At 36.8% G+C, this 72,089-nt stretch overlaps 4 protein-coding genes and 1 pseudogene across 4 annotated transcripts in view; all 5 read right to left on the bottom strand.

The window, feature by feature from the left end:
• LOC137733362 (receptor-like protein 7) overlaps window positions 1-2,664 on the bottom strand; it is a 3,039-nt gene extending 375 nt beyond the window's left edge. Inside the window, exon 1 of the mRNA XM_068472512.1 lies at window positions 1-2,664. This exon is cut by the window's left edge and continues 375 nt beyond it. Coding sequence (XP_068328613.1) covers window positions 1-2,654 — 2,654 coding nt within the window. The 5' untranslated portion in view covers window positions 2,655-2,664.
• A 21,587-nt stretch (window positions 2,665-24,251) lies between these two features.
• Window positions 24,252-26,428, bottom strand: LOC137733363 (receptor-like protein 6). The gene has a single exon (XM_068472513.1). It carries the CDS (start codon window positions 26,415-26,417, stop codon window positions 24,252-24,254), a length of 2,166 nt encoding a protein of 721 aa, XP_068328614.1. The 5' UTR covers window positions 26,418-26,428.
• A 107-nt stretch (window positions 26,429-26,535) lies between these two features.
• LOC137734233 (receptor-like protein 9DC1) lies at window positions 26,536-27,080 on the bottom strand. Its single transcript, XM_068473532.1, has 2 exons — window positions 26,596-27,080; window positions 26,536-26,554 (listed from the first exon to the last, which is right to left on the bottom strand). Exons 1-2 carry the CDS (start codon window positions 27,078-27,080, stop codon window positions 26,536-26,538), a joined length of 504 nt encoding a protein of 167 aa, XP_068329633.1.
• Window positions 27,081-52,829: 25,749 nt separating this feature from the next.
• Window positions 52,830-55,689, bottom strand: LOC137734234 (receptor-like protein 6). The gene is made up of 2 exons (XM_068473533.1): window positions 55,150-55,689; window positions 52,830-54,951 (listed from the first exon to the last, which is right to left on the bottom strand). The coding sequence occupies exons 1-2, from the start codon at window positions 55,662-55,664 to the stop codon at window positions 52,830-52,832; spliced, it is 2,637 nt and encodes an 878-aa protein (XP_068329634.1). The 5' UTR covers window positions 55,665-55,689.
• Window positions 55,690-69,207: 13,518 nt separating this feature from the next.
• LOC137733202 (large ribosomal subunit protein uL6-like) lies at window positions 69,208-69,696 on the bottom strand (annotated as a pseudogene).
• Window positions 69,697-72,089: the final 2,393 nt, after the last annotated feature.

A 72,089-nucleotide genomic window follows, 5' to 3' on the forward strand; every position in this document is an offset into this window, starting at 1 on the left:
TCGTCAACGGTTGAAGGTGGAAGTGGAGGAGGATTTCCACATTTCTTGGGCAATGGATCTCCACACAACCCTGGGTTTCCTTCGTATGAAGTGACATTCAAAGAAGTAAGCTGGGTTCCTTGTGGTATAGGACCTGTGAGATTGTTGTGAGACACATTGAAACTGGAAAGAAAATTAAGTTGCGCCAGCTGTTGGGGGATACGTCCTGAGAGCTTGTTTTTTGAAAGGTCCAACGATTCAAGCTTCATCAAGTTTCCAAGGGATGATGGGATAGAACCAGTGAGAATGTTGTGGGATAGATTCAGCGAACGAAGCTCCTTAAGATTCCCAATGAATTCTGGAATTTTTCCTTCAAATTTGTTGCATGAGATATCGAAGGATGCAAATTCTTCTCGAATCTTTGGGTAGTATAGCTCCAAACCTTTTGTTGCTATTGTGAGTTGGTAATCAACATTGTTAACAATCCAGAATCCATTGACATCATAAATTACGTCTGTGTACATATATGTTGACTTGTTTACAGTAATATCTGGAAACACAGACGGAACCGCACCAGTAAAATCATTGTAAGCCAAATCAAGAATGCGTAACTTGGGGAAATCGACATTCTTTCTAGACTTTCCAATCCCACCGTAGAATCCGTTATGGCGCATTGCCAAAAGTTTTAGCTCTAGAAGAGTCCCCAACCAAATGGGGAAAGTATCATTGAATCGATTGTTTGACAAAACAAGATACTCAAGCATTATACAATTGACCAATGACCTCGGCAACTGGCCCTGCAACTTGTTATGACTCACATCAATCATTCTCAAATTGCTTCCTTTGTTGTATGTCTGAGGAATAATTCCGTGAAAAAAGTTGTTTCCAAGAAGTAAAAGAATCAGTTGATCACTAAAGTTTCCGAGACATTGAGGAAGCATGCCACTCAAGTTATTTTTCGACAAGTCAAGATACTGAAGATTTTTCGTATTGCAAAGCAACGGTGAGATTTCTCCAGTAAAGTTGTTGTCTGCAGCTGCATATTCTCGCATGGTTGGTGGAGGTATCGGTAGTGATCCATGAAACATGTTGGACGAAAACCTTATACATAACAGTTTCACCCAAGGAAGGAAAAGTGGAGGTTGGTCTGAAATGAAGTTTTGAGAAATGTCTAAAAATAGCAAAGTTTCTATGCTTGTGTTCCACATCCATTTTGGTACTTGGCCTCGGATTTTGTTTCTGGAAAGGTCCAAACGCTCCAAACGTTTCTGATATTGTAAGAAAGATGGAAACTCTCTTATGTTGCAAAAACTCAATCCTAGAATGGTGAATTGCGGAACTGTTGAATTCACAATTCTGGATTCGGTGACAAAATCTATCTTGTTCCGATTTAATTGGAGTTGGTAAAGAAATTGTAGATTTTGAAACATATGAAACTCTACTACACCACTCAGACTATTGGAATGTAGATAAAGGATATGAAGGTTTGTGAGATTGGAAAATGATGCAGGAATTGAACCATTCAGTTCATTAAAAGCAAAATCTAGGTACTCTAGTTTGCTAAAGTTGCCTAGCCAAGGTGGGATTGGACCAGTTAATCGACTTGTACTAATCCTAAAAGTAGCCAGTTGGGTAAGGTTTGCCAAGGAATCAGGAATTAGACCTCCAAATTTATTGGCTGAAATGTCTAGATAAGTGAGCTGCCTAAGATTCCCAAGTGAAGATGGAACCAACCCTTCCGAAAAATTGCATTGAGCCACATCCAAGTTTTGCAGTGAATGAAGGTTTCCAATCGAAGAGGGTACGTTTCCGAAAAAACTGGTATATGAAACTTTCAGAAGCATGAGAGGACTACTTCGATTAAATTCAGGAAAATATCCAGTTAGATCTTGGTTGTATCTCACACTAAGAGATTCTAGGTTTGGTAGTTGGAAAATTCTCACAGGAAATTCACCAAACAGGTGACAGCCTTTGAGGTAGAGGGTTGTCAATGATGATAAATTAGCCATGGAATGAGGCATTGCCGAAGATATGTTTACGAAACTGAGGGAAAGTACTTCGAGACTAGTTAAGTTTTGAACTAGGCTTCCAAGATCTGATGCTTCAAGTTTCAAAAAGGGACGATACTCATCTTCTGACAAATAAACTACATTGCCAGATAGATCAAGGTATGTCAACTTGGATAACAGTGAAAGTTCAGAAGGGACTTGACCAGAAAAGACACAGGTAGAGAGGTCAAGATGAGTAAGGCTTGGAAAATTCCTAATGCTAGTAGGAATTTGAGAGTAACTGAAGTTATTGTCCGAGAGTTCTAACCTTTGAAGATGAACAAGGCGGAAGAGGCTGCTATTGCTGTTGATAGAGCCGTGGAGACAGCTGCTACCAAGATCTAGGCCAATCACATGACCCGTCTTCTCATCACACTCGACACCTTCCCATGAGCAGCAGGTGCTATTTCCTCCTTCAGCTGGTTTCCATGATGAAACCTTTGGATAAGCATCGGTAGATCTAGAAGCAGATTTGTCAATAGTAAAGCTGTCTTTGAATTGCAGCAGGGCGGACCTCTCCTCATCAGGGCAAGATGGATACTGAGCAATAACCACATGATGAAACAGCAACAAAACTAGTACTAGTTTTGAAACCATGCGAATGATGGAGATATCAAGTAACCCCATAACAACAATCTTTTGAATTTTTTTTTTTGCACTCTTAGCTGTGTATGATGGAAGTGCAGAGTGATATACAACAATTTATAGACTGGCATCGATCAGTATAAAATACTTCCGCAATATAATTTCTGAAAAGTGATAGAGACGGGTGTAGCGGGGACAAGTTGATATGATGCCTTGACTAATTGATGAGAAAAATCAAAAGTTAGAAAAATCAGCAGCACCATTCAAGAAACAAGTCGACTTGATGAGAAAAAGAAAGGGTACACATCTCATTTTACTTCTCACACACATTTCTAATTTTCTATCATTATCTTAACAAACATGAAAGCAATCGCAAACGATCCTGAATAATAGGGAACTAATCTTAAGATCATGTGAAACAGAAGGATTTAAAAGAATAATATATGCGCCACATAATACTACGATCTAATGATATTCCTCTTCACTTGTAAGTGAGAGATCTTAAGTTCGATTCTCGTCAAAAACGAATTTGAACTATATATATATACACACACACACGAAATACAACTGTATGGATTATTTACAATTGCACGCCACTTACTCTTGAGTGGTGCTATATACACACCCATTTTAACCTGTTACACATTACTCTTAATTTTCGGCTGTTGGATCATGTGACTGGTAGAAGATCAATGTACAAAAATTAACAAGGATATGTGGGAGGTAAAATGGGTTGCGTAAATAGCATTACCCGCCGTCGGATCATGTGAATGGTAGAAGATCAAATGTACAAAAATTAATAAAGATGTGTGAGAAGTAAAATGAGTTGTGTAAATAGCATTACCTTACTCTTTCATACAATTGGCGTAATGCAGAATAGTCAATGAACCCATGTAGAAGATTTAATGAATCCAATTGTTCAATGAACCAAATTAACCAACACTCCCCCTCAAGTTTTAAATTATGTCGAATAAAAGCTTAAGTGCTCAAAACTTACTTTTACCTGACAAAATGACTTCCATCTCAAAAGGTGTTTTCTTATAGTGATATCAATTAACTCCATGACAATAATCTTTTGAATTTTTTATTTTTGCACTCTTAGCTCTGTATGGAGGTACACAGTGACATAACTATTTGTAGACTGGCATCAGTTTAAAATTATTCCGCAATATAATTTCTAAGAAGTGATAGAGACGAGTGAAACGGGGACAATTGCATCGCATTTCTTCTACATGCGTAAGAAGAGATGCTCATGACTAATTGATTCATGAGTTAACTTTTGAAGTTGTCTTCAACGTTTGAAATGGCGTGAAATCAAAAGTTAAAAAAATGAGCAACACCATACAAGAAACAAGGCTGGATAACGTAACACAAGAGTAGAAAGATTACAAATATAAATCCTTGAAGAACCAAAGTTTTTGAAACCCACCAGTTTGATAGAAACTCTAGAGGATAATTTGATTAATTGAATGATTACAATGGATAACACCCATGACTTAAATAAGTCATTTACAACACTTTTGGACAACTCAAAAGGTTTAGAGAATTAAAACGAAAGTAAATGACAATAATCGAACGACAATTAAAAGTCTGAAACTTATTACAAACTTTATTTTTGCGGTTTCGGAAGCCTAAATCCTCTTAAACATGACATGCTCATGATATCATTCATCTTGTTCTGCTCGAGATTCTCTTCAAAACGACATATTATACACCTAATTATGAAACTATATATTTCTTGCTGCCTTTTCTATCATCATATTTATTAAATCCAATATTTCCAACTTTAATACTTCTTCTCCAGAATTTAAAACATTTTATATTCTTTACAATTCTTCATCTGAAATAACTCATATCTTGTCTTCCATCACTTAACTTGACCTCACTTGACTTGACCTCAGCCATATGATTTCCGACCTCAAGATCCAAATTAACGGTTGGAAAACGTGTAAAAAATAAATAAATCAAAGAACGAGAAAAAGAAGAACAAACCAATTACAAAACTTTGCCAAAATGGCTACATAATACAAAATGACTACATGTTACCAAACTTAACTCCGGCCAAGTTACACGGTGTATTTATAAAGACCCAATTTTTAACAAACATGAAAGCAACCGTAACCCCTCCTAAATAATACGAAAGTAATCTAAGATCATGTGGCACAGAAGGATTTAAGAACAGTGTAGGTTGACTGAGTAGTACTCTTTCTTTTCTTAAAGTACTTTGGTTTTGGAACCAAATATCAACCAATCATCGTTGTCTCGTTTTTGCAACTTGGGAAGAACCATCGATAGTGATTAGGTTTTAATTCAACCGGTGGAGTGGATAGTGGTCTATCTGTGTGGAACTTGTGCTTTGGTTTTGGTCTATGTTGATTTTTTCAAACTGCAAGTTCTTTTCTCATCAGAAAAGAAATATCTCATTACTCATTAACTCAAGGGAAAGCAAGGAAGAGACAATACTTCGACTCGGAGTTGATGCCCCGACCATGGGGAAACCTCCCCCAACTACATATGTCTCTAGGAAGTGTAGGTATTGTTGTTGACGTCAAATAGGATTAACTGTCATCCACTAGTCTTACTTGGTTGATATTACTCTTCAATACGTGGTTGACACGATTCTTCTACATTTAATAGGTTTCTGTTAAAGAAGTTAGGGTTCCACCATAATATCCCAACGGCCACATGCGCTCTACGTTGACCCGCTGTTTGTTCACATGTTAGGCTTGAAAATTCTTCCGCAAAAAGCAGAAGAAAAAAAAAAAAAAAAGTTAATTTTTGCATATATGTAACACATTTATAGTTGATCTCATGAGTTCCTTCCGTAAGGGTTTATGATATTTGTATTGACACTCTTGTAAGGTTTTATCATATTTATATGGCTAATTGCAAGACTTATCAACTCTGCATTTGGGTACTTCTATATGTGTTGGACCATGCTTGAAATCTTGATTAAAAAAATGTGTAATTTGTATTGGAATACAAAATTAAACAAAAAAAAAAAATGTTAATGGGTTACTCATGAGCTTAACAGGTTGAGTTTGGATGACTCATTAGCTTAATAAGTCAGGTGCGGGTGACTCATTAGCTTAACGGGTCAGGTGAAACACGACCCAAACCCAATGAACTCAATCCGTTTACAGGTTACCAATAGATAGAGTAACGGATGAAAGTTTCCTACTCTTAGCATCAAATTAAGGCATTAGACTCATCAGTTTCAATCCAGCACTGGCTTGAAGTGGGATGGATTTGAGGCACAAAACTTTTATTCGATACCCAATTTCTTCATCATTTTAGGACTTTCAAACTCCTAACATATATTAAGTCAAGAGCGCGGGTGTAGCGAAATTTATCATGTTGGATTTAGTCTATGTTGCATTTTTCAAACTGCAAGTCCTGTTCTCATCAGAAAAGGAATATCTCATGAACTCAAGAGAAAGCAAGGAAGAGGGGAAATACTTCGACTTGAAGTTGAGGTACCAAACATAAGAGAGATTTTTCAGTATAACCGGTATACAGGATGATACATCACGTGTCATTATATAAATGGTGGGATATGTGTGCTAAAAAATTGATAACTTAAAAAATAAAATTTCACACTACTTCTATTAAAACACATGGTATACAACTTGTGTTCCTGTTATAATGAAAATTTTCTCTAATCATAAGAAAACAGTAGAAAAACGTATTTGGCTCAATTTTACTTTTCATTCATTCTCAAATGTACAATGAGCCTAATGCATAAACGGCAATGAACCCATGTAGAAGATTTAATGAGCCTAATTGTTCAATGAACCTAATTAACTAACATTCCCTCTCAAGTTAGAGAGTGAAGATCCACTACTCCCAACTTGCGTTTCATAGTCGAATATTTTAAATTTCGTCGGGTAAAAGCTTAAGTGCTGAAAACTTATTTTTACCTGACGAAATGGTTTCGTCTAAAAAGGTGTTTTCTTGTAGTGATATCAAGTAACTCCATAAAAATAATCTTTTGAATTTTTGCACTCTTAGCTATCTATGGAAGTACAAAGTGACACAACTATTTATAGACGAGTAATGCTATGGAGACTAAATTTGTAGACAAAATTTTGAAAACTAAAGAACATGAAAACTAATGATTGGTTTATTACTTAGACGTTGATAAGCGTGATTATTCCTATTGGAGACAGGCCATTTAAATTGCAAATTTAGTTTCCAAATTTAATCTCTCTAGCATTACTCTTTATAGACTGGCATCAATACAAAATTATTCCACAATATAATTTCTAAAAAGTGATAGAGACGGGTGTAACGGGGACAAGTGCATCGCATTTCTTCTACAAGCGTAAGAAGAGATGCTCTTGACTAATTGATTCATGAGTTAACTTTTGAAATGGTGTGAAATCAGAAGTTAGAAAAATGAGCAGCACCATAAAAGAACACAAGGCTTGATGATGTAACACATTTTCATACCATTTTTTTCGGTTTTAGAAATGTTATTCATACCATGTTTTTGTACCACATTTTCATACCACCTTAGGTGGCATTTGATGTGGACAGCCACATCATTTGAATTAATCAGATTTTTAAATTTAGTTCATTATTTACCAACTAATAATTAAGAAAAACTAGTTAATTAAATGATGATTGTGGTATACAAAGAGTATTTCTCCTTCATTTCCTTGGGTTTTGCAACTTTGTCAAATGATGTGACTATCTACATCAGATGTCACCTAAGGTGGTATAGAAATGTGGTATAAAAACATAGTATGAATAACATTACTTGGATTAAAAATATAAATCCTTGAAGAACCAAAATTTTTGGAACCCACCAGTTTGATAGAAACTCTAAAGGATAATTTGATTAATTGATGAGTTGAAGATTACAATGGATGACACCCATGACTTAAATAAGTCATTTACAACACTTTTGGACAACTCAAAAGGCTTAGAGAATTAAAACAGAAGTAAATGACATTAATCAGACGACAATTGAAAAGTTCGAAACTTATTACAAACTTTATTTTTCGGTTTTGGAAGCTTAATTCCTCTTAAACACGATGGGCTCATGATATCATTCCTCTTGCTCTACTCGCGATTCTCTTCAAAACGACATATTATACGCCTAACTATGACACCAAAATATTTCTTGCTACATTTTCTATCGCCATATTTATTGAATCCAATATTTTCCGATTTTAATTCTTCTTCTCCATAATTTGAAACATTTTATTTTATTTATATTTCTTCATATGAAGTGACTCATATCTTGTCTTACATCACTTGACTTGACCTCAACCATTTGATCTTTGACCTCAAGATCCAGATTAATGGTTAATGGTTAGAGAGCAAGTGTGTAAAAAATAAATAAATGGAAGGAAGAGGAAAAGAAGTACAAACCGATTACAAAACTTTGCCAAAATTGCTACACAACGCAAAATGACTACATCATACCAAACTTTACTCCAGCCAGGTTACATGATGTATTTATAAAGACCCAATTCTTAACAAACATGAAAGCAATCGAAAACCCTCCTAATATCATGTGGCACAGAAGGATTTAAGAGTAGTGTAGAACCTTTTTTTTATTTTTTATTAAAAAAAAAAAAAAAAAAGTGAGAGGAAGGTAAAGGAAGGTAAAGGAGCAACTAGACCTGGCAATTTCTTACACGACCCGTTAACACGACACGTAAACGACACGAAAATAACGGGTTTCGGGTCAACACGATAACTAATCGGGTCATTATCGGGTCACACGATAATAACCCGTTAATAACGGGTCCTTAACAGGTTTACACGAGAGTGACACGCGGGTAACCTATTTCGACACGATAAGAAAAATGCTATTTTGATGATTTTAATTTTTTAAACTACTAAAAAAAACTTACTATAAAATGCAGTAGATATAATGAATATGTATATATTGTTTATTAATTATTATTCTATATAAACTTTAAATTTTAAGTTTTATTTATTTATTTATTTTTATAGTATATTATAGGCAAAGATTGAGATTAAAAATCATAAAACACATTAAAAATAAAAATATCAAGTAATATAAAAATACCAAACACATAAAAAAATTATAATAATTAATTTCCCGCCTAATATTTAACCCAAAGAAAACTCTAAGTGTTAGTTAATGTATCGTTTTGATGGGATACGCATCCTATGAAACAAATTTCAATGATCCAACCGTCAAACTTGTTTATATATGCTTTGAGATCGCATACGCCAAAATTTGCAAAAAAAAATATTCAGAGATCAAGAAACGAGACAAAACTTTTCAACGGTTAAAAACGAAAAATCACGATTTAACGGTTGTTTTAACTCTGATTTTGATGATTTTTTACAGCTATACTCTTTGACCCTCTATGAATATAATGAATGAATTTGATCTTCAATTTAAAATATTTACATTGGTGGATACCACAAAATATTATGTTATACTTGATAAAAGTATAAATAAACTCTCAGGTGTTGGTGAATTTATTATTTTGATGGGATACGCATCTTACAAAACTAATTTCAACGATCCAACCATCAAACTTGTTTATATATGCTTCGATATCGCATACACCAAAAATTGCAAAAAACAAACATTCAGAGATCAAGTAACGAGACAACAAATTTTGACGGTTATAAACGAAAAATCACCATTTAACGGTTATTTTAACTCTGATTTTGATGATTTTTTACAGCTACACTCCTTGACCCTGTATGAATACAATGAATGAACTCGATCTTCAATTTAAAATATTTATACTAGTGGACACCACAAAAATCTTATGTTATACTTAATGAAAGTATAAATAAACTCTCAAGTGTTAGTGAATCTATCGTTTTGATGGGATACGCATCATACGAAACTAATTTCAACGATCTAACCGTCAAACTTGTTTATATATGCTTCGAGATCGCGTACACCAAAAATTGCAAAAAACAAACATTTAGAGATCAAGTAACGAGACAAAACTTTTCAACGGTTATAAACGAAAAATCATGATTTAACGGTTATTTTAACTCTAATTTTGATGATTTTTTACAGCTACACTCCTTGACCTTATATGAATACAATGAATGAATTCGATCTTCAATTTAAATTATTTACACTAGTGGATACCACAAAATCTTATGTTATACTTGATGAAAATATAAATAAACTCTCAAGTGTTAGTGAATATATCGTTTTGATGGGATACGCTTCCTACGAAACTAATGTCAACAATCCAACCGTCAAACTTGTTTATATATGCTTCAAGATCGCATACACCAAAAATTGAAAAAAACAAACATTCAAAGATCAAGTAATGAGACAAAACTTTTCAACGGTTATAAATGAAAAATCACGATTTAATGGTTATTTTAACTCCGATTTTGATGATTTTTTATAGCTACACTCCTTGACCCTATATGAATACAATGAATGAATTTGATCTTCAATTTAAAATATTTACACTAGTGGATACCACAAAATCTTATGTTATACTTGATGAAAGTATAAATAAACTTTTAAGTGTTAGTGAATCTATTGTTTTGATGGGATACGCATCCTACGAAACTAATTTCAACGATCCAACCGTCAAACTTGTTTATATATGCTTCGAGATCGCATACGCCAAAAATTGCAAAAAACAAACATTCAGAGATCAAGTAAAGAGACAAAACTTTTCAACGGTTATAAACAAAAAATCACGATTTAACGGTTATTTTAACTTCGATTTTGATGATTTTTTACAGCTACACTTCTTGACCCTATATGAATACAATGAATGAATTCGATCTTCAATTTGAAATATTTACACTAGTGGATACCACAAAATCTTATGTTATACTTGATGAAAGTATAAATAAACTCTTAAATGTTAGTGAATTTATCGTTTTGATGGGATACACATCCTACAAAACTAATTTCAACGATCCAACCGTCAAACTTATTTATATATGCTTCGAGATCGCATACGCCAAAATTGCAAAAAACAAACATTCAGAGATCAAGTAATGAGACAAAACTTTTCGACGGTTATAAATGAAAAATCATGATTTAACGGTTATTTTAACTCCGATTTTGATGATTTTTTATAGCTACACTCCTTGACCCTATATGAATACAATGAATGAATTCGATCTTCAATTTAAAATATTTACATTAGTGGATACCACAAAATCTTATGTTATACTTAATGAAAATATAAATAAACTCTAAGTGTTAGTTAATGTATCGTTTTGATGGGATACGCATCATATGAAACTAATTTCAATGATCCAACCATCAAACGTGTTTATATATGCTTCGAGATCGCATACGCCAGAAATTGCAAAAAACAAACATTTAGAGATCAAGTAACGAGACAAAATGTTTCGACGGTTATAAACGAAAAATCACGATTTAACGGTTATTTTAACTCTGATTTTGATTATTTTTTACAGCTACACTCCTTGATCCTGTATGAATACAATGAACTAATTTGATCGTCAATTTAAAATATTTATAGAAGTGGATATATACCACAAAATCTTATGTCATGATGATCTATGAAAATTGAGGATTTTGTAAAAGGAATAAAATGTAAGCTTTGAGTTCCATTGGCAAGGTTACATGGTCGTTTAGATTTTTAAAACCCTCCAAATCTCATGAACAATGTTATTTATTTTAGTGAAAAATTAATAAAATTAATAATAATTATTGTAGAAGTGTGAAAAATGTAATCACTCGTAATAAAAAGCTTTACAACTTTCATTAAGGGATCAACTCCGAAATTTAGTATGCATATACTGATTTAGTATTATGTTTTGCATTTTTTTGGGTCAAATTATGTTTTTCATTTTCATTTTTATTGATTTAAAATATATTTTTCTTAACGGGTAACGGGTCGGGTTATATTACCTGAAAATATTAACGGGTTGATTTCGGGTCGGGTCATATTACCCGTTTACTTTAACGGGTATTACACGACACGACCCGTTAAGCTATCAGGTATGACACGAAAACGACACGAACACGAAAAACACGACACGAATGCCAGGTCTAGGAGCAACCCCGGGAAAATCCAGCAGCACCCCTTGGGCTCCAGCACCCTATAACCTGTCCGCGCAAGCTACAAGGGGTTTGCGGTTTGGCCCTCCCCAATAGCCCCACTTACCACTAGGCCAAACTCCTTGGGTGTAGATTGACTGAGTAGTACTCTTTCTTTTCTTAAAGCCGACAAGAATGAACAAATAATGAATGCAACCAAATATCAACCAATCATCGTTGTCTTTTTTTTGCAACTTGCAAGGAAAGAACCATCGATAGTAATTACGTTTTAATTCGACCGGTGGAGTGGATATTGGTCCATGTGTGGAACTTGTGCTTTGGTTTTGGTTTATGTTGATTTTTTCAAACCGCAAGTTCTTTTTCTCATCAGAAAAGAAATATCTCGATGACTCATTAACTCAAGGGAAAGCAAGGAAGAGACAATACTTCGACTTGGAGTTGAGGCCCCAACCATGGGGAAATCTCCTCCAACTACATATGTCTCTAGGAAGTGTACATATTCTTGTTAACGTCTTATTTGTTTGATACAACTCTTTTCCACGGACGAATATAAATTGGACATATATAAATATATAAATTGGACATATATAAATATATAAATAAATAAATTGGACATATATAAATAAATAAAGTTGACCTGTTCCATCTGATCTTTTTGATGGTATGCTTCATGTTCTGACACATACAATACAGTCCATTAAAAATGGAGATCAATAGTTTGGAGAGCTCCAAGATTTGTGGCCAAGTGTTAAAAACTCCAAATTGACTATCCTGTCTTCTAAAGTCACGTCAAGAAGTCTTGATCATTAATGACATGCAACAACATATTATTCGCTATAAATTTCCTCGACAGATATTGAAAAATGGAGTCATCAACAATTCGGTTTTCCATTGACATATATTTAAAAAATAAAATCTTAATGAAAAATATTTGAAAATTTTTAGTTTTAACGATAAAAATAAAATAAAAAAGTAAAATGAATAGTATTATGATTGACCTTTTAATGTAAAAATGTGGTTTTTCCTTAAAGTGAACAGTACCGAGAGCTTTTCGTTAAAGTTCCCTATTAATGGAGTCTCTCCAACACGATGAGGATGATCCTCTTTATGGGGATCCTAATGATCCTCACATCTTAATCGTTTATTATACATGGTGCGTCCAGTTTTCATTATGTATTATTTGTGTTTAATTTTTAAATAAAAAAATCCAAAATAATTTCTGACCACACGATGTACGATTAATTATTAGGATGTGAGAATCCATATGATTTCACAATTTGTATCAAGATGGGATCCAAATCCTCTCCAATGGTCCAACTCTTTAACATTGGCCCCACAAAATTGAGAATTGGATTTTTCAAGCTGCAACTTGATTTGTCAATTTATGTGCATTGGATTCAACCCGACGAAATACAATATAGTCATGTAGAATCCATCACTATTTTTTGAAATGTTGTTGGTGTTGTGGTTTATATTTAACCGAGGGGTGCGGCATGGAGAGAAACATAATGGAGAATAGGTTTGAGAAATTGTGTGTTATTCCCTAGTTCATGTGCCTTTATTTATAGTAATAAGTAGGAGAGAAACTTGCTCTCCAAATAATACAAGGTCTATTAGGAAAGATATTTTAGATCTCAAAGGATTCATAATTTATCTCTATTTAGGATTTACACAATTAGACATGTATTAGAACGTATGTCACAACACTTCCCTTGTGTGTGCAAATACTGAATTAGCTGGCGCATCAGATGTTCATGGAAAATATAGAAGTAGTTGATGAAGTCATCTCGTCTAGTCGGCACAAGTAGCGAATGCGAGTCTCAAAACAAACGGAAGAGTGCATAGGTGGTAGAACTCATAAAACATCGCTATAGCAAAACTCAAGGTGGGACAAAAACTCGTAGTCAAAGGAGAAAAGTGAGAAGTTGCATTAAGTAAAAGTTATACGTGTTCTGGACGCTAGTAGAACGTACACAAGGGTATGACAAACCCATGATGGGTGCCTGATCAAAACCTAGTTAGATAAAAAAATCCAGTGGCAAAAATGCTCCTAAGCGTAGGAAAAAAGAGTACATCAAGGTCAAGTAAGTATACTTCTAAATACTCCTCATAAGTTTGACAAAACTTCCAAATGAAACTACAAGAATCGCAAATGAGAAAGTTATGCATCCAATTCCTCGAATAAGCTTCTGGAATGTAGACTTCAGCGATGACATCGTATAGAGGTCGGCAAGGTTGTCTAGGTCGGATTACTTAACTTCAATCTTCTGATGCTTATGCTTATGTAGACACAATATTCTTGGTGTTGACTTTTAGGATGCCTCATGATCTGGTCAATACATATGGCGTTCTCTTCATGGATCATTGTTAGGACTCAACGATGGATGAAAATCATAGTGACTTTAAATATGCTCAACAAGAGTTCTCGACCATATCTCACGTGAGATACGGTGAGTCTTGGAACGACTCGAAGATTTCAAAACTAAGGTTTATCTAGTTGACCTCCAAGATTTTGCAGTGTTCCTTAACGGTAAAGACATAAACATTTAGGAACGTCCCTTGTGCGGATCAGATAAAGAGTTTGACTCAGTGAATCCCACAAGGTATGCCTCATTCCAAAAATCAATGAGGTGTGATCTATTCTGAGATGCATAGGAATAAAGTAAGCCCAAATCTGTATTAACCCAAAAATGTCGTTAACACCAATTTGGTGATGGCATGTAGGCAGTGTTGTTTTATGTCAAAGGATTATTAGCACTTGAGATGTCTGATCTAGTGCTATGAGCTAAGTACAATAAACTCCAATTGCACTCAAATATGGCATTGCATGTCCTGATATGGAACCTTATGCTCCATAACCTCCGTAAAGGTCTCAAAAGCAACACATTTGGGTCTAGTTCGACTAGTGGACCATAATATAGAACTATACTCAAAACTTTTGGTCAAGGTAGTGTAGAGTTTTCCCAAGATTATTCATCTCAAAATCTGACTTCAGGTGCGAGTCAGTTTTCTGCAACTTTAGCAATTTTGGATTATGTACACGCAAAGACATAATCCCTAACTAATCAAACATTCATTAAGACGGGTATACCACATCTGCCCAGATTATTCTACATCCGTAAAGTGAAAGCCTCGTCTAAACCGAGAAGGTGTTCTATGGTCTAGAACTATTTGAATGAATCCATGTAAGTTCTTCAGAAACTTCCATGTATATTTCGTATCATGATCCCATAAGCCAGCTTTTTATCGCACTATTTCATTCATTTCATTTGACATAGATTGTTTATTTCTAATTGACCAATCAGTTCTACGTTGTTAGTTGTCATGCCCCGATCCCAACATACATCCAGGATCGACACGTGACGTCACCAAATACCTGTCTCTAACATACCTCGCCTCCAGAAAAAGGCAAAACATAACTTAAGATCCAACCACGCAATAATTCTTCGTAGACTTTATAGCTACATCTAACATCTTCGTTAGACTGCCTACGTACCCTAAATAGGGATCAAGCCATTCGTAGTTCATTTATCACAAAATCAGACGTTTATTCCACTAAGTTCAAGCAGAAAAGCATAGCATCCCTCAATCATTTATTATAACCTGACATGTAATTCCTGGACTTAGGCTACATGACCAATCCCCATGAAAATATGATTTCTATCCCATCCAACATATAAATCATTATGTCTCATCATGATATCGCAATTCACAACATACATCATATTTAAGAACCGACGAAACACAAAACCATTCCCTAACTGCATTAATTAATTAATTGGATCAAAGTAATAACAATCATTCCCATATCTTCTAAATTCATACCTTATGAAATCATAATCGAATCATGGAAAATCCCGAAGGAGTCACTCAGACGTCCAACATATTTTTTAACTCAATTCACAAGACTCTCGAAACCATTGACACAAATATATATAAAACTAAGGCTAGAGTGACACAGTTAGGCCAAGCCTACTAATCCAAATAATGGGATTTTACGCCACTCCACGAAATTCAACAACTTGGGTTTCGAACCACTCAACGGAACCAAACCAAATATGATCGCCTATAAAATGTACCAAGTACAACCAATCATCATCACCTCTAGAATGCGTATGGTCCCCCCATCGCGGATATACCAAGCAGGGCCATCCATGTACCACTACTACGTGGTGCAATCTAATCATCACCCATTAAACACAATTATACGCATACATGCTATCGATTCCACATATCAACCAGCATCTAGTCATATGGAGCACAATACAAGGAATTCCCTTAATTACTATTTCTACTAAAAATCTAATAAAGTACCTAATTCATCTCCTGACTTCCATCTCCATCTCATGCTAGGTAGTAATGCCAAGTTCAAATAGGTATTCAGTTGGCAATCATATCCAAATAATTATCAAACAATATTTAAATCCCATAATTGTCATAACATTCATCATAATTATCAATCACATTATTAAAAAGATAATTAAACACATATATATCACAAACATCATCAGTACACAAGCCAAATCCTATTTAATAAGCATCGGTCTATGACTAAATATATAAAAATCACATTTCAATAGAAATCATATTTATATGACCAATTCATATTCACAATTGCTACTAATACAATAAATTAAGATAATAATCATATCTCGTATTTTCAAGTCACTATCTAACCAATATAGGTTGACGCGAAAATTAACTTAACGCACAAATTAACCCTCTTTTGACAATTGTAGTATATAAGTAAGTAGGGATCGTTCTTAAACCGGGGATTAGGAGGGATTGCTAAACACTTTAAACTGACTCAAATAGATAAAACAAAGCTTTTAAACACTTCACTCAACTTGAAAGACTCAAAACAAGTTCACAAGACTCAAAATAAGCTGAAAACACTCAAAACTGCCTAGAAAACACAAACTGGGCAGATTTGACTCTAAACACAAAATTGGACGAAATTTGGTTCTAACTTGACTCCAAACTCTTGAAAACACAATCTAAGCACATTCTAACTAGTTAGACACTCTAAAATAAATGGGGATTTGGTTTTGGATGAAAATAAAATCAACAAAACAAGAATTTAAAACTAGGCAGATTTCACGAATTTGATGGAATTAAGTGGAAGATGGTTTAGCTAGGAGGTCTTTCTCCACACATGGCATACTTGCATACAAAACAATGTCCAGTTGCTTTTTCAACGAATCATTAACCTCAACACCCCAAGTTAATTAGGTAAGCTTAAATTAACCTTCAGATTTTCCTTAAGTCATTAAATTGAATGGAATTAGCGCATTGCAATCAAATTATTCCTCAAAAGTTCTCTACATGAAAGCGCATAATAGAGAAACAATCAAAGATCATTAAATTCCATGAAAATCATAAGTGTTGACGAGGCATTCGTAACTATGAAAGCGCATGATACTTATGCCAAGAATTTAATTAACATGATTGTGACTAGCAACCTTTACTACTTATGAATATAAGTTCCCAACGATTAGGTGAAGTTTCGTTATATCCTAGCATCAAATTAGGTGAAGTTTCCTTATATCCTGACTTTGGACTTTTTCTTACCCTCAGCCCTTCCTCGGTAGGATCTTAGGCGATTATCCAGGCGTGTCTATAGAGAAAGGGATTGGTTAATTTGGTGGCTGCATGACACATGTAAAATCTCCTTCAGTCATAGAAGCTTTCTCAAATTTTAGTCAGTCAAGTGTAATGCCAACAATTGTTTAAAGATTAGATTAATTTTTCTTCAAAACCTACAACTAGCATACGGAACAAAACGATCAAATGGATGTCACCAAGGGGCAATAATCACGGACCAATTTGGCGTTGAGTACTTTACATGTGGGGTAATTTGGCGTTGGGCTTTACAGGTGGACCAATTTGTTCTAACATCCCAAAGAAATATGATTATAAAATGAAGCAATATGAAAAGTGATTTAACTTCTTATAAACCATACAAGGTTTTGTTATTCGTCGATATGAGACTTTGGCTTTCACACCTTCACATAATGTTCCAATAACTTGTTTTTTCCCATTAATTTTCTTATTAAAATATGTCAATTTTTGAAAATGGTACATAAAAGTATTCTTATAACATCCCTCAAATCTAGAAAACCAAATAAAATAATAAAACGAAAAAACACATCCCTATTCTAATTTGGTAAACTAGGCAGTCAGAAATTCCACACATTTCCTAGTCAAATCTGCACCAAATCAGGCTTAAGAAGTGGTGTTGGAAAACTGAAAACATCCCCTTCAACTTTGTAGAATTAAATTTCCTAAACAAACATCATTTTCAATGACTTGTGACCAAAACGTCAATTTGGCAGCACAATCCTCTTCACTCATTGATTAATCAGTTCCAATTGGAATCCCATCAAAATTACATTATTTCGCCACTTTTTAAGCAAACTAGATTCCAATTGGAATCAGTTCCAATTTAAGAAAAAAATATATTTTTCTTAATAGGTCATAGCGGGTCATAACGGGTCGGGTCACTTTACCCGTTGGCTAAAGTGACCCGACCTGTTAAGGACCTGTTAAGATAACGGGTATGACACGACACGATCCGTTAAGATAACATGTGTTATACGAAAACGACACGAACATGACAGACACGACATGTTTGACAGGCCGACTTTTTACCCCTAAGTTGTGCTCGATGTCCTACTTCCTTCCTTCCCTTCTTCGTTTTGGCAGCCTTCCCCTTCATTGCTTTCATTCTTCGTATTTTCTCCCCCGCACCGTCTCACTTTCAGAGTCTGTAAGACTCACTCACGATTCAGCAGCTGTTCAGCCTGACTCGTGCCTCATCTCAGTCTCACTCAGTCCATCCTCGACGTCGACCACTCGCCCACCTCACACTCACCCTCGCGACCCACAAGCTTCCTCTCGTCGTTTCGAGTCTCGACAGCCCACCTTGATTCCTCGATTCCAAAAGGTTAGTCTTTCTGCTGGATGGTGGATTAAAATTTGGGTCCACAACTATAGTTGGTCTTTCTTCTGATTAAATTTGAATTCACAACTGTGTTTTTGTATGATGTACTTTTCCGATTAGGGATTTGGATTGGAAACCTTTTATAGGATCAGACATAGTAAAAGGGAAATTGCAAGAAAGTAAATGTAGGAAATGGAAAACAAAATCAAAGGAAATTCATATCTTCACTCATAGTCTCTTTTCATTATAAAAAGGGTTTAAATACACCCAAAGATAGCTAGGGTTTAGATATAAATGGGCCTAATGATATCACATATGTAATGGGCCTAATAGCTAATAACAACACTAGCTGGTCTAATTGATCTAATAGAAGCCCAAAAACTTAGAGTCGCATCAATCCTAGCCCCTTAAGATGAGGCTTGTCCTCAAGCCTCTCAAACCGAGAAAGAAGCATGCAGCAGTCTGGAAAGAGGCCAGCCAATTTGTCAAACGGTGTACCATACTCATATTCAGTATTAGCTTCTGTATGGGCTTTAAATCACGAACCATGTTCTTCCAAAACATCTTCGGTGTGTTCACCCAAAAAACAAATATCAGTAACTCAGATCCTGCCAAAATGAAATTAGGCAGTCTTGCCAAATACTTTGAGATGGAATAAAATAGTTGAAGCACACTGATCTTGACAACACTGAACACGAGAACAATCAGCCTTGTTGCATCACCAACCACCAACTCGTGTGGTAGATAGATTGAATTAAAGATGGCAAGAAATAGGGTATGTTGTACCAATAGCACCCATTTCATAGCAAGCAGCATCTCCAGTGAATGGTCAAGCAAAATACAGGCTTCTTCATCATATTCGAAAGCCTCTGCATCATGCTCTGGAAATAGGTTGGAGGCCCAAAAATAGTATGGAAAATAACTTGTCGTGAAGCCATTGAATACCTCAAGATTAGGGAGTGAAGGCCAATTGTTGTTCAGCAATACACCAAAAGAATTCGAAGAGATCTCAGCTGGCACACTTCTATTTGGCACACCACCAAATATGTTTGTCATCTGGTACACTACGGAACAAACGGGTCTAATCCCAGCTGTAAGTGACATCTCACTCTTGAAGAACCATATTACAGGGGACTCATTACTCTGGAATATGTAGAGGTGAAAAAGCGAATCAGGTAATCATTTCTCTTCCACTCTGTCTTGTTTGAACCCCGAACACTTCGTGAAAGTGAGGGTTGTATTCCTTCCCCATAAAGAATATGGATCATGTTCACACGAACTAGAGCAGTGAAATGATTCCAACCAATTATAGTAAATCCCTTGTACACAGAAAACCAAATTGCAGAATCTAGTGCTGCTCTCATATTTGCCAAGGTAACTCTCCATATACCATGGTGATGAAAATGATCAACTAGAACAAAATTACTGCGCAAAACTTCATTCCATATGTGTAGTGATAAGAACACTATAGCTTCCCCAACCCATGTGGCAACATGCAAAACATTCCCATTCAACCAATTATGCATGCAATTAATATCGGTAGCAGGAAACTGATTGCTCTTCCCCAAATAGATATGTTCTGATTCAAGCATATGAAAGTGTGAAACCAAACAAAGAACAAGTATAAATACTGGAGGTAGAACCTGAGCAGGAGGCAATGAGGTAGTTGGATCTGGAAAGTACCTCTCCATTAAACGAATATGAGTCGTATGAGCCATAAACAAGGCTGCCATGAGGTCGACATTGTATTTAGCATTGAAGTGGCACCATGATACATACTCATCACCATCAAAATGCTTGCCAAAATCAGTTATTATACCAATGCTGTCAATATAGAAGGCAAGAACCACATGGATTTGATTTGCATAAGCAATATAGGAAGCTACCAATGGACTCATGGACTCATGTACTTAGAAATAACCTCTATAAGTTATTATACCAATGCTGTCAATATAGAAGGCAAGAACCACATTGAAGCTGATAGAAATGCCTTGTTCAGCACACCATGGTAATGCATGCCATCTAGTAAAAATCGAGCAGTAGGTTGTGTTACCCAAGTTAGCAACATGTTCTCAAATGTCTCCAGTTGGAATGGGTTCGAATTTATAGTGAAAAGACCATCCAATGGCTCTGTACCCACTGCTAGAGAAAAAGGCATAGAAAGAAACTTGTGAAAATAACAAGAATATTTTTCCTTGACAAGTTTTGAAGCTACGAAAATAGGTAACCCAAAACTTGTCAATGACACTGGCAGCACATATGCATTAGCATCATCTAAGAACTCAACAAGGGATATTTCAGAACTGAAGGTAAACCCTTGTTTGCCGGACAGTACAAATTCCTCGAACTCATCATGGTCTAACCTCATCCACTTGGAACGCAATGAGAAAACTAATGCAAAAGCTGCACAGCTTAATTTGCAAAATGCATGCCCCAGATCCCATACAAGCTGAAATTCAAGTAGAATAGTTAAAAAGGGAGAGAAAGCTAGATGTAGACCAACAGTCAAGGTATCCAAATTGCACAGCTTTGGTTGAGATGCAAAATAGCAACAAAGTAGTGGCTTAAATATAGTCAAGTACTTGGCACAAGCACTGCAAATTGCACAGCAAGGAATAAGCCATTGCAGGCGATAAATTTGAGACATGAAATCAAAGATGGTTTCTATATTGCCATCACTTTGTCTCTTTGACATTTCATCAAACAATTCTGCTGCAGTCAATTCCATCTTCACGAATTTGCCAACAAGATACAAAATAACCCACCCATATTTAGCATTCAAAAGCGAATGGAGTATGGCCCTTGAATTTGCTGAACTATGACTCAGATAAGGGAATACCTCAGGTTCACTGTTTTTTATATGAGTTAGTGGTTGCTTATGTAGGTGTATATTCTTCAATTTGAAGTTTTGGTGATCTCCATACCACTCATGTTGACGATATCATCCTGATCTTCCGGTTGCAAGTGGCCTGCAACTTTGGCTTCAGAGTTTTTGGGAAGAATATCCACACCAGCTGGTTCGAAATTTGGAGATGAAATTATGGCTACAGCTGAAACGGTTGAGTGTGGATTGACAGGCGGAGTTGCCATTGCTGTCAACAAGGGTGAAGACGAGAGTAACGGTGGAACGCGATGGTCTTGGAGCTTCGATGGTGGAGATGATCGAATTTGCGACGGAAGACGTGGCGGGGGTTGAGGAGAGCTCATGGACAGAGGCCTTGTGGGTGAATAACCAAATTCTGGCGAAGGGTCAGGAAAGCACTCTGAGCAAGGAGCAATCTCTACTGACTCAAAATGCGAAGTGGTGGTCAGTGGCGCCAGGAAGGAGAACGGCGGTGGTACCGTGGTCATGGTGGTTTGAATCGTGTCTTGGCAAACACCCAGAGAAGACGCGGATTCCGTAACACTCGTAACTTGTTTGCCCAGTCCGTCACGGTGAAGAACAGGTGCGAGCACTACCATTGTGAACTCTAGAACGGTGGGTGTGGACTTCGTCGTCCCCAATAAGTCCGGATCTAGAATGTTCATGGTCGAATTTGGAGGGACCCTCGCCAATCGAAGCAGCCGAAGCTCCTCCATAAGAGCTTCCTGTAAGGTAGCTTGTTGGTTATTGAGTGTTGTCATTGTCTTCCGAAATTCAGACATGTGGAACTGGAATTCCTCCACCATGGTAGTGGAATTTGCCCATGCCCTTGGTGGAGTAGGAGCTAACAACGAAATCAAGCGATTTCGGTATCGTTGTCGGCGAAGGCTCCCAGACGGAGGCTTCCTCTTCATCCGCACGAGGTAAACCACAGCAAGATTTCGCCCGATTTAAGTGACGGCTGCTTAGAAGTGTGGCGAATTCCTCTGACCATGCTGAAGACATTTCCTGTTGCAGGAGCTGTGTGAACTGTCGAATCGAGACCCAGGTCAAGTTCATAATGAGAGACCTGATGGGGGTCATTAAATCGTAGACGGTTATCGAAATCGAAAACCCACAAATTCTGTTCGTACGACGATGGAGAGTAAATTTGGGGATCGTGAAAATTAGGGTTTGTGGCATAGGAATAAGGGATTTGAGGGACGTCTATGGAGTCCGAATACACAACGGAAGGTGGTGTGGGGTGCGGAAGGAAAATGGGACTGGTATATGAAGGAGATACGGGAAGCTCAGGCACATACGAGGATGGGTAATCTGGTGGTCGATAGTTACAACTGGAGTAGGGAAATGTGGGCTTATACTCATATGGAATCTGGTAGTGATCGGGAGGAGGATGAGGTGGTGGAGGCGGAAAAAAAAATCAAAAGAAATTTATATCTCCATTCATAATCTATTCATATCATAAAAAGGTTTAAATACATTCGAATATATAGTTAGTGTTTGAGATATAATGAGCCTAATAGCTAATAACAACAGTAACCGGTCTAATTGATCTAATAGAAGCCCAATAGCTTAGAATCGCATCAACCTTATCTATCATTTATGTGACAGCCTTATTTCTCTATTTGTAAATATGAATTCATCACACAAAAACACAAAAAGGTTTTGTTATTTCCCATTTATTTTCTTGTTATAATATATCAATAATATGAAAGGTTTTGTTATTCTCCAATGTGGGACTTTCGCCTTCACCTCTTCACATGTACCAATGAAATTTTTTTTCCCATTAATTGTCTTGTTAAAATATGTCAATAATTTTGAAAAATGGTACATAAAAGTACTCTTACAAAGTTATAATATCCTTCATGTGAAAATGTTTTCTGCAAGAATAAAAAGTGTATTATCCTTGCAAGACAAGAGAAAAATTAAGTTACAATGAGCATGGAAATTATCAAGGAGAATTTATAAGATAGATATTTATATTAACGATAACATTATTATTTCATTAATGATATAACACAAGTTTTAGGGTTAACGACATTGATGTATTCAGTTTACAAGTTATTCCTACAAAAACCAATTCCCTTGTAATCCACGATTCTCATTCATTCCCTCCGATGATTGGAACAAAATGTTGTACAAATTTTGTAGCTCTGGTTTTAGAATTTTAGACAATTCTTGCTATACACATTACTCTTAAATATGTAACTGTTGTACAAGTATTCTTAGTTACTAAGGCATAGGAAAGTTTCGGTTTCATTTGATTGAAGAGATTGTCTCCAATTAATCGAATGAATAAGAATCCTTCCAAATGAACATAGCTGCTTTCATTCTAATTTCAAAAAATCCAAATCCATGAAAACGTGCAGCACTCTACCATCTTTATTTACTTTACTTTCTGTCTCCATTTAATTGTTAAAGAAACTCGATGGTACAAGCAAACTGATATAACTTAAAAACAATATGATATATAGGGCTGAGTCTTGAACTTGAACACAATCAACTAAAAGCTAAAAAGCACCAATACATTCTATCGTCTTTTTATAAAAGAAACCTCAACAGTACGAGCGAAAATTTATTAAATAAAAAAAAGAAGTTACACTTAGTCAGGAGGACATAAATCTTACCCCTCAAAATAAAGAAAGAAGAAAGAAAAGAAACCGAAATTACAAGAAAATAGGAGGGACATACACTTACATAACCTGATACAAACTTATAACTAAACATATAGAAAGAGAAGGAAAGAAACCAGAACAGAGAAAACAAACGAAATGCGTAACGGTAACAAACTGAATTTCTACTTCCCCCACTAGTACTCTAAATTTTCCTTATCATTTGCCTAATCATTCCAACAATCTTAAGAAACAAGTCGGGCCTCCTTGTGATCACAACATCTGCAAGAACTACTCCCACTACCAACCCACTTCCACATCCGGCCGAAACAATTTTCCAATCAAATTCAAATATGCCTTCTGAGCTAGAATCACCTTCATCGATGGTTGAAGGTGGAAGTTCAGGGGCCTTAGGATTTCCACATTTCTTTGGCAATGGATCTCCACACAACCCTGGGTTTCCCTCGTATGAAGTGACATTCAAAGAAGTAAGCTGGGTTCCTTGTGGTATAGGACCTGTGAGATTGTTGTGAGACACATTGAAACTGGAAAGAAAATTAAGTTGCACCAGTTGTTGGGGGATACGTCCTGAGAGCTTGTTTTGTGAAAGGTCCAACGATTCAAGCTTCATCAAGTTTCCAAAGGATGAAGGGATAGAACCAGTGAGAATGTTGTGGGATAGATTCAGCGAACGAAGCTCCTTAAGATTCCCAATGAATTCTGGAATTTTCCCTTCAAATTTGTTGCTTGAGATATCAAAGGATGCAAATTCTTCTCGGATCTTTGGGTAGTATTGCTCCAAACCTTTTGTTGCTATCATGAGTTGGTAATCAACACTGCTAAAAACCGGGAATCCATCGACGTCATAACCTACGCCTGTGTTCATATACGTTGACTTGTTTACAGTAATATCTGAAAACATAGATGGAACCGTACCAGTAAAATCATTGTAAGCCAAATCAAGAATGCGTAACTTGGGGAAATCGACATTCTCTCTAGATTTTCCAATCACACCGTAGAATCCATTATGGCGCATTGCCAAAAGTTTTAACTCCAGAAGAGTCCCCAACCAAATGGGAAAAACATCATTGAAACGATTGTTTGACAAAACAAGATACTCAAGCATCACACAATTGGCCAATGACCTCGGCAACTGCCCCTGCAACTTGTTATGACTCACATCAATCATTCTCAAACTGCTTCCTTTGTTGTATGTCTGAGGAATAATTCCGTGAAAAGAGTTGTTTCCGAGAAGTAGAAGAATCAGATGATCACTAAAGTTTCCGAGACACTGAGGAAGCATGCCACCCAAGTTATTTTTCGACAAGTCAAGGGACAGAAGATTTTTCATATTGCAAAGCAATGGTGAGATTTCTCCGGTAAAGTTGTTGTCTGCAGCTGCATATTCTCGCATGGTTGGTGGAGGTAACGGTAGTGATCCATGAAACATGTTGGACGAAAACCTTATACATAACAGTTTCACCCAAGGAAGGACAAGTGGAAGTTGGTCTGAAATGAAGTTATTAGAAATGTCTAACAATAGCAAAGTTTCTAAGCTTGTATTCCACATCCATTTTGGTACTTGGCCTCGGATTTTGTTTCCATCAAGTTCCAAACGCGTCAACCCCTTCTGATATTGTAAGAAGGATGGAAACTCTTCTATGTTGCAATTACTCAATCCAAGAACGGTGAACTGTTTAACCGTTGAATTCAAAATTTTGGATTCAGTGACAAGTTCTAAACCGCTCCAGCTTAATTCGAGTTGGTAAAGAGATTGTAGATTTTGAAACATTTGAAACTCTACTGCACCAGTCAGAGTATTCGAATGTAGATACAAGATCTGAAGGTTTGTGAGATTTGAAAATGACGCTGGAACTGAACCATTTAATCTATTAAAAGCAAAATCTAGGTACTCTAGTTTGCTAAAGTTGCCTAGCCAAGATGGGATTGGACCAGTTAATCGACTTGTACTAATCCTAAAAGTAGCCAGTTGGGTAAGGTTTGCCAAGGAATCAGGAATTATACCTCCAAATTTATTGGCTGAAATGTCTAGATAAGTGAGCTGCCTAAGATTCCCAAGAAAAGATGGAACCAACCCTTCCGAAAAATTGCATTGAGCCACATCGAAGTTTTGCAGTGAATGAAGGTTTTGAATTGAAGAGGGTATTGTTCCAAAAAAGCCAGTAAAGCTGACTTTCAGTAAGATGAGAGGACTGCTTTGATTAAATTCAGGAAAATATCCAGTCAATTCTTGGTTGTATCTCACACTAAGAGATTCTAGGTTTGGCAGTTGGAAAATTCTCACTGGAAATTCACCAAACAGGTGACAGTCCCTGAGGTAGAGGGTTGTCAAAGATGATAAATTAGCCATGGAATTAGGAATTGCCGAAGATACATTTACAGAACTGAGAGAAAGTACTTTGAGACTAGTTAAGTTTTGCACTAGGCTTCCAAGATCTGATGCTTCAAGTTTCAACAAGGGACGATACTCATCTTCTGACAAATAATCTACATTGCCAAATAGATCAAGGTATGTCAACTTGGATAACAGTGAAAGTTCAGAAGGGACTTGACCAGAAAAGACAGAGGTAGAGAGGTCAAGATGAGTAAGGCTTGGAAAATTCCTAATGCGAGGAGGAATTTGAGAGTAATTGAAGTTATTGTGAGAGAGGTTTAACCTTTGAAGATGAACAAGGCGGAAGAGGCTGCTATTGCTGTTGATAGAGCCGTGGAGACAGCTGCTACCAAGATCTAGGCCAATCACATGACCCGTCTTCTCATCACACTCGACACCTTCCCATGAGCAGCACGTGCTGTTTTCTCCTTCAGCTGGTTTCCATGATGAAACCTTTGGATAACCATCGTCGGTAGAAGCAGATTTGTCAATAATAAAGCTGTCTTTGAATTGCATCAGGGCGGACCTCTCCTCATCAGGGCAAGATGGATACTGAGCAATAACCACATCATGAAACAGCAACAAAACTAGTACTAGTTTTGAAACCATGCGAATGATGGAGATATCAAGTAACCCCATAACAACAATCTTTTGATTTTTTTTTGTTTTGCACTCTTAGCTATGTATGGAGTGCAAAGTGACACAACTATTTATAGACTGGCATCAGTATAAAATTCTTCCGCAAATTAATTTCTAAAAAGTGATAGACACGGATGTAATGGGGACAAGTGCATCATATCTTCTACATGCGTAAAAGATGCTCTTGACTAATTGATTCGTGAGTCAATTTTTGAAGTCAAATCTTCAACTTTTGAGATGATTTTTGCATAGACACACATATAGTTTATCTCATGAGTTCCTTCTGTAAGGGTTTATGATATTTGTATTGACACTCTTGTAAGGATTTATCATATTTGTATGGCCAATTGCAAGACGTATCAACTATGTATTTGGGTACTTCTAAATGTGTCTAAATGTGTTGGACCTTCATGCTTGAAATCTTGATTAAAATATGTGTAATTTGTATTAGAACAAAAAAAAAAAAAAAAAAAAACAAAAACAAAAAAATTTGTTAACAGGTGAAATGGGCGACCTATTAGCTTAATGGGTTGAGTTTGAGTGACCTGTTAGCTCAACTGGACGAGTGTAAGTGACCCGTTAGCTAAACGAATCAGGTGAAACCTGACCCAAACCCAATAAACCCAACCTGTACGTTTACAAGCCTAGACTCAAACCACCAGATAGTGAAGGGAGTGAAAGTTTCGGACTCTCAGCCGCAAATTAAGGCATTAGAGTCATCAGTTTCAATTCTTGTAGTGGTATTTCTCATTAACTCAAGAGTGCAACTATTCTCATGTTGGAGTTTGACGGGTGTTGCAGTTTGAAAATTCAACTTGTTCTTTGGTTTTGGTCTACGTTGCATTTTTCAAACTGCAAGTCCTTTTCTCATCAAAAAAGAAATATCTCATTAACTCAAGAGAAAGCAAGGAAGAGAGAATTAATACTTCGATTTGGAGTTGCCACTTAATAATACGGTCTAGTGGTATTTCTCTTTACTTTTAAATGAAAGGTTTTAGGGTCGATTCTACCCAAAGGTGAATTTGAACCACATTATTGTTAGTCCATTGTGAGACTTAGCCCACTCCCCCACCCCCTTAGTATAAATAATATCGTTTCTTAAAAAAAGAAAAATACTTTGACTTGGAGTTGAGGCCCAACCATGGGGAAACGGCCTCCAACTACATATGTCTCTAGGTAGTGTAGCTAATTCTTGTTGATACAATTTGTGGAACAAAAAATAATCCCAAAAATTCAAAAAGGGACACGTGGACTGAAACTTGAGAAAGACAAGATTACCCTCATTAAATGGGCAGAGCTCTCAAGTATTCCTACGTGCAGCTGAGCATCCCTGGAAGTTCAATCAGCGGACTACAACTACTCAAAGCTCCCCCACTCGTGGCATGAAAAAAATCAAAGGCATTAAAGATTAGAATTAATTACCAAATCATATCTTTAATCCTAATTGAAGATCAACCATATCAAGTAAGGAATTCCTATCACAATCAATTATGGATATTCCCATCATCATTCCAAGATATTAACAAGATATTATCTCCTAATTAAGATCTTGGAAACATCATTTCCTTGCGCATCCTACGGATGACATAATTTGGCCAATAGGAAGTCATCATGTGTAGGGAAAATCCCTACACCATGACTGGCAACCATCTCTTATAAATACCCTCATCACCTCTAAAGTTCGATAAGCTTTTGGAACGCATACAAACCCTAAAAACTCGTTCTTTTTGGAGAAACTAACTTAGGCATCGGAGATTCATTTGCTGAACCCCCCTCCCCACCTCGTGGGCGGGTAAGCTTTAGGTTTTTTATCAAAGGTGTTGATTGTTTTGTAGGTACAAGTTTGTCAAAATAGAAGGCAGTGAATTTCTGCTACCACACAATTCTTCCACACTTAAATGAGTTTCTATACATGTGTTTAATTGAATGTGGGATTAGTAATATAATTTCATATATGGATACACGATTTAATGCATGACCATGGATTAAGTCATGCCATAGAATGAACAATTCTTTTTTAAAATAACTAACGACCCTTAACATTTGCATAGCAATTAAATAATAATCGACCTTGCGCTTGGCCTTAACATACTATTGTTGATCTTGTGCAGTTGCAAATATTTAATTATCTTTGGTTTTATCTATATTGTAGGTACTCCGAGCTAACATAAGTAAACATTCGTCCAAAAACAATTTTACCAACGGCTTGTAACTCAAGTAATTAAAAGCATCCCCAGTTTTACATAAGTAAATATGTAATTGTCCTTTTCTTATATTTGAATTCTACCACAAAACAACCACAATTCTCATTCCAGTAATTGCATCCCCAGTCACCAAATTATGGCACTCCCACCCACCCTTTCTCTACATTTTTCACCAAGAGTGTATAATTGTGATTTTCATCCCCACTATGCCCTGGGCCCTTATTTTCATCTCCATGCATCTTCAATAAGAAGCTTTTATTTCATTCCCTCTGGAAGTTCCAGGGATATGCCACCTTTCAAAATACCATCACAAATTTTGGTATATAGTTGATCACTATTCAAAGACTAATCCAGCACCAAAGATCTAGTTGGAAACTCCATACCAAGTCAAATTATCGTCCTGTTCAACTTTCTAATCCCCAACTAACTGACAATATTTTCTGCAGAAATTCCCTTCGCAGAAATTATTTAAACTTCCCCTCATTTCTGCACTTTTAAGAGCCTTCTATTTTTCATTACATCAACCTAACTTACCAACTACATCAAACCTATCCCCTCCTCTCACGCTCAAGGAAAACACAACTCCATTTTTCTCTTTTTTTTCTTTAATTGATGATCGCTGCCATTCCGCTCAAGTCCACATTTCAGGTCTCTTTGGTCTCCTCATAATTCCTTTCACTAAAACAAGTCAGTCAAACTATACATCTTTCTCCATAGAACTCTAATATGCCATTGCAACACCACATGCAAAAACTAGCTCTATATTCAAGCCTATTCCATACACTGCATATTACCAGAGGTATCAACGTCCAAAAATCCACTGTTTACAAACCCTTCAAATTTCAGACACACACACACACATATATACTTATATATACATATATATATATATATATATTTATATCTCGCAAATCCTTTCCAACACTTCTTTCCCAAGGTATCTAATTCACCATTCTGCCATGCTCCGGACTCAGGTTGCTAGAAAACTCAACCCGAATCTGGAATATGAGATAAAAATAAACTAAAACCTGATGAAAATAAATTCCTCTTGGACAAAGAAACTCAAGAATTCTTTACAAGGCTACACACAAAAAAAAAAAAAAAAAAAAAAAAAAAAAAACCTGCATAACAATAAAGGCGTGAACGTCAACAACTCACTACGAACATAACCTTAACATAGTAAATTAACCAAACTAGATTAGGTGTCATGGCATCATACACAATTAGGTATCAAATCATTATTGATAACAATGCATGAATGCAATGTAAAGCACTTTAACTATACCTGTTAATTCGTATAACAACAAACCTCGTACATCCCATTCTGTACTTATACCACTTGATCCCGAGCGCTAAATTATACAAACTTTCTACCAACCCCGAGCTCGGGTTGTGACACCTAACTAGGTCAATCGACCCGGTGATTGTGCCTAATCAACACCCGTGGAGCCAACAACGCCTGCTGGTGTGAGACCCTCTGCAGCAGCCTTAATAGAAGAGCCCAACAATTCTATATGACATGGCTCGATATCAACTGTCGAATTTTAAAATGTCTGATGATATGAACCGTTGGATTTTCAACAGTTAAAAAAATAAAAAGATGAGTTAATTACAAAAAACTACCTCAAGTATGGGTCAAATGACACTTTCATACCTCAACTTTAAAAATTGACAATGTCATACCTCATCTTACGAATTTGTGTCAATGTTATACCTTCCGTTAGCTTGGCCGTTTATTTCTCAGTTAAATGCTGACGTGGCTTGATCCGAGACCCATTTTTATTAAAAAATTAATAAAAAAATTATTAAAAAAAAAATCATTTAATATTATTTAAATATTAAAATAATAAAAAAAATTATTTAAAAAAACCTTCTTTTTTTTTTTTTCCTTCTCTCTTCTTCTTCTTCCCTCTTCTTCTTCTTCTTCTTCTTCTTCTTTTGCAGGGGGACGAACTGGGTTTTTTTTTTTTCTTCTCTCTTCTTCTTCTTCTTCTTCTTCTTCTACAGGGGGACGAACTGGGTTTTTTTTTTTTTTTTTTTTTTTCTTCTCTCTTCTTCTTCTTCCCCTCTTCTTCTTCTGCAGGGGGACGAACTGGGTTTTTTTTTTTTTTTCTTCTCTCTTCTTCTGCTTCCCTCTTCTTCTTCTTCTTCTTCTGCGGGTTAGGTTGGGGGGGGGGGTAGGGTTGGGTGGGAGGGGGGGGTAGGGTTGGGTGGGAGGGGACGGGTTTGCTGTTGTTTTTTTTTTTTTTTTCCTTCTCTCTTCTTCTTCTTCCCTCTTCTTCCCTATTCTTCTTCTTCTTCTGCAAGGGACGAACTGGGTTTCCCATTGGTTTTTTTTTTTTTTTTTTTTTTTTTGTGTTTCCTTCTTCTTCCTCCTCCTTTCTAGGTTGCAGGGGGTTGAGTTTGTGGTGGGGGGAGGGGGATGAACTGGGTTTGGTTTGGTTTGGGTTTTTTTTTTTTTTTTTTTTTTCTCTTCTTCTTCTTCTTCTTCTTTCTCCTTCTTCTTTTCTGGGTTGCTGGGTTGCAGGAAGATGATGGGGAAGAGAGAGGGGGGAGATGCACGAAAGGAGAGGGAAGATGATGGCTAATGTTTTTTATTTTTTTATGTACTTTTTTATTATTATTTTAATATTTAAATAATATTAAATGATTTTTTTTGTTTTTAATAATTTTTTTATTAATTTTTTAATAAAAATGGGTCCCGGATCAAGCCATGTCAGCATTTAACTGAGAAATAAACGGCCAAACTAACGGAAGGTATAGCATTGACACAAATTCGTAAGATGAGGTATGACATTGTCAATTTTAAAAGATGAGGTATGAAAGTGTCATTTGACCCATACTTGAGGTAGTTTTTTGTAATTAACCCTAAAAAGATCCTTACCGTCGGTGCATGTGGCGCTTTCTAGTACTCGGATTCAATACTACAAAAATCAAGTTGTCAGGATTAATTTGACGTTAAAAATGAAAAAAGGGAAATAAAATTATTTTTTTTTATTCTATAAAAACCCAACCATGTTCTTGATTTCTCACACCATACTTGTCACGCCCCGATCCCGACAAACGTCGAAAATCGACATGTGGCCAAGGAAAAAAAAAAAAAAACATTCGTTGAATAATATACAGCATACAAAATAAAATACTTTAACTGCAACCCAAAATAAAAGGAAGGTGGCTACGTTCTTCATAATCTATTTACAAATATGTACATCCCAAAAAGAAGCATAATCTTTGCTTTACTAAGAACAAGTTTGAGGTGCTCAAAAGAAGGTCCCAAAATAAGGTACAAGATAAGATATAGGGGTAACCTAGCACTCCAAATCTCTGATAACTGTACTGCTACCCCACCTACGAGCCTCTCGAAGGCTACTCAGGCTTGTTACCTGTAAGATCAGTGCCTACACCATCGGAATGGTGCACCGGCAAACAACAACCCAGATAAGTTACTAAACTTGTGTGAGTGACAAATAATATAAAGTAAATGATACATTGATAATACCAGCTGTCATTCACAATTTATAAACCTTGAATATAATTCATTCATAAGAAATCGCTACCAAACCTTGCAAACTCCAAAGGAGTCACACATACATCCAAAGACTTTTCTAAATCAACACTCCAAAGTTCTTGAAGCCACAATCACGGCTACATTCAAATTAGAGTTAGAGAGACATCGTTCGGCCGAAGCCTACGCAAGTAACCAAGTAGGTACTGACTCCCCAAAGCGGATTAACCAAGCAGAGTCACCCCTGAGAAAGTAACCAAATAGGTAGTGACCCCCCAAAGCGGATTAACCAAGCAGAGTCACCCCTGAGAAAGTAACCAAGTAGGTAGTGACCCCCCAAAGCGGATTAACCAAGCAGAGTCACTCCTACAACTATTGAGAAGTGATCACCCAATGCGGATTAACCAAGCATGATCACCTCTAAATGTGCATGGCCATACCTAGGATATAAGGATTGTGCAACGTGGATTAACCAAGCGCGATCCAGAAATAGTATGGTCCCCTTACGCGGATTAACCCAGCAAGACCATCCACGTACCATTGCTACATGGTGCAGACTTAGTGTTGCCTAACCTCATGACATTAGGGTAACGGTCATTTACAATCCCTCATTTTTATCAAACCATCAATTATATAATCCAAAACACAATCCATCACGGTTCAAATATCCAATTCACATAATGTTTCATAAGTAGACCGATGGCAACTTAATAACAACAATTATTTAGCATAAGACCTGTTTTAAGAATCCATGGTGTAATCACAAAGCTTATTAGTCCGAAAGATTTCAAAGTAATAATCATATCACAAAGATTAAAATCACTCACCTGAGATCCACACTAACGCACTCAAGCATGGAATTCAAGGCATCAAGCTCTATCACTGCCTAAAACAAAGCACAAATCCACATTTAGGTTTCTCTCGATAAATTCACCTACCCAAAACTCTCATAAGTCTCCTAAAACGACATTTAATGAGGAATCGAAATGTCGTTCTAAGGTAGGGTCCATGATCTTACGTCATTTGCTCCGTAAGATCCAATCACTAGATTTTCACTAGTAAGTCCTTAAGATCCTTAAGCAATATCTACCATAGCATACTAAAATTTGGTGTCAATTCAATGGTAAGATCATCAATCGTTAGAATAATCAAGTGGCGGACCTTATCAATAATACACTCAACTAACAACATTTTCATAATTCGAATGTCACACTTCGGAAAATCCGACTTTCACCAAAATTTCTCAAATTTTACAAAAATAAAGATCTCAACAAGTAAAGTAAATTTTATACCTGCGTGCAAGTCCAATTTGGCTGGGAAGGCCCCCAAATTGGCTCACACCTGACGAAAACCCTAAGATGAGTGTTCTTAATTTCAGCTTCCTTGGTGTTCCAACGCCCAACCACCAGTTGAGTCCAGTTTCTGGGTCCAAGGGAAGTCGATTAAGGGTGATAGTGAATGGTGATACTCTCTAGCATGACAATTCGTTGTCGAGAACCCCGGATCTTTCCTGTGGAGTTCCACCCGAATTAGGCCTTAAAACCCTTGATTTTTTTTTTTTTTGTGGAGACGGAAGATGGAAGGTGATGGAAGATGTGGCAGGTGTGGGATGGTTGAAGATTACCTGAAATTATGGTGGAAGATGGCTGAGTTTGGACCGGCTGAAGGTGTTGTGTTGTGGTGCCTTTTCGCGAAATGGAAACAATTCCCCCATCTAATGTTTGCCCATTTCCCCTTAAATGGCCGGTCCTTTAACCCCAAAAAAATGTTTGGGCATTTTTTTTTTTTTTTTTTTTTCCCTAAGTGGAAATTAAAATAAGTTTCACAATCTATAGTTTCACAACTTCAAACGTCCATAACTATACTGTTATAATTCGGACTCGCAAACGATTTTCGCCCATGTGTTCGTGGATTCGAGATCTATTTAAAAAAAAAAAAACACTAGTTGTAACTTCGAAATGTCAACGAAAGATAAAGATTGATTATGAATCTTCCAACTCGAAAACTAATCAATTACTAAACTTAAAATTAACGGAATTAAAATTAACGAATAAAGATAATGTAATCGCAAAATACGAATTTAAAATACGAGATTCGTAACGAATAGTGAAATTCCGGAGATGGGATTTCACAATACTACACCACAACTCAATATTATTTTTATTACAAACTCCTAGTTGAATAAGGATATGTGGCATGACATGAATGGTCGATAATCTTATAAAAAATAGGGTAAAGTACAAAAAACTACCTCAACTATTGGGATCACGACAGTTTCATACCTCATCTTTTAAAATTGACAATGTCATACCGCATCTTACGAATTTGTGACAATGTCATACCTCCATCAATTTTTCTGTTAAGTGCTGACGTGGCAAGAGACATGGACCACTCACTAATCCAGCTGGATTAAAAAATAATTAAATATATTTTTAATAATTAAATATTAAAAAAATTAAGAATAAAAAAACAAAACAAAAAAATTTCCTAGGGGGTGCAGGGACCTTTCTTCTTCTTCTTCTTCTTCTTCCTTCTTATGGGTTTTTTTTTTTTTTTTTTCTAGGTTGGAGTTTCCATTTTTTTTTTTCCTCCTCTTCTTCTTCCTCCTTCTTCTTCTTCGGTTCTTCCTCATTCTCCTGGGGGGGTTGGGTTTTCAATTTTTTTTTTTTTTCTCCTCCTCTTCTTCCTCCTTCTTTTTCTTCTTCTTCGGTTCTTCCTCCGAGGTTGGGTTTTCAATTTTTTTTTTTTCCTCCTCCTCTTCTTCCTTCTTCTTCTTCTTCTTCTTCTTCTTCGGTTCTTCCTCCTTCTCCTGGGGGGCTGGTGGGGTTGGGATTTCAAATTTTTTTTTTCCTCCTCCTCTTCTTCCTCCTTCTTCTTCTTCTTCGGTTCTTCCTCCTTCTCCTGGGGGACGGGTGGGGTTTGGATTTCAATTTTTTTTTTTCACTTTTATTTATTATTTTAATATTTAAAAAATATTAAATACTTTTTTTTAGTTTTTAATAATATTTTATTAATTTTTTAATAGAAAGTGGTCCCAGTCTTTTGCCACGTCAGCACTTAACAGAAAAATTGACGGAGGTATGACATTGCCAATTTTAAAAGATGAGGTATGAAATTGTCGTGACCCCAATAGTTGAGGTAGTTTTTTGTACCTTACCCTAAAAAATATGAGCCAATATTATTAATAGATAATGACACGTGGTATGATGAGAATGATTTAAAATCTCTTAAAAAATTTAAGGCGCTAATGATACATAAAGGAGAAAGCCAACAAAGCAGAATATATATATATATATATTTTATGTAATTGCCCCGGGCAATGGCAATAGATGGAGTTTTTTTTTTTTTTTTAGTACAACGATATATTTTACACTAAGGAGAGGGGAAGTTCAGCTAAGCCACACAATTGGCAACCTAATTTGGTATCGAATTCGCCATTCACGAGATTCAAACCTAAACTTACAAGTGAAAAGAAATACCATCAGACTGTAATACTGAATGACACAACAAATGGAGTTGTACAAATGCATTTACTTTTCAGAATAAATAGTAACTAACTTTGGACTTTTCCTCACCCTTGCCCTTCCTCAGTGGGTGAAATTCATCTTAGGCACGTCTCTAGAGAAGGGGATTGTTTTGTGCTCTTAGCTATGTATGGAGTGCAAAGTGACACAACTACTTATAGATTGGCATCAGTATAAAATTCTTCCACAAATTAATTTCTAAAAAGTGATAGAGATGGGTGTAGCTGTAACGACTTGTCCTGAATTATTTTACATAACACAGAATGTCGAGGGCAATTTTGTAATTTCACTTTGGTGGGGATTTTTATTTTGAATTTTGTCTTTGGTCAATCTTATTTGGGGTGCCATTAGGGCCCACCATTGCTTTTTGGTCCCCAACCATCTCTCATCTTCCTCTTCTCCTATCACACTCTCTCTCCCCTTACACTCTATCTCTCTTCCTCTCTCTCTTACCTCTCTCTGTAAATCTCTCCCCAATCCTTCACCCATTTGACAACAATCACATACCACATTCACCTCTTATTTCTTCACCCCCTCTCCTTGAGTCCAAGAGCCTCAGGCAATGTGCTAGACTCCAGCTGAGACCTAGGCACCATGGAAGCCGGTGCGAAACCAAAGGAATCCGGCGAGTTTGACCATATCCATTTAGGTGAGACTCAGAGTCACTTTTCTCTATCTCCATTGGGTGATTGGTTCGATTCCTAAGTATATATACCTTTTTTGTGAAGGATTAGCTTGAAAACAACTTAGGGTAATAAACCCAATTATCCGACAATGGGCCATGACTTTACATGGGTTTGTCGGTCAACTCCGGCCACGACTGAGGAAACTATTAGTATGTGTTGAATCCTCATTCCTTGGGCTTTAATTTGGTATATTGCATGACGTATTTTGATTAAGTCTTAGGCTTCACCGAAGCTTGAGAAGCTCTGGCTTTCTTCTCCATCGAAATCGGCCACCTGGCCTGAAAAATGGTTTAAACCCGATCCACCAGCTTAGATCGGCCCAACTTGTTGGTCAATGGAACCCAGCCCGATCGGCCAGCCTAAACCTAATTACCCCATGCCCAAACCCCAAACCCTTTAACCCAAAACCCAACCTAAGGCCTTCGACCCACTAAGCCCAACCCAAGCCTTTGGGCCATGTAAGCTTGGCCCAAACCCAATTGAGAACCGGCCCAGACTTAGTTACCCAGGCCATTTGGGTCTGGCTACCAAGCCTAACCCAAACCTAGGCCCAAGCCCGGTTACTTAACCTAGCCCAGATGACAACCTAAGCCCAAACCCGAAACCAGATCCAACTCATTGACTTTGACCATTGATAGTTGACCCGTCAACATTGACTTTGGGTCGACTTTTTTGGGTTTCGGTTGGACCCCTCCTAGACTAATTTCAACGTCCCGAATCCGTTTATAACGTCTGTTTTTTCCAAATTCAATTGTTACGGCAGAGTTTTATTAATTGTACTCTATATGTGCTTAGTGGTGTTTTCGTCCACCCTTGTTTGCACGGCTCTTCGCCAACGGTGTAAGGTGAGTGAACCCCTTCCAAAATGTATGGCTTTGATACCTTCAAGTATTGGCCAGCACATGCCTACCCTAGTGTTTAGAAGATCTTAGGGTTGGGCGTGTCAATTTGGTATCCGAGCGTGGTTTTTTCAGAGCATACTTAGGATCTTCTATTACTGTAGTCTTGTGTCAATGATGACATCATTTGGATATCACGACTTCCGGATTTGTTGTCATTTGGCACGATTGTGCAACCCTTATTCTGTGTAAATAGTCACTTCCTATTGAAGAATAAGAATTTTCGTGTCAGGATTGTGCCTCATCGGTGATGAAATGGATTGTTGGACGACTTTCAACATCGGACCGATACTCTGCAACATGTGTTATTTAGGAATTGCGGGCAAAATTGGATATACATATGAGTGTTTGGAAACAGAAAGATTTTAATGGTATGAGTTGGTTAAGACCAACTGGAGATCCGAAACGGTGATGCTACTTTGCAACATATGTTCCTTAGGAATTACGGGTAGAGTCGTATCTATAATGGAGTATGGTGGAAAAAAAAAATCTAAGTGGTTTGAGTTCAAAAGATTTGAGTCAGTGATGTCACTCTGCGACATGCATTCCTTAGGAATGGCGGGCAAAGTCACATCTATATGGAAATTGTTCAAGACATTCGAAGTGCGTGTTGGAGAAAATGAGTAATCATTAGATGTTGTGAAGTTTAGTAGGTGCTAGTTAGTGGGATCGAATCAATGTACTCGGACTCGCTCCTGCTGAGGAAATTCGTGTGGATCCTTAGAACAATTCTCGGCGATTGTTCTATCGATAACCTTTTCGCTTACTCCAACAACGAGGTCAAGTTCACTAAACATCGACTGTCAGCTGTACATCAAATTCTTCGGGCCTCGTTTTTGTTTTATAGTAGGTACTTTTCTTGGGAGTTTCTTTGGTAGTAGATGTTATTCCTCACATGGTGTTATGAAATACGAAATGAAAATCCTCACATGGTGTTATGAAATACGAAATGCCTTTGACCTCGTCAAATCCTATCAGCAGTTCTTAACTATTCCTTGAACTTAGCTCTATTTCCTTGTTGATTAAAAAACGAGTCAATTTTGTTGAAATGTTGACAGTGAACGAAGTTTCTGAAAACGGGGAATTGTCTCATCTGATCGTAGTTCTTACACCTTTCGAATTCTATGGTGGTGTATTATTAAATGTTTGGTTGCATGCTGATGCAATAGGATCGAGTAACATGTGTACATTTTGACGAACAGAATTGCGTGATGTGAACTATCCTATCTTTAACCTAGAGTTGATAACGATCTTTTTTGCTGTAAAATCTGGTGACATTTTCTCTATAGCGAGAAGTTGTAACGTGTTTTCACACAGAAGTTGCATCCTTTTTTTATCAAAGAAGTTGTAACGTGTTTTCACACAGAAATAGTTGAGTTGGAGACAGAAGAGGTGGATGGAACTCATTAGTGAGTTGTGTGCACCTTTGAGTACCATTAGGGTCAGGCAATTATCATAGCTGATGCTCTTATCAGAAAATCCCATGGGCAACTTACCTTCATCTGAGCTATCCATATTCCATTATCGTCTTCTCTTCGAAGAATTAGTTTTACCTTGGCATAATCTTTCATTCTAGACTTCGTTAGTCCGATGTCTTGATTACCATCGACTTCGATCGTAATCTCAGTTTCACCTCCTGGTACTAGAAAGCATTATAGTCAACTTTGGGTTTATGCTTATCTTACGGCACTTTGTATCATTTCCAAACTAGGGAGACTGTTTTGAAAGACCACTCAGAACCAAAAGTGTTAGCCAGAACCATCAATCATCCCCTTACCCATTAACATCCTATCGAGTGGATCATTACCACTAGTGTTTGAATATCCCTGAGTTTATCATTGTAAGGAGTTATTGTAAAGGTTGGAATGGGAACAAAGTTTAAGTTCTCGTCTATCAGATTTTTAGACTACCACCGGAGTCGAGTTCGCACTCAACCATCTCGACTTACCACCACATAATCAAGTTAGGTACTTACACGTATTCTTGCATCAAAACCACGCATTCACTCTTGTTATCTTATACTTTAGATTTGTTGGACTTGTTTTGACCGTTAAATTCGTGGGTGTCCCTTAGCCTTCTCGGCATAACTGTTCGCTAAATTCGAGAGAAATTTTCAATGAATCAGCTTGCTTAGGCATTATGAATCACATTGTTCTGGTTCTCAGTGTATCGTCAATTTTGTACCTCATCGTGATGCAGGTTTCACTTCTAGGTTGTGTGAAGTTTTCGTGAAGGTCTTGAGTACTAAGTTGTTTGTCCTGTATTGCATTTTTATTTGCAGACTGTTGGACAGTCTTGAGATAACTATCTAAATCTTGAAGGACGTGTTGCGTTCTTTTGATTTGTGGTTTCTGAATGATTAGATTTTGCATCAATCTCTTTTGGAGCAGTTACAACGATAGTTTTTATTTCCAGTTTGTGTATGGCATTATTTGAGACTTAGTTTGATTGATTCTATTAACAGCACTGGTTGGACAGTGGAGTTTTGCGAATTTGGTTTTCGGATGTTTGATTTTATGATTTGAGAAATTGTGTGCTTGTGTTGTTGTCGCCTTGGTGTTTGGACAAATTGGTTTGTTTACACCCTTAGGATATTACTATTTGCTTATCCAGACAACAATGTGTTGTCGATATCGCGGGCAACCGACTGTAATATTGAGGGCATATTCGTTGGGTTCATTAAGCAAGTGGGCAAGTAGACCCGTCTACGATAGTTGTTACTGTTTAGTTATTGTTGGGGCCTGACCCAAAGACACATCTATTCTCGAAGTACGTGATGTTACGAATGCTTGGGCGAGACCCATTTTCATTTCGATTTTGATTTTCAATACAAGTATTTTAACTTACCTTATTATAGTTATACAATTGCATTTTTTATGTTACCAAAGTTTGGGTGAGTCATTCAGTACGAGTTTTTCGACCTTTATGTTAGTACTTATCTATTTTGACGTTATCATATTATACATACATATTTTTGACCATACGTTACTATACAATTTTGACTTTATATCTTTATAAAGTATGTTTTCGCTATTATACTGATGGGGGAAGAAAGTATGAGCTTGGAGGCATGAAAGAGGATTTGGTAACCCGTTTGTGACGGTGTGGCATATTCTCTTTGATGCAACCATTCTAACTTGATTTCTTCTTTATACATATATTCTTTCCTATCTTCAAGTATTTATGTATAGTACGTTATTTCAAATCTTTACGGCTTGATTGGCCAGCCCAACCCCAATTACCTCAGGCCCAAACCCCAAACCCTTTAACCCAAAACCCGACCCAAGGCCTTCAGCACACTGAGCCCAACCTAAGCCTTTAGGCCATGTAAGCCTGGTCCAAACCCAATTGAGAATCGGCCCAGACCCAGTTGCCCAGGTCTAACCTTGAGACCTAACCCAGACCCTATGGGCCTGGCTACCAAGCCCAACCCATACTTGGGCCCAGGCCCGGTTACTTAACCCTGCCCAGATGAGAACCCAAGCCTAAACCCGGAACTGGATCCAACCCGTTGACTTTGATCTAACCTGTTGACTTTGACCGTTGATCGTTGACTTGGGTTGACTTTTTCGGGTTTCGGTTGAGACCCCTCATAAACTAATTTCGACGTCCTGAATCCATTTATGACATCCGTTTTCATAAATTCAATCGTTATGGTAGAGTTTTATCAATTGTACTCTATATGTGCTTAGGTGCGTTTGTTAGTGGCGTTTCCGTCCACCCTTGTTTGCACGGCTCTTCGCCAACGGTGTAAAGTGAGTGGACCCCTTCCAAAATGTATGTTTTACTATTAAAAATACATACATGAAAAACATGATTTTATGGATACATTTTACGAAACATTTATGAGTAAATTGGTTTTACGCTTTATGAATTATCATGCTTTATCGGATTTGCTTCCCTTTTAAAGATTTATGGTTATATATGATTTATTGATATTTTATACTTTATCGACTTTACGTTCTTTGTGGTATATATGATGGATGACTATATACACACACACACTTATGAATGTGGTTTTACAATATGACGTTTTAGTTACTGAGCTCCGAATTAAGACAGATTAATATTATATATATATATATATATATATTAGAAATATTATGTAAATGTTATTATGTACTTACTTAGGGGTTATTCATACGATCTGCCTACAGGTGAATGGTCCTGCCTACGGGTGATTGATACTTATATGCCTTTGGGTCGATGCTGCAAGAGCCTACGGGTGATTGATATTTATATTGGCTTCAGTCGGGCGTTTGGTTGGTGCCTACGGGCGGAAGATATTTATATTGGCTTCGGCCGGAAGATGTAGTGCATACGGGCGTATGTTTTGCCTACGACTGTGTGACGGAGAGCCTTTAGGCAATTTTGATACCATTATTAAGCACACTATATATAATATATGTTTTATGAAGTTTTATGACATGCTAGGGTTTTCAAAAAACCTATTATTTATTATGCTATACAAGTTTTCTAAACCTGGGGGTTAGTACGTTAAAGATTAACTGTTTTCGTATTACTTATATATATCAACTTGGTGCACTCATGTTTTGTTTTATGCCCCCTCAGGACTTAGAATCGAGACGTACAATCAAGGGGTTAAGGCACTCCCGCATCGACATCTTCGAGTCCTCTCGGTGTAGGACCCGTCTCCTTTTGTTCATTCAATTTTATATTATTCATTTTTAGTGTCTCAAATTAGTTGTATGCTCTGAACACGTTCCTCAATTGCATATTCATTATATTTAAATTCATAACTTTTATTTATGTTTATTATTTCTCATGCATGTTAGTATGGCTTCGTCACCTTCGGGTGTCGGCCAGCACATGCCTACCTTGGTGTTTGGAGGATATCAAGGTCGGACGTGTTAGTAATGGGGACAAGTGCATCACACTTCTTCTACATGCGTCCTTGACTAATTGATTCATGAATTAATTTTTTAAGTCAAGTCTTCAACTTTTGAGATGGGGTGAAATTAGAAGTTAGACAAATGAGCAACACCATAAAAGAAAAAGAAAAAAAATTGTGCATACACACATATAGTTTATCTCATGAGTTCCTTCAGTAAGGGTTTATGATGTTTGTATTGACACACTCGTAAGGTTTTATCATATTTGTATGCCCAATTGTAAGACTTATCAACTTTGTATTTGGGTACTTCTAAATGTGTTGGCCTTCATGCTTGAAATCTTGATTAAAATATGTGTAATTTGTATTAGAATACAAAATTAAACAAAAAAGCAAAAAAAAATTGTTAACAGGTGAAATAGGTAACCCATTAGCTTAACGGGTTAAGTTTGAGTGACTCATTAGCTCAACGAGACGGGTGTGAGTGACCCGTTAGCTTAACGAATCAAGTGAAACCCGACCTGTTTACAGGCCTGCACTCAAACCACCAGATAGTGAAGAGAAGGAAAGTTTCGGACTCTCAGCAGCAAATTAAGGCATTAGAGTCATCAATTTCAATTCCTATATTGGCTTGAAGTGAGGTGGATTTGAAGCCAGAAATTTTTATTCGATACCCAATTTCTTCAACATTAGGACCTTCAAACTCCTAACATATATTAAGTCAAGAGTGCAGGTGTAACGAAATTTTTCATTAAGTCAAGAGTGCGGGTGTAACGAAACTTTTCATTAACTCAAGAGTGCAACTATTCTCATGTTGGATTTTGACGGGTGTTGCAGTTTGAAAATTTCAACTTGTGCTTTGGTTTTTGGTCTATGTTGCATTTTTCAAACTGGAAGTCCTTTTCTCATCAGAAAAGAAATATCTCATTAACTCAAGAGAAAGCAAGGAAGAGAGAACTAATACTTCGACTTAGAGTTGTCACTTAATACTACGGTCTAGTGGTATTCCTCTTTACTTTTAAGTGAGATGTCTTAGGTTCGATTCTCTCCAAAGGCGAATTTGAACCATATTATTGCTAGCCCATTATGAGGCTTAACACACTCCCTCACTTCCTTAATGTGAATAATATCGTTTCTTCAAAAAAAAAAAAAAAAAAAAAAAAAAAAACTTTGACTTGGAGTTGAGGCCCTAACCATGGGGAAATGTCCTCTAACTACATATGTCTTGAGGTAGTGTAGCTGATTCTTGTTGATACAATTTGTGGAACAGAAAATAATCCTAAACATTCAGAAGGGGACACATGGACTTTTACTCAAGAATGGCAAGATTGCCCTCATTAAATGGGCAGCGCTATCAAGTATTCCCACGTGCAACTGAGCATCCCTAGAAGTTCAAGCAGCGGACTACAACTACTCAAAGCTCCCCTACTCATGGCATGGAAAAAAAAAATCAAAGGCATTAAAGATAGAATTAATTACCAAATCCTATCTTTAATACAATAAGATCAACCATATCAAGTACGGAATTCCTATCACAATCAATTATGAATATTCCCATCATCATTCCAACATATTATCTCCTAATTAATATCTTGGAAACATCATTTCCTTGCACATCCTACGGATGACATAACTTGGCCAATAGGAAGCCCAAATCCCTACACCATGACCGGCCACTACCTCCTATAAATACTCTCATCACCTCCAAATTTCGGTAAGCTTTTGGTACTCATACAAGCCCTAAAAACTCATTCTTTTAAGAGAAACTTAGGCATTGGAGATCCATCTACTGAACACCCCCCCCCCCTTCCCCACCTCATGGGCGCTTAAGCCTTAGGTCTTTGATCAAAAGTGTTGATTGTTTTGTAGGTACAAGTTCGTCAAAATAGAAGGCAGCAAATTTCTGCTACCACACAATTCTTCCACACTTAAATGAGTCTCTATAGATGTGTTTAATTGTATGTCGGATTAGTAATATAATTTCATATATGGATACACGATTTAATGCATGACCATGGATTAAGTCATGCCATAGAATGAACAATTTTTTTTTAAATAACGAACTACCTTTAACATTTGCATTGTTATTGAATAATAATTGACCTCGTGCTTGCCCTTAACATACTATTGTTGATCTTGTGCAGTTGCAAATATTTAATTGTCTTTGGTTTTATCTATATTGTAGGTACTTCGATTTCACATAAGTAAACATTCGTCCAAAGATAGTTTTACTAACGGTCTATAACTCAAGTGGTTAAGAACATCCCCAATTTCACATAAGTAAATACGTAATTTTCTTTTTCTTATATTTGAATTCTACCACAAGACAACCACAATTCTGATTTTAGTAATTGCATCCCCAGTCACCAAATTATGGCACTCCCGCCCCACCCTTTCTCTACATATTTCACCAAGAGTGTATAATTGTGATTTTCATTCCCACTATTCACTGCGCTCTTATTTTCATGTCCATGCATCTTCAAAAAGAAGCTTTTATTTCATTACCTCAGCCAGTTCCAGGGATATGCCACCTTTCAAAATACCATCAATTTCCATGATCAAAATCGTAGTTTTCTATATTCTATCAATATGAAATTTCTAACCGCACACAAATTTTGGCATATACTTGATCACTATTCAAAGACTAATCTAGCACCAAAGATCTAGTTTGAAACTCCATACCAAGTCAAATTATCGTCCTGTTTTCTAATCCCCAACTAACTGACAATATTTTCTGCAGAAATTCCCTTCGCAGAAATTATTTAAACTTCCCCTCATTTCTGTACTTTTAAGAGCCTCCTATTTTTCATTACACCAACCTAACTTACAAACTACATCAAACCTATCCCCTCCTCTCACGCTCAAGCAAAACACAACTCCATTTTTCTCTCTGTTTTCTTTAATTGATGACCGCTGCCATTCTGCTCAAGTCCACATTTCAGTCTCACTTTACACCTTTCTCAATAGAACTCTAATACGCCATTGCAACAACACATGCAAAAACTAGCTTTATATTCAAGACTATTCCATACGTACTTTGCATATTACCAGAGGTATCAACGTCCAAAAATCCACTTGTTACAAACCTTTCCAATTTCAAACAAACACACACACACACATATACTTCTATATATATATATATATATATATATATCTTGCAAATCCTTTCCAACACTTCTTTCCCAAGATATCTAATTCACCATTCTGCCATGCTCCGGACTCAGGTTGCTAGAAAACTCAAACCCGAATCCAGAACACAAGCTAAAAATTAAATAAATAAAAATAAACTAAAACCTAATGAAAATAAATTCCTTTTGGACAAAGAAACTCAAGAATTCTTTATAAGGCTATCAAAAATAATTAATTAATTAATTAAACTTCTAGTGATCTCACGTCTAATTCAATCTTATTCCGCCTACTCTCTTGATTGTTTAGTTCGAAAACTTGCATAACAATAAAGGCGTGAACTTCAACAACTCACTACGGACATAACCTTAACACAATAAATTAACCAAACTAGATTATGTGTCATGGCATCATACACAATCAAGTATCAAATCATTATTGATAACAATGCATAAATGCAATGTAAAGCACTTTAACTATACTTGCTAATTCGTATAAGAAAACACACAAACCTCGTACGTCCCATTCTGTACTTATACCACTTGGTCTTGAGTGCTAAATTATACAAACTTTCTACCGACCCCGAGCCAAGGGTCGTGACGCCTAACCAAGTCAACCGACCCGGTGATCGTGCCTAATCAAAACCCGTGGAGCCAACAACACTTGCTGGTGTGAGACCCTCTGCAGCAACCCCAACAGAAGAGCCCAATGACTCTATATGATGTGGCTTAATAACAACTGTTGAATTTCAGAATGTCTGGTAATATGGACCGTTGGATTTCCAACAATTAAAAAAATAAAAAGATTCTTGCAGTCGGTCCATGTGGCGCATTCTAGTATGTTGGATTCAATACTAAAAACATCAATTTGTAAAGATTAATTTGAAAGCGACTTTTGGGACATGGTTAGGTCATGCGCAATCTCTACACATATCCTGCTCACAGTATGCACTTGTCATGTCAAGGAATCAAAAAAAGAAATAATAGTCAGGGATGAGTGTGATAGGTTTGGTGGTTGGGTTGGTTTCTCTAAGGTTGTCTTATTTATGAGTTATGACGGTTGCATGCATGCTTGAGAATTTTTTTAATTAATTGGTTTGGCTATTATGAATGAATGACTTTTTGCTTCCTTGAGAGGTGGTGTATTTATTCATGATTGTCCATGCATAAACCACCTCATCTAGTTCTACAACGATGAAGAAAGGCACTCCCCCCCCCCCCCCTTCTCTCTTTCAAACAATCTCTACCATACGAGCTTCTTCTGGAAATACTCATGAAGGTTGCTTCCTGCTCTTTCAATGATCTGTATTCAGCAGAAATGGTGTGCAAGAAGTTCAACTAACTCGTCGAACACGATCGCATCTTCGAACACATCAACATTCGGACATTGAAATGGTCAACTCGCTGACTTCATGGAGCAGAGATGAAGAAGTGTCCAAGTTCCTAGAACGGTGCAGGGAGTGCAACAATTTGAGGCCTTGTACAACCAAGGGATGCGATGTTACTTCGGATACAAGAATTTCTAACTCAGAATTGAGTCTTTGAATATTGTGATCTCCAAAGGTCATCAAGCATCAACGTACGTCTACGGTGTGATCTTGGTGTGCCACGGGGAGGGGGGATGAAAAAGATAAAGGCCTCAAGCTTCTGCATTACCAATTGTGTGTAGAGAAAGAGCTCGGCGATCTTTTTTGTCAATTTGGGTGGACATGGAAGTTAAAGGTAGAATAATAAAACTCCACAATGACAATGCTGCCATGAAAGCATACAGCGACTGTAGAAGTGCACAAGGTCCTTTCACACTTCGATCCCATTGGGATTATTGGCGCCATGACAAATTCAATAGCTGCAATTCGTGCAGATAGTGCAGATGGCATCAGGAAGTGAACATTTTTTGTGATATGTTAAATGGTTCTAATAGGGACTAAATTTGTTTGTTTTTCTTTATTTTTCTTGAAATTTAGTTGTCATGTACTTTTTATCACTTCATCAAGACACATTTTCCCAAACTAAAGAGGAAGCATTAATTAAAACATTCACACACACTGACGCACAATGCCATTGAAAGCTCCTGACACCTATAAGGTTAGCTACATGGTCGATTTTCTAATAGCTAACAGAAAGAATAATTAAAATTAAGCTAAAAATGCAAAAAATTCGTAGCAAAAACCCACCCTTTTCATATTGAGAGGCTCTAGAATCTCAAAAATTGAAACCCCAGAATCCAAAATAACAAAACTCATAAACAAATATAAAAAAACCCAATTCGAAAAATCGAGAACACATTCCAAGCTGTCTCTCTTACCTATCCATCTTTTGTTTGACTTGCCCATCTCTACAAATCCCAAAAACCCAATTCAAAAAACAAGTAATTACAAGCAAAAATGGAGACGATGATCAAATTAGAGAAAGAAAGAGATGAGAGAGAGATGAACCGGAAAGAGCGATGCTTGGGTGATTTAGGGGTTCTCTTTGCCGTTCATCAAGCATAGGTTTTTGGAGAAGGAAGGAAAAAATGCTAACTGGGTCTTCGCAATAACTCATTTATATGTGAGGGCAATTTGGTCATTTCAAGTTTTAGAAAAATTCTATTTGTCATTTGTGTGTGTCATGTGCATATTCGAAAAATCCTATTTTGGACTCAAGATTAAAAAAAGGATCATTTTTTTCTATTTTCCAAATTTCAAAGACTAATTCTAAAGTTTTCTAAAATAAATAAATGTAGGCTGAATGGTTCATTGCTATTGAGAAAAGAAAACACCTTGACAAAGTGGAAGCAATCTTGTCGTGTGTTAAGCTTTTATGATTATTGGAAACCCATGATATACAATCATGAGCTCTATGTAATGAAACATTGGAATCGTCATGAGAAAAATTCAGTAACCAACTACATACATGACCACAAATTAAGCCTCGTCTTGCTTGCTAATTGTGGGGTTTTAAAGCTAGAGCTAGAAGTCCATTAATTATTGAAATACACCAGACTCCGCAATGATGCAAATTTCTATTGCATATCTGACCAAAACAACCTTCACACCGAATGTCCACTCAGAAGCCTACTTCCTACAACCAATTTAAAACACGCATAGAAATTTTGCATGCTTGACTTCTGAAAAACAATTTGAATCTAAGCTAATAGAACTTTGGAAATGCTTGACAAAGGAATACGTATTGGGTGGACTAATATATATAATATATATGTGTGTGTTTCCATAAATTCCTTACCACATCAACCTTGACCCATTCGAATCTATAAATTTGAATTTGTTTAAATTCCCAGGGCTACACTGAGTTCTTTATAAACACTTATCAGCTGCTAATAATTAAACTGACCAACTATGATTAGTGTGATGAGCTAAAGGATACAAAATATTGTTATATAATTATGTTTGTTTAGTAAAATTATAACACAGCTAATGTTTCTCTCGCCTCCCTTTTCTCACTATAGTAAGTCGACTAAATGATTTAAGCAGTTAGTGAAAGAACATACGTAGATTGTAATTTGATTAATTGCCCCATGTTCGGAGAAATTTCACAGGCCTTTCTAAGATTGCACTTTGACAAAGAGAGCTCCAATAACCTTCTAAAACATTTAAGCAAAGCACATATCACAAAACATGAACGTGAATGGGGAAGATCATCATAAGCTAACATGGACCACGTTAAAAGAGATAAATAGGATTTAAGGATGTGTGAATGGATACCAAGCAACTAAAAAGCTTCTAATGAGTCTTTTGCTTCAAATAATGATTGATACAAAACAAACATTCTTCATGAGGAAGCAGGTAATGTATCCTGCATATGCAGCGGGCTGTTAAGCATATCAAAATTTGCATAAGAAGAACCAACAAACAGAGAGACAAAACACCTAAATTTACAGCAACTGGTTTTATGGTGGAACTCCAACTTTCTTTATGGTATCAGAGCAGGTTGTACCATGTGTGAAGCCAAACGGCCACACGCGCTTCACGTCACCCCGTTGTGTTGTCCACATGTTAGGCTTAAAAATTACCACACGTGAGGAGGTGTGTTGAGAATGAGTTTCACGTTGATGCGAGAAGGGATCTTGCATGGGCTTATAAGAGATTGGCTACTTCTCATATTGCCAATTGGTTTTAGGATGGAACTTCAAATTTTTTTTCAAGATGAAAGCTTAACAAAAAAAAAAAAAAAAATTGGATAAAAAACACCTAAATTTACGGAGATAATTTAAAACATATAAATAAGAAATTGAAAAGAAATCTGCAATTTGGTTTCTTCAGAAGCACTGAGAAAAAAACGGAAGAATGAGACCAACACAGAGAAAACATCCTTTTTACCCCTAAGTTGTGCGCGACGTCCTACTTCCTTTCTTCCCTTCTTCGTTTTGGCAGCCTTCCCCTTCATTCCTTTTATTCTTCGTATTTTCTCCCCCGTGCTGTCTCACTATCAGAGTCTGTAAGACTCACTCGCGGTTTGGGATGGGTCAAAAATTTATAAATACAAAACAGGGGTCCTTGTAAATAACTGGGTGGGCCGGGTCTAAAAATTGGAGAAAATGGGCCCCTGGCCGGACCGTTCATTGCATACCTAAATGAATAACCCTCTATCTCTCTACCCATACTCACCTGTCAACTCTCCCCTCACCCTCGATCTCTCCGACACCACTCTGAGTCTCCTCCCTCAATCTCCCTCAATCTCAAGCCCACGCTCTTATCTCCGTACACGGTACGTCGACTCTCTACACTTTCTCGTTCTTTCTCCCACCCGTAGTGACTGAGTCGACCTCGACTGTGTCGACATCACAGCAGCCAGCCACCATCACCATCGTCCTCGTTGTCGAGAACACCACCATCATCCAGCAAATCCCTAGGTAATTTATGAATTAGGGTTTCTGATTTAGGAATTTAGGGTTTTTGCATAAGCTTTTCGATTGATTTAGGAATTATGTGGGTTTCTGAAGCACGAATTGCAGACTCAACGACATCTCTGGTTCGATCCGTGAGGAAGACGACGAGTTTGGTTCGATTTGGTTTTAAATTGCAAGTAGCTCCGTGATTCTTCTGCTGACAAATAGTCAAAGCCTCTGCAGTTCAAAGATAAACATTGCTGTCCTTTCTCAAGAGGTAAGAAAAGAGGCAATTAATTCTTGAATGCCCATCAATTCTCATGCCTTGAACCATTTGCTAGTATTCTCCTCTCAGTATTTATTTCTGGACTAGGACATTGGATGCATTCAGACTTTGTGACATTTCTTGGAATCTTTTCAAGAAAGATGAAATTTTTTAAAGTCAGTGTGGAGCAGCACAGAACAAATTGATCAGATTGACATGCTTATGGTGGCTTTCAGTCTCCTGCTTCAATCCCATTATGCCGACAAAAAAAAAAAAGAAAAAAAGAAAAGTAATTGGACCCGTGGACCTGTCCCAAACCGGCCCGTTTCAAACGGGCCGGGTTAGTTCCAGTTCCCAAACTCAAAATCCTTCCACCTGGTCTGGCCCGGCCCGTGCCAAGCCCTAGTTTTGAATACTCCATTTTCTTGTACCGATTGGCTACGAAGGAAGTTAGGAGTTTTGCCCAACCATGAGATAATGGAAACTCACTTGGAAACACTTCCAGCTTTTGTTAAACATTACTTATTTCATAAATAACTATAAAACACTAATGTAGAAGAATTTATAGATGGTAAAGATCAATCATCATGACAGAACCTTGCAAAATAGATTCAACCACAACCATGTGCAGACTTCTCTTACAACGGAGAACGTGTTGCAATCCTAAAAAATTGTACGTTAGTTAACCAAAGTCTTAAGCACATTCATCACTCGTTCAACTCGAACTAATAGCTAGGGCATTCATTTGGGCTTTTTTCATGTGTTGTGAACAGGGACCGGGACCTTACTCTTGTATTTATATTAGGGGTGAAGAAACCGGTATATTACGAATCAAAAGCTCGCCTGGGACCAGAGACAAGGTACTAGAAGATGGAACAAAAACCAGTTCCCTTGTAGTCAATGATTCTCATTCATTCGCTCTGATGATTGGAACAAAATGTTGTACAAATTTCGTGGCTCTGGTTTTAGAATTTTAGACAACTCTTGCCATCCACATTACTCTTAAATATACAACTGTTGTGCAAGTATTCTTAGTTACTAAGGCATAGGAAAGTTTTGATTTCATTTTATTGAAATCAGTGTCTCCAATTAATCGAATAAGCAAACATAGCTGCTTCATTCTAATTTCAGAAAATCCAAATCCATGAAAACATGCAACACTCTACTATCTTTATTGACATTACTTTCATCTCCATTTTTTTTTTAGGTTAAAGGTTACAAACAAACGTTGACATAACTTAAAACAGTACGATATATAAGGCAGAGTCTTTGAATGTGAACAACACAATCAACTAAAAGCTAAAAAGCACAAATACATTCTTTCTTTCTTTTTAAAGAAACCTCGACGGTACGAGGGAAAATTTTATTGAATAAAAAAAAACATGTTACACCTAGTCTGGAGGGAGGGGGGGAGGGGGACATAAACCTTACCTCTCAAAATAAAGAGAAAATGAAGAAAAGAAAGCGAAAATACAAGAAAGTAGGGGACATACACTTACATAACGGATAGGAAGAGAAGCAAGAAAACCACAACAGAGAAATTAAACGACAACAACAAATGCATAACAATGTAACAAACTCAATTTCTAGGCACCCCACACCACCACCACCCCCTCCCAGCGCGCCCGCCCCACCCGCGCCCCCCCCCACCACACACACCACTACTCTAAAATTTCCTTATCATTTGTCTGATCGTTCCAACAATCTTAAGAAACAAGTCGGGCCTCCTTGTGATCACAACATCTGCAAGAACTACTCCCACTACCAACCCGCTTCCACATCCGGCCGAAACAATTTTCCAATCAAGCCCCACCCCACCCCACCCCACCCCCCCCCCCCCCACACCACACACACCACAACTCTAAAATTTCCTTATCATTTGTCTGATCGTTCCAACAATCTTAAGAAACAAGTCGGGCCTCCTTGTGATCACAACATCTGCAAGAACTACTCCCACTACCAACCCGCTTCCACATCCGGCCGAAACAATTTTCCAATCAAATTCAAATATTCCTGCTGAGCTAGAATCACCTTCGTCTACGGTTGAAGGTGGAAGTTGAGGGGCCTTAGGATTTCCACATTTCTTTGGCAATGGATCTCCACACAACCCTGGGTTTCCCTCGTATGAAGTAATATTCAATGAAGTAAGCTGGGTTCCTTCTGGTATAGGACCTGTGAGATTGTTGTGCGAGACATTGAAACTACCAAGAAAAGTAAGTTGACTCAGTTGTTGGGGGATCTGTCCAGAGAGCTTGTTTTGTGAAAGGTCCAACGATTCAAGCTTAGTCAAGTTTCCAAAGGATGATGGAATAGAGCCAGTGAGAATGTTGTGGGATAGATTCAGCGAACGAAGCTCCTTAAGATTCCCCATGAATTCTGGAATTTTCCCTTCAAATTTGTTGCTTGAGATATCAAAGGATGCAAATTCTTCTCGGATCTTTGAGTAGTTTTGCTTCAAACCTTTTGTTGCTATTGTGAGTTGGTAATCAACACTGCTAAAAACCGGGAATCCATTGACATCATAACCTACATATGTGCTCATATATGTTGACTTGTTTATAATAATATTTGGAAATATGGATGGAACCGCACCAGTAAAATCATTGTAAGACAAATCAAGAATGCGTAACTTGGGGAAATCGACATTCTTTCTAGACTTTCCAATCACACCGTAAAATCCATTATGGCGCATTGCCAAAAGTTTTAGCTCTAGCAGAGTCCCCAACCAAATGGGAAAAACATCATTGAAACGATTGTTCGACAAAACAAGATACTCAAGCATCACACAATTGGCCAATGACCTCGGCAACTGCCCCTGCAGCTTGTTATGACTCACGTCAATCATTCTCAAAATGCTTCCTTTGTTGTATGTCTGAGGAATAATTCCGTGAAAAGAGTTGTTTCCAAGAAGTAGAAGAATCAGATGATCACTAAAGTTTCCGAGACACTGAGGAAGCATGCCACTCAATTTATTATTCGACAAGTCAAGGTATTGAAGATTTTTCATATTGCAAAGCAACGGTGAGATTTCTCCAGTAAAGTTGTTGTCTGCAGCTGCATATTCTTGCATGGTTGGTGGAGGTATCGGTAGTGATCCATGAAACATGTTGTACGAAAACCTTATACATAAAAGTTTCACCCAAGGAAGGACAAGTGGAGGTTGGTCTGAAATGAAGTTATTAGAAATGTCTAACAATAGCAAAGTTTCTAAGCTTGTATTCCACATCCATTTTGGTACTTGGCCTCGGATTTTGTTTCCAGCAATTTGCAAACGCATCAACCCCTTCTGATATTGTAAGAAGGATGGAAACTCTCCTATGCTGCAATTACTCAATCCAAGAACGGTGAACTGTTTAACTGTTGAATTCAAAATTTTGGATTCAGTGACAAATTCTAAACTGTTCCAGCTTAATTCGAGTTGGGAAAGAGATTGTAGATTTTGAAACATTTGAAACTCAACTACACCACTCAGAGTATTCGAATGTAGATACAAGATCTGAAGGTTTGTGAGATTTGAAAAAGACACAGGAACTAAACCATTTAAACTATTAAAAGAAAAATCTAGGTACTCTAGTTTGCTAAGGTTGCCTAGCCAAGATGGGATTGGACCAGTTAATCGACTCGAACAAATATTAAGTACGGTTAGCTGGGTAAGATTGGACAAGCAATCAGGAATTGGACCTCCAAATTGATTGGTTGAAATGTCTAGATAAGTGAGCTGCCTAAGATTTCCAAGTGAAGATGGGACCAACGCTTTCGAAAAATTGCATTGACACAAATCCAATTTTTCCAGTGAATGAAGGTTTTGAATTGAAGAGGGTATGGTTCCAAAAAAGCCAGTATATGCGACTTTCAGCAAGATGAGAGGACTGCTTTGATTAAATTCAGGAAAATATCCAGTCAATTCTTGGTTGTATCTCACATCAAGAAATTCTAGGTTTGGTAGTTGGAAAATTCTCACTGGAAATTCACCAAACAGGTGACAGTCCCTGAGTTTGAGGGTTGTCAAACATGATAAATTAGCCATGGAATGAGGAATTGCCGAAGATACATTTACTAAACTGAGAGAAAGTACTTCGAGACTAGTTAAGTTTTGAACTAGGCTTCCAAGATCTGATTCTTCAAGTTTCAACAAGGGACGAAACTCATCTTCTTGTAATCTATCAACATCGATATCGACATTGAAAGCTAGATTAAGGTATGTCAACTTGGATAACAGTGAAAGTTCAGAAGGGACTTGACCAGAAAAGACAGAGTAGGAGAGGTCAAGATGAGTAAGGCTTGGAAAATTCCTAATGCTAGTAGGAATTTGAGAGTAATTGAAGTTATTGTCAGAGAGGTTTAACCTCTGAAGATGAACAAGGCGGAAGAGGCTGCTATTGCTGTTGATAGAGCCGTGGAGGCAGCTGCTACCAAGATCTAGGCCAATCACATGACCCGTCTTCTCATCACACTCGACACCTTTCCATGAGCAGCACGTGCTGTTTTCTCCTTCTGCTAGTTTCCATGATGAAACCATTGGATAACCGTCGTTGCTAGAAGCAGATTTGTCAATGATAAAGCCGTCTTTGAATTGCAGCAGGGCGGACTTCTCCTCATCAGGGCAAGATGGATACTGCTTCTGCGAAGAGTAGGAAGAGTTAGCAATAACCACATGATGAAGCAGCAACAAAACTAGTACTAGTTTTGAAACCATGCGAATGGTGGAGATATCAAGTAACCCCATAACAACAATCTTTTGAATTATTTTTGCACTCTTAGCTGTGTATGACAGAAGTGCAGAGTGATATACAACAATTTATAGACTGGCATCGATCAATACAAAATTCTTCCGCAATATAATTTCTGAAACGTGATAGAGACGGGTGTAGTGGGGGACAAGTTGATATGATGCCTTGACTAATGGATGAGAAAATCAAAAGTTAGAAAATCAGCAGCACCATACAAGAAACAAGTCTTGACTTGATGAGAAAAAGAAATACAAACCAATCACAAACTTTGCCAAGATGGCTGCGTATGGCAAAAGAGTACATCGTACCAAACTTAACTCCAGCCTAGTTACATGGTGTATTTATAAAGATACAATTCTTAACAAACATGAAAGCAATCGCGAACGATCCTGAATGATAGGGAACTAATCTTAAGATCATGTGAAACAGAAGGATTTACAAGAATAATATATGCGCCACCACATAGTTTTACGGTCTAATGGTATTCTTCTTCACTTGTAAGTGAGATGTCTTAGGTTCGATTCTCACCAAAGGTGAATTTGAACCAAATTATTGGTAGCCCATTATGAGACTTAGTCCACCCCACCCCTTAGTGTAGATAATAATGTTTGTTCATATATATATATATATGTATGTATGTATGTATGTATGTATGTATGTATGTATGTATATATGCAGAATGACGGGTGTAGATAATAATGTTTGTTAATATATATATATATATATATATATATGTATGTATGTATGTATGTATGCAGAATGGCTGAGTAGGGAAAGAGATCCTCTTTGGATCTATTCCACCAAAGCCCACGGATCAATTGATTCGGACTTTTGAAATTTAATCAAACTGTTAAAATTATTATAACTTTTAAAAGTGGCTTCTGTGTTTAGTTGTTGGATCAAATTTCAAGAGTCTGGATCATTTAATCCGTGGACTTTGGTGGAAGAGATCCAGAGAGGATCTCTTTTTCCACTAAGTAGTACTCAAAAGACAGCACTCGTCATTTCCTTAAACCCACTCACAATTTATTGTTGTAAAATGTTGTTTCTTAAATTTATTCTTCCTTTCTCTTTTTTCGAATAACATTTAATTACCGTCGATACTGCTATAGAATGGCATGCGAATGATGGAGATATCATGTAACCCCATAACAAGAATCTTTTGAAATATTATTTTTTTTGTTTTGTTTTGTTTTGCACTCTTAGCTATGTATGGAGTGCAAAGTGACACAACTATTTATAGACTGGCATCGGTATAAAATTCTTCCGCAAATTAATTTCTAAAAAGTGATAGAGACGGGTGTAACGGGACAAGTGCATCGCATTTCTTCTACATGAGTTCTTGACTAATTGATTCATGAGTTAATTGTTGAAGTCAAGTCTTCAGCTTTTGAGATGGGGTGGAATTAGAAGTTAGACAAATGAGCAGCACCATAAAAGAATTATGTTTTTTTTTTTTTTTTTTTTGCATACACACGTATAGTTTATCTCATGAGTTCCTTCTGTAAGGGTTCATGATATTTGTATTGACACTCCTGTAAGGTTTTATCATATTTGTATGCCTAATTGCAAGACTTATCAACTTTGTATTTGGGTACTGCTAAATGTGTTGGACCTTCGTGCTTGAAATCTTGATTAAATATGGCGACTCCTCATTAATGAAAAGGTTACGTGCTTACAAGAGAAATGACAATTGATGGAAATCAACCTACTCTTAGCCCAAAAGCACTTTCTAATGGCAGAACATGTAAAAAAGATGATGACTCACTAAAGTGCTTTCGGGCAAAGCTTACAACAGTCAAGATAAAATGTCTATAAAAGGAAGGAGAGGCCCCAGAGACAAGGACACTCAACCAATCAAACAAACAAATATACAAACTCTGCTCTCAAGCCAGATTTGCATCTAAAAGCTGTAATCAGCCCAGATCTCAATCATTTCCAGGATCATTCCCTACGAAGCCATCTTTTGTCTAGTTTAAAGCTCTGCTATCACCCTTAGTGGCATAGTATCGATTCTCTCATGCAAACTTGTTTACCATCCGTCTCTTTTAAACATAAACCTCTGTAATCACAAAGAGAAGAGACTGCAAGACGTTCGACCTTGCCCGACAAGGTGAAATCTTACCCGACTCTCTTTGTTTCGTCTTTCAATTAGTAGATTTGGCATTATGATGTACTACCCAGTATATATTCAAGTTATTTCCAATCATTTGGTAATTAAAAGTTCCATTGATACTCAGATCTTGTTTACTTAGTAGTTTTACTACCATAAAAGCCAAAATGGGGATAAAACTAATGACTTAGTTAGATCTAGATTTCCGCCCTTTAAAGCATACAAGATAATGAACTAAAAGTCCTTGATCTCAAGGCACAGAAAAGAACTTAATGTAGACTTAACCCATCTACGACAATCTTTTGATAACAATAAGTCAGAATAACTTGAGGCGCAAGTAATTGACTTAAACACACTTGTTTTACATCTACCATATTGAGATGGTAGTGGCACGCCTAAGCACTTAGTTAGTTTTGATTGCAAGCCTCAAGGCCTACACTTAAGGCCCCACAAAAACACCTTTCAGAAATAACTCTGTCCTCAGCCTCTCAACATGCAGGAGCCCAACAATCAACCAAAGTGCCAACTCCTCGGGAAGCTGTGTGCTCGAGCCAAGGATCCTCCCCAGCGGAATTCCTGCCCGAATAGGAAGTAGTTCCCCTGGGAATTGACAATGTCTCCCGAATTTCAAAAATTATTGAAGTAAGGAAAAGCTTAAATGTTATGGAGGATATAATAAAAGACCCAGTAGTAGATTTTAATAAAAGATACAGTAGTTGCTTTAAAAACAAATGTGCCAGTTTATACTTCTTCTAACGAAAATATGTTGCTGCCTCCCTTTATTCATCTTATCATTGAACAAGTACAAGAAAGTATCTTCTTTGACATCTCCAAAGCAACAGTAAGAAACAAAAACTGGTGATGAAGTGATGACTCTGCAGCAGAGCTTGACAGAAGTATACATGGGTCAGTTATATCCTGAAGCGACATTAATATGACAAAAGCACCAACTGCATTGGCACCCAAAACCCTGCCACATGTTCTTGAGAATGAGGCTGCGCACAATGTTTCATACAATGAGCCAACAGACGTTCCAATGGTGGCTCAAATTTTGGGTTTTTCGCCTTTTGAGTTTTGTTTCCATGTTGCACAGGGTTCGAGTGATGAGGCTTGCTTCACGTAGTGATCAATGACCTCCTCTTGCTTTTGCTCAATCTCCTTCTCAAAAAACAACAGAAATTACTAATTGCAACGACGGAAAAATCGAGACGAGACGGTGAAAAGTTCAGCAGTGGAAAGCTAGGGATTTGGTGCGTTTGAATTTCGGGGCAGAGATTGAGGAGAAAATAGGGGCTTCGGAGAAAGGATCTTAAGGGTAGAATGATGCATTTTCAGATTCTATTGTGGGCACCTGGCATTCGCATCGAGACATCTCCATAGCTTAACCGTCATGCCGTATAATATTTATTAAAATAAATGAATAATATAATCTGACCGAATTTGGTCCGGTAATATTAACACGTAATATGATGTTACATGTCATATTAAAAAATAAGGTTAAATTAATAAAAAAATTCAAATGAAAAACGTAAATGAGATCAAAGAATCCAATAATAAAGATTATGATTCTAAAAGACGTTAGGTGTCAGTCGGACGGCTGGTTAGGGCTTCGGCAGGAGTCCAGGCGAATTAAACGGATTTAAATAAATTTGTTACATATCATATAAATAAATGTCTATTTACATTAAAACTTGCATTTTCCTTAATTCTTTTATTGATAAAGATTTGTTCCGTTAATAAACAGTATAAAAAATTCATTAAGTGACAACTTTTATTTATAGATATTTTTTGGGTTCACTTTGGACCTTACTAGTTTGGTGGTGACAATCCCAAATTGTTCGGAAGCTCATTATTAAAGTTCAATGCAAACATGCTTTATGGGAATTCACTTAAAATCAACCACGTCGTTTGGTTGGGTTATTTTAAAAAGTTTTACTATTCATCATCTTCTTCGTCTCTTCTCGATCGCCGCCGCGCATGCTTTTCTACCTAGATGGCTTAGAAGATTATACGGTTGCAGTTTCAATATTTCTATTAAGACTCAGCTCGGCTGCTGCCCGTCCAACACCGCCTTGCCCACCTAGCCCGCATAGGTCTTGGCTGAACACCGCCGAATGATTTATCCGATTTTTCTAATGATTAGGCCTTAATCGGATCGGCAGTCAGCCGTTGAGCGCGTGCCTAGGCTGATTTTAGAACACTGGTAAAGATTAATCATAAGTAAGATTGTTGTAGCAACCCTTAATAATAGTTTTTTTTATTAATGTAAAAGTCTTAAAAATATAAAAATGTTATAATATTATGAGTCATTCAATGTGTGGATGGCCAACCCACTAAATCCACTCATCCCACTCTACATGTCCTTCCACTAGGAGTTGCCACTGCTTGCTTTTGGTGCTCCTACTTTGCCTATAAATCAAAGAAGAAAAAACACGTAAATTTTGTAGAGGAACCTCGTAAATTTTGTGTCTTGTTTATTTATTCCACTGCACACACCGTCAAATTTACAACACGTTATCAGCACGAGAAGCTCTCGTGTCAGTGGAAAGCACAATGCCACAAATCTTGTCCACCTATGTTGCCTGGAGTCTCACAAATAAGAAAATATTTTCATTTCATCATAAAATATTTGTACTACTGATTTTCTTGAAGTAAATATATATATGTTGTTGTATGACTGTATATCATCCTTTGTAGAAGCAAAAGAGTACAAACTCAAAATTTGTAGAGAATCTGACAGCCATGTAAACAGTCTCGGAACTCCAACTTGCAGACCTCGGATTGAAACACTTTCTTCTTCAAAGTTGCTCGTCCGCGTAGTACCTACAACATATCAAATTTTCAGAAAATTCCAACGGTGTGATCATCATAAATGCCTGAAATACCAAACCAGTTTCCAATTGCCGCAGAAAATTGGACAGGCACCTTATGAGTACCAAAACTCCATTTCGGTAGCTTAGATCGAAATTATTTCTTCATGAAAGTTGTTCAGTATCCTCTTATCCATATCATGCTAAATTTTGACCTAAATATAACTGTTTGATCTTCTCATAAGTTGCAGACACTCCTGGCTCCAAAACTTATGGGAACCGTTTCGATTTTCCCAAAACTCACTGGAGGAGGAATTTCAATTGGAACTTAGTGTTACTATTATTTCCTGGATAACTAAAATGACTTCGAACTGTGAAATAATAATAAAAATAAAAGGGATGAAATAAAAAAAAGTGGCAGACCAAGAAAAAAGCAAAAGATAAGGACTTAATCATTGCATTTTCTGTTTTGGCATATTTATGTGCATGGTGTTGGTTTAAACCCCTATCACAAGTTCTATTTATTTAAAGCAATTTATTTACAGTGGGTAGAATTATTACCCTTTGCTTTAAAGCTTTGATATTTATATGAATGGTGCTGAATCAAAACCCTTGTCACAAACTCTATTTACTTAAAAACAATTTATTTACCATGGTTGGAATTACTGCCTATTGCTTTAATTTATTTATTGTACTTCTTTTTGTTACGATGAGTACATACTAGACCCGAAGTTCCTTGACCATATAAGAACCTGAAGTTTCTTGATCCTCATCACATAAAATGATTAGACCCGAAGTTCCATCATGCAAAAAACATCAGGAATGAAGTCCCTAGATCCTCAAGATCAGACATGAAGTTTCTTGATAAGTACCTTAAGTTTGAAGAGCTGAAATGCCATAACTTAATTGTAATAAAGACCATGAGAATCCCAATTCATAGGCTATTAAATAAGGACCAGAAGTTCCTTGATGTATGATACATTTTCCTGGAGAGTTTACATCTCAAAGTTTTGATGATTATTGCATGTCATTGGGCATCGATGTTGAACACCATGTTCCTCATGTTCATACTCAAAATGATTTAGCAGAAGTATTTATTAAGCGAATGAAATTGATTACTCGTGCTCTGCTCATGAAAACGAGATTGCAAGTTTTCTACATGTGGACATACCATTATAAGTTTCGTTGAGACCACATACCATTATAAGATTGATTCACTATTAAGTTTGGTTGAGACCAGTTACCAACCATCAATATTTCTCAGTACAACTCGTGTTTGGGCACCAGCCAAACATTACACATGTACGAGTTTTTGATCATGTTATCTATGTGCCTATTGCACTGCCACAATGTACTAAAAATGAGGCCTGAAGACAAACTAGTAATTTATGTTGAATTTGATTCACCATCTGTCATTCAACATTTGGAACCCTTAACTGGGATATGTTTACCGCGTGGCTTTGCAGACTATGATTTTGATAAGACAGTTTTCCCACCGTTAGGTGGAGAAAATAACTTTGTTCCAAAAGAATGATGAGAAAATATCATTCTAGAAAAATGATGAGAAAAGACCGTTCCAGAAGAACGAAGAAAATTTGTCTTATTTTGATTCATGAAGCAATCAATATAAAAATGAAGTGAGAATAACTGAATGATGCAACAATATGCAAATCAAATGCCAGATGTATTTAATGATGCAACGAAAGTAATAAAATCACATATACTTGCTGCAAATGTGCCTACATGAATTGATGTTCCTGTTGGACAAAATAATGTGGTCGCAAATCTGTTACACGCCTGAAGCGTGTCAGACCCTTAGATTCAAAAGGTTCAGTACTTCGAAAGAAGAAGAATATGACACTACTGAACTATTGCATTCCCAAAGCATAACTGTTGCATGTCGGAAGCATGACAGTCACCGTATGGATACCTGTCCCAAAAAGGACAATCCGCGGACTTGGGAATGTTGATGTCTCATGCATGAAGCATGATAGATATGTAGTTTCTAATGACTCAACTCCCGGAAGTGAGATTAAAATACCAGCTTTATAACACTCAAGAGGAGGTTATGATCCGCATTCTCTAAATTATGACTATCTTGGAAGAAATAGTGGAATGCCCAATGGATATCCACAGAAATGAAAAGCTTTTATGCATGTGCATGCACATGAGAATATGGGATCAATGATTAATGACAATCGATTGTAATTTTGGTTTTTACAAGTAACTACTAAATTCATCAATGAGTTGTATTGATATTGAGTCACGTTCTTTTGTTCATTGATGAAAGGAAATATTATTTGCCAAAAATGGAGAAAGGCAATTCTATTACAATCTTGTAAGAACGTGGAAAAATGGACCTATATATGTGTATATAATACAAATAGCCAAAAGATATTGAACCAAATGAGGTTACATATGGGCATTTGTAATACAGTGAATTACACTCACATGATATGACACAAGGTTACTAATTGAAACCTGAAATTATGCTTTTGTAAACAAGTTCATATGAATGGAGAATTATATACGAAGGGTTATGAGTCGCCCACATCATATCTCCATAAGCAAATCCCTCAAATATACATGGAAGTAAGTTGCTCTGTATAAATTCCAAAGGAAAATGTGTCATGAAGTGTAGAAAATCCCTAAAGGATTCAGATTGCTTGAAGAAAACCCAGGAAGGGTAAAACATAAAATATGTACTTAAATACCAATGGATGATATAAATTGCCTTAGTGAGTACTATCATTATGATATTGTTGAAACATACTAAAATCTCTTGCAAGAGTCGATAATATTAGATTTAGACTCCTGAAGAGTCTAGAAAGTTTATAAAGTGTTGAGAGAGATATTGTCTCGAACTGCAGAATCGAACAATATGCCAACACGAATCTTATCCATGATGTTTATAAAGAATCATATGAATTGAAGATTATGAGTTGAATACTCAAATTATTTAGACATTAAGAATGATCATTTATCTTAGTGAAGGTAAAGATAAATTGATATTTGGTCCAAAAATACCAGATCTTAGTGAATTATATGCTTTATTGTATTTGGCACAATACATTGAATGAAATAAAGATTATCTATTAATATCTCCAAGAAATTACATACACATGAGTTAAAACAACCAAACAGGAAGAAACCTTCACAAAGGTTGCTCATGTGAAGCCTTAGTACTCGGAAGTACCCCAGAAGGGGGAGGCACCAGAGGTTGATTATTTAGAGGCTCAGTACTTGGTGAAACTTCAGACGGCTGAGACAATGGGTGTCTTTGGAATAAAGACTCGAACTCCTAATTGTCATTTTGAGTCTGACCTTCGGATTCCAATAGCTGGTCGAGCTTTATTTTCATGCTCGTTGAGTAATTATTTGCAAGCATATGTAACACTTTATTATCGTGCTTAAGCCCTCTAATCTCTTGTTTAAGACTTGCCACCTCATGCATCAATGATTCAACTTGATGAGTTCGAGCAAGTAGGCGTTGGCCCATATTAGAAACAGAGCCCGCACACTGAATAGTGAGAGCCAAGGAGTCTTGAACGATCGACTCATCAGACCAGTTTGAAAGGATTCTGTTATCCTTGGGAGTGAGAAGATTCCTAGCTACCACTATAGCATTTAGGTCATTCTTCATCACAGAGTCCCCAACCATAAGATGACCATTAGAAGATAAGAAGGACGGGCGCCATATATTATCTTGACGTGGCTCGTCTGTACCACTCCTAAGACTCAAATCTAAGCAAATGTTAGATGAGCAAGCCATTTTTCAGAAATGATGAAGGAAAAATGAGGTCAAATAAAATCTAAGAAGTGCAAAAAGGGGAAATTTTTTCCGGCAACAATTTTTTGAGTGTATCTGAACAAAATTGATATATCTATAAAAGAAGAGGTAACATGGTTACTTGTTCAAAAATCGAAGAGACACCGCTCTTCGAATTTCAAAAGCCATTTTTTTAGGATAAAGTTCGTTAACATATCTCAGACGTAATCTCAGCTTTTGGATGTCACGTGCAACTTTGTCAAAGTTGAAAACGCGTGAATCTTATTGTTCTAATTACACCACAGTACCTGTTATTGGGAAATTCCTATATATGTCGACCTCTATCTTCTATAACAAGGCAGACTTACAAAAATATCTAACTCATCCTCCTCTTCGAGAATGCATCTTCAACAAAGCATCTCGAAATACTCAGTTTTCTTTCTCTCCAAGAATACCTCTTCAAAACAAGTCACACCAAAGCAAAAGTATCTCATATCATCAGGGTTGAAAGCAAGGGTATCTCATATCATGTTTTCTCCCTGTCATTTCCTTTGTCCTTGTTCTCACCTGGAGGATAAGGAGAAAGAGAGCAATCAGTCGCCACATGGAATCAAGCTTCCTATTTGGAACTGATTGCCCAGGACCTTTGCCTGATTGCTTACCTAACATTGTTCTCGAGTAGTCATCTTCAACTGTTGATATGATGTTGGTTTTTGACACCCTGAGAAGTGATGTTCTGAATGACCATTCAAATGTAAGGTTTGCATTCCACTCCTGCATCAGGGGACAAATACTACAAGAGAAGATGTCACACCTGCATGGGGGGAAATTAGGGAAAATACCACTTCTGCAAAGGGAACAGATAAGGCAAGCGAAAATGATACATTGAAGCATGTGGAGACAAGCACAACAAAATATAAGCTGATTCATCCCCGACGGAGCCGAAGATCACTTGTCATGTGGAGCTACTCGTGGTTCCATTTCATTCAAGGACAAGTCCCAAGGATCTTGAAGAAATCACAAGTCCGATTCAAGATCAAGTGTCCACCACCCTTGAATCAAATTTCGCTTCAGATAAAAGGAGTAAATTCCGACCTTTAGAGGAAGTCTAGCAGAAGGCCCTCCAGCCCAGTTCAAGAAATAGCCTGTGGAAAGTCAACAAGTACAATAGATGTGTTACTACTCATCAGGGAAAGCATCCAAAAACAGATCAATGTTTTAACGAGTTAATCGAAGCCTTATGACCATCCAATGGGGGGTGTTATAATATTATGAGCCATTCAATGTGTGGATGGCCAACCCACTACATCCCACTCATCCCACTCATCCCACTATATATGTCCTTCCACTCGGAGCTGCCACTGCTTGCTTTTGGTGCTCCTGCTTTGATTATAAATCAAAGAAGAAAAAATGGAAGAGAGAAGCCAAAAGGCTCATGGCAGAGAGAAGAAAAGACGGAAAAGAGAAGCCAGAAGGCTCATGACAGAGAGAAGAAAAAGAGAGGAGAGAATAGAGAGAGTTATCTTTGTAATCTTATTATTTCAGATTATAATGAAAGCACCACTACTGCCCTGAGGACGTACTCCAGTCACATTAACTGTAGAGGAACTTAGTAAATTTTGTGTCTTATTTATTTATTCCACTGCACACACCGTCAATTTTACAAAATACACACACACACACACACACAAAGGAAAACTAATGAAAATGGCTTAAAGACTTTGAATTTTATCGATAAAGGCAAAATATTGGGTAAAGTGAATAGTACCAGGTTTGACTTTTTAGTGTAAAGATGTGGTTTTTCGTTAAAACTCCTTATATACAAACGCTCGACAAAAATTTATATATATATATATATATACACACACACATATATATACAAACGCTTGTAAAAACAAGCTTTATGTTGTAGTCCTATTAAATTAGAAATGTGATTGTGTAAATTCTAATATATGTAGGTATTCTTTTGGGATTCTACTATATCTCTTAGACTAGATATTATTCTATTAGAGTTGTTTGTAATCCTATTAGGGTAAGGATTTAACCTTCCCTACTAATACAAATAAAGGCACAATGGGATGAAATAGAACACACCTCACAATTACACATCTCTCTATTCTTTCTCTATGTGTCGTACCTTCTCTCTCTGGCCTCCATAAGTGTTTAGTAAATTATGCCTACAACACGTTATTAGCACGCTCTTGACGTTGCGTTAACAAGAGTTTGATCTTCAATTAGGGAAGTATTATGTTTGAATCATTCTTTTTAGGGAGTTTTAATGAAAAGGGTTTGAGCTAAGTTTAATTTAATAAAAAACCACCCTATACTATTATTTAACCAAAAAGGCTTTATATTTAATCATAAGGAGAAAACTAATCTATATCAAACCCACAAACATTTAACACACATAGGCTGAACTAAAAGCCCAAAACGAAATGATTTTTTTTCCCACATTTACCCTTAACAGCATTGCTATTCTGTCAGCCAATTCTGTTATAGATAAACTTCCCTTTATTTACAAGTATGCTGTTATGCCAGCCAGTTCTTTCTCTCTTTCTTTTTTCTTTTGGCCGTTCGTTCTGTCTTCAGGTTTTGCTTTTTTTTTTTTTTCCTTGTTTTCTTCTTGTCGTCCCCCTTCCTCCTGAAAGAAAGTAAAACTCAATGTGGGTGAAGGAGAGTGGCCACCTCCTCAAACCATTTTGCACGTTTAAAGAAAATGGGTGCAATTGCTTCCCCAATTTCTTTTATTATATATATATATATATATTATGTTTTTTTATTGTTATTATTTTATTAGTTTATCACTTTTTTGTAATTAGGTGGTTTAGATTCTTTTGTTGATCAATTTCCACCCTTAATTTTGCTTACCACTTAGAATCCATTCTCCTGGCATGCAAGAGCCACTCCATTGGTAATTATCCCAATTTCATTTTCAGTTTTTGAGTCTTTGTAGATTTGCTAGTGGGGTCTCAACTCTTGACGGATAAAACAATGGTTTTGTAGATTTGCTCGTAAAGCTTTGGTATTTTCACCGGCTCAGGTGTTTTCAACATCACCACCTTCTTCTTATTACCTACCTTTACCGGCAGTGTTGTTCGTGGCTTTGTTCTGTCCCAGCAACAACCTGAAAAACAAATCAACAAAAAATGCATTGATATCATACTAACAATTTGATACTTTACGTCTTCAAGTAAAAAAAGGAAAATCAAATAGCTACATTATTTCCCCAATTAAACAAAATTATCAATTATAAACGTTGAACACTAACTATTTCTCGAATTGGATAGGGGTATCGATACTATTTCTTAAATAGAACACTAGTACTATTATTATTTCTTAAATTGAACACTGGCACTATCATTATTTCTTAAACTGAACACTCACTATTTCTTAAACTGAACATTCACTATTTCGTAAACTGAACACAACTATTATCACTATTTCTTAAACTGAATACTCACTATTTTGTATACTAAACATAGGTATTATCACTATTTCTTAAACTTAAGACTAATATTATCACTATTTCTTAAACTTAAGACTAATATTATCACTATTTCTTAAACTGAATACTGATTATTTCTTAAGTTGAACACTGACTATTTTTGGAATTGAACATAGGTACTGTTACTATTTCTTAAACTAAACATTGACTATTTCTAGAACTGAAAACTGACTATTTATTAATTGAAAACTGACTATTTATTAAATTGAAAACTTGTACTATCATTATTTCTTAAACTAAATACTAACAATTTTTCGAATTGAACAAAGATACTATCACTATTTCTTAAACTGAGTACTGATGTCATCACTGACTTTTAAACTAAACACTATTTCGAGAATTGAATATGTGTGTTGTCACTATTATTTCTTAAACTGAACATTGTGATTATCACTATTTCTTAAACTTAACACTGACTATTTCTTAAATTGAAAATGGGTATTATCACTATTTATGAAACTGAACACAATTACTATTTATGCAAGTGAACACGGGAACTATTTATGAAACTGAACACGAGTACTATTTATGAAACTGAACATGAGTTCTATTGCTGAAATTGAACACTACCTATTTCTAAAATTGAACATTAACTATTTATAGAATTGAACACAAGTAATATCACTATTTCTTAAACTAAACAACGATTTTTTTGTTATGCATGAAACAAAAACACAATTTTAAAACACCTCCAAATACACCACATAAATTTTCATTTACAAATTTATTATTTTCATTCACAAACACACGACACAGCACCCCAAATGCACACATATAATAGCCATCCATCATCAAAGGTTTATAAACTACATCACAAAACAAATCCTTGAGAACATGAGATATTACAAGCAAACAAAAAAATTAAACGAACCAAACTCTCATTTTTATTTTAGCATTCTAATGGCTTATTTTCCAAATCAATACAACTTTGCCTTAAATCTGCCTTCCATTCCAATCAATGCTTCATCATACCCAGAAGTAACAAAAGAATGCTCACTCATACTTCCAACGTAACGCAGTAGCTTAGTGATTACAAAAGGGCAGCTTTCCCTTAAGTACTTAAATCCATCAGTTTCTCCATTATTCCTCTATGAAATGAATCAAATATATCAACCATGACAGATATTTAATATATTTCTCTCTAATTTCTTACCAAAAACAGCAACACAATCAAACATTTAACAGAAGCCGCAGCCTGTATCTGCCCTTTGATATATTTTCTTCCATAGGAACTCTCCAACAAAAGGAATAACTAGTCAATCCCATGAAGAAATTAAACTACATTCAGAAAGAACACAAAAACAAACACCCTTCATTCCTCTGCAACAATGGTTCCCCTTTCGCTTACATAGATACCATCAAGAAACTTCTTGATATACAAGATGGCATTTCTAGTTGATCAGGGCACAAGATCGAGAAAAATTCATTTCCATCCAAGATGGGGTTATCCTTGACCTTTTCACATTGGGTGATAGAAACATCATCATATCTACCTTACTCACCTTTTTTCAAAAAGTTACGTGTGTCGATCAACTTGGTCTCATTAGTGATGGAGGCATTGATGGAAAAATTAGCATACACAAACGCATCTTGTAGCGATACCCCTTGGTGATGAGATTTCCAATGTGGGAGAGAGCGGTGCGGATGGCGGGGCTGATTTTGAGGGATCCGATCCAGGCCTTGACTTTCAGCTTTAGCTTTCTGGTTGTATTCCCGTGAGGTCCTTAATGATCTTGGCGTGGACCTTGATCTTGACACCGTCATGGATGTCCATGGTCTCAGAGGAGAGGATGGTCATCATATTCGCTGCTCTGGTTGTTTCTTTCACTCTCTCGCTTTGCAGCTCCGGTTGGTGACGAAAGGAGATGAGGAATTTGAGGTTATGGAGGCAGGGAATAGCAGAGATAAGAAAGGAAGAGAGGATAAACGAACAAAGACTTGTCGTAGGGGCAAAATTGGAAATTTATAGTTTGGACCATTTTAAGTTTAATATTGGGTTTTGTCCTAACCATTAAATAAAGTTAGTACATGATTTTTGGTTAACATTCAAAATTTTCAAACCCTTATCATTAGTTTTCCTTTCTTTTTATGATTTATTTATTATTTTATTGAATTGATCTACATGCTATTGATTCAATTTAATTTTTATGTGTTGAACGTGATACAACGCATTGGAGATGCAATCCCGGCATTCCAAGAAGGATCTTCTACAAATTCAAAGCTTTTGTTGTTTTCTGCCAATTAGGTATGTTTAAAATAAAGGAAGATATTTGAAACGACCATGAAGCATGAAAACATTCCTCATAATGCATGAACCCTTATATTTATATTTTCCTTCTGACATACACACACACATTCATGCACTACGCAATTATAAATCGCTATGTGGAATTTGTGAGTCAAAGAATCGAAAGAAATTAGAAGCAATTTAGGGTTTTTTTTTTTCAAACCCTAGATTTCAAAAAAAAATATATAAAAAGAAAATATGGGAAAATCGCGGCTTCAGCTAAACATGGACCAAAAGTGTAGCAGCCATTTGGGCTTGCTGTGTGTGTATCACCAAGCCTGCATGCTTGGGTTCTTCACGATTGGGCCTGCAACCCTAATCCGTGCCACCTCATTAGAAGCCAGCCTTGCTGGGCTTCTGCTCCTTGGCCCAAAAACTCGACTGCTACTTGGTTTCCTCCACGCAATGGTCCGCCTCTAGCAACCCATGTTGCTGGGCTTTTGTTTTGTTTTCCCACCCTGGCTTGCATTGTAGTAGCAAGCCTGCTACTTGTGAATTTTTTTCTCTCTCGGCCAATGAGTGCAGCAACCCTACAGAGCCTCACACAGCCGAACATCAGCCTGCAGTTGCTAGGCTATTCAGATTGGACAGCAACCAGCAATCCAATGCTGAGCTACCTTTTTTTTCTCGACCTAAAGCCATTTTTGGCTTTTTTTTTTTCAACTCGCATCCATATTTTTGGTGCCCAATTTCATGGTCTTAGCGAATTTTTTGGGTTTTTCTTTCAAATGGCCCATAGCCATCTGGCCCAAAATATGGCCTGAAACTTTGTTTTATTTTTCTTCTAGGATTGACCCTAAATGGCCTCGATCTATTGAATTAATTAAAGTGACCAACAATCCACTAATATGACAAGATATCCAAAATTATTGGCCTGTAGCCCACTTTTGGACATTAACGACTCAATATTTTATTTCTTTTCTTTGAACCGTTGATTACCTTTCGTAGTCCCAAAACACTCATACTTGAGTTCTTGAAGCAACCCAAATTCACTACACTTAATTGTATATTGTATTTTGTGTTCTTACACGTACCTCTTTTTATGAACCAGAAGTTCATAACTAAACTTGAATTTGTAGTTTCGAAGTTAGTGCCTTTAAAACCCTAAGTTTTCATAAAACAATACACCCATGAAAACCTGATGTTTTTCATGTAAACCTTGTCTTAGAACCCGAATGTTCTAACTTTGATGCTTATGGATATCTTATTTCCATAGCACCAATCACAATCTTCTTCCCTCTATTAAGTAGATTGTCGAATTGTAGCAAGTTTGATTTCATTAATTTGGACGTTTCTTGATAGAAACCACTTCATGTGGATACAAGATGTGAATCTCCACTTGACTATCAAGAGGTTGAGAAATAATTGAAGCTAACAATGGTATGAAAAAGCTAAATAAGCCTCTGCCATGATCTTTATTCGAAGACTTATGCCCGAAGCATTACAAAAGGAAATACCTCCCAAATGAGGATTCCATGGCTCTTTGGCTCATTCCTACGAACCGTCTAATCATGAAATATATTGCCTGAAGCACACCATGATTACGTTTATGAATGAGTACAATTCTGAAGTTTATAAATCTGATAGAATTTCGTCTCGAGAATACTTTTTCTCGTACTTCGATGTTTCTAACTCGCTCATGAGGTAGTCATGTAGAGAACAGAAGTTTACCAAATTCTCAGATCTAATTACTATCACAAACATGAAAGAAAGGTATAGACCCAACTTTGGCTGAAGTTTACTGAACGGTATATATCCAGTTCGGCTGGAGTTTACCGAATGGCTCAACCCAGTTGGTCAAAGCCTATCGAATGGTGGTGCCTTGTTTTGGCAGGGATGCACCAAAGGGCATGCTTTGCTTCGGAAGAGGTGCACCAAAAGGTATTCCTCTGCTTCGGCAGAGGCCT

The sequence above is a fragment of the Pyrus communis genome, chromosome 5 (assembly GCF_963583255.1).
Source record: "Pyrus communis chromosome 5, drPyrComm1.1, whole genome shotgun sequence".
Taxonomy (NCBI): Eukaryota; Viridiplantae; Streptophyta; class Magnoliopsida; order Rosales; family Rosaceae; genus Pyrus; species Pyrus communis.

Bases quoted from the DNA above. Each gene is read 5' to 3' on its own strand.
- LOC137734234 (XM_068473533.1), bottom strand. From the start codon at position 55,664: ATGGTTTCAAAACTAGTACTAGTTTTGTTGCTGCTTCATCATGTGGTT. The intron at 54,952-55,149 runs TGTCGATATCGA...ACTCAGGGACTG, and splicing joins TACCTTAATCTAGCTTTCAA to TCACCTGTTTGGTGAATTTC.
- LOC137733363 (XM_068472513.1), bottom strand. From the start codon at position 26,417: ATGGCTAATTTATCATCTTTGACAACCCTCTACCTCAGGGACTGTCAC.
- LOC137734233 (XM_068473532.1), bottom strand. From the start codon at position 27,080: ATGGGGTTACTTGATATCTCCATCATTCGCATGGTTTCAAAACTAGTA.